Source organism: Muscardinus avellanarius (assembly GCF_963383645.1).
Source record: "Muscardinus avellanarius genome assembly, chromosome: 11".
Classification (NCBI taxonomy): domain Eukaryota; kingdom Metazoa; phylum Chordata; class Mammalia; order Rodentia; family Gliridae; genus Muscardinus; species Muscardinus avellanarius.
The window spans coordinates 112535208-112589990 of NC_137797.1; the positions used below are offsets into that span (position 1 = coordinate 112535208).

At 43.0% G+C, this 54783-nt stretch overlaps 1 protein-coding gene across 1 annotated transcript; it reads right to left on the minus strand.

The window, feature by feature from the left end:
• Positions 1 to 7416: 7416 nt before the first annotated feature.
• DNAI7 (dynein axonemal intermediate chain 7) lies at positions 7417 to 46464 on the minus strand (the record flags this gene model as incomplete). Its single annotated transcript, XM_080705047.1, has 20 exons — positions 46383 to 46464; positions 44151 to 44242; positions 41355 to 41456; positions 33258 to 33395; positions 30551 to 30697; positions 29407 to 29510; positions 27372 to 27672; positions 24324 to 24395; positions 23698 to 24020; positions 23417 to 23533; positions 22266 to 22431; positions 19700 to 19757; positions 19059 to 19144; positions 18020 to 18095; positions 16045 to 16205; positions 13914 to 14070; positions 10881 to 11095; positions 9981 to 10148; positions 8462 to 8575; positions 7417 to 7692 (listed from the first exon to the last, which is right to left on the minus strand). Exons 2-20 carry the CDS (start codon positions 44208 to 44210, stop codon positions 7417 to 7419), a joined length of 2841 nt encoding a protein of 946 aa, XP_080561173.1. The 5' UTR covers positions 44211 to 44242; positions 46383 to 46464.
• Between the last annotated feature and the right edge of the window lie 8319 nt (positions 46465 to 54783).

Consider the following 54783-nt stretch of genomic DNA (forward strand, 5'->3'; position numbering starts at 1 on the left):
CTGTGGCCTCTCTGGCTGGCGGGCCCTTCGGCCTTCCCAGCAGTGGCTCTGGGCAGGCGCTCTCCTGCCCAGATGGGGACTGTCATCACCTTTATAGGTAGTCAGCCTTTTCTTGCCTGCGCATACCCGCCTCCTACCTCCCTTCCAGAGGTGATACCAATTCTCACATCTCTGAGGTTCAACCAAGTTGCTTCCAGGATTTCCTTGCTGCTGCCAGTTCTAGGGCTCTGGATCCTAGGCCGGAGTCGTTTACCCCTAGTCCTATTACGACCCTTTCTTCACAATCTTGCTGCTATTACATCATCTTCTGTTCACCCTGTAGACTCATCTCTTTATCGACATTTTGGTTGGATTGAGGGATGGAGTGAGGGTGAATTTGTATGCTTACCATCTTTTAATTCAGTGTTGAGAATAGTGTTTCCAGTGTCAATTTGCTCTTTTCATACTAGGAAAGGCGGGTTAGCAAAGCAGTTGAAGTGATGACCCAACATGTGGAGAACTTGAAGAGAATGTACGCCAGAGAGCACGCAGAGCTGGAAGAGCTGAGGCAGGTTCTTCTGCAGAACGAACGGTCTTTCAACCCTCTTGAAGATGAAGGTAATGCGAGTGTAATGGTATGAGTGACATCTTTTAACACTCTCCTCTCATGCTCTGTGTCTTACTATATCTACAGAAGATTTCTTAGGTTAAGATTATAATAAAAAATAACTCATTCCCATTCTTTACATACCCTAAAGTTAAGGTGCCAGAAACAGATTGGAAGGCACAGAGGACTCTTTGGAAGTGACACCAAAGATTCACTAAGTCAATTTAGATTCTGAGATAGAAATACATTTCATTCAGCTCATTAAGTTTACCCTTGTGAGCTGGGCGTGGTGGCTTACGCTTGAAATCCCAGTACTTGGGAGGCTGAAACAGGAGGATTATGGTTTGCAGACCGTCTTAGCTACTTAGTGAGGCCTTTTGCAACTTAGTGAGACCTTGTTTCAAAATAAAGAATAAAAAAATAGGGCTGGGGATGCAGGGAGGTAGAATGTCCCTGGGTTCCATCCCATCCCCAGTACCACAAAAAAAGAAAAAAAAGTTCACCTTCATGTCTGCCTATTTAGGATTGGCTCTTTCTCCACACATAAAGGTTCAGTAACTTACATAAGCCACTTTGATCAGCAATGATTTTAGAACCTCAAAGAAGGGATGATACTCCACAGTAAGCTGACAGATGGTTTGGAAAATAGGCCATGAAATGTCCTAGTAGTTTTATTTTAAATAAATAGAACTTTTCTGAGCAGATTCCTATTTCTTCTTTTTTTTTTTTTGTACTGAGGATTGAACCCCAGAGCACCTTTGTGCTAGACTACTAGCACTATTTTGTTGTTTGTTTTGAAACAGGGTTGAAGTTGCTGGGGCTGGCCTTGAACCTTCTGTCTTGGCCTCCCACTTATGGGTATTATAGGCGTGTGCCACTGTGCCAGCCTATTTCTTATTTTAATGATCAGTTCCCTCATCTAGAAAGCAAGCATATCGATGCCATTCTCATCCTCCACTCAGCGCCCACTCACTGGTGGCCACATGCAGCTGACATCCAGATAAGGAAAACTCACACAGAAGATGGTAACTGTGCTGACTCGCCAAGTAAAGGGCACACAGACATCCATACTGCCCAGCAGTCTCTGGAGTCTTAATCTTTTCTGACTTTTGCTGTACTTTGTAATAAGACTATTGCTTTAACATGAACTGCATGTGATTTCTATGTGTGAATATTTTCCTTTCAGACAACTGCCAGATTAAAAAGCGTTCATCTTCGCTGAATTCCAAGGTAATCACATTTACGTGGGAAGCCACTATGAAATGCTTATAACTAAGACGGTTTTAAAATACTCTCTGAACTTATATGCCTTTAAAGCACAGAGCACTGACTTTAATTCATATGCATGTATATTTATGCATACTTATATAAAGTGTTCTTTTTTGCAGTACTAGGGATCAAACACAAGGGCATTCTACCTCTGAGCTACATCTCCAGCCCATTTTTTATTCTTTATTTTGAAGCAGGGTCTCACTAAGTTGCAGAGAGCCTCACCAAGTAGCTGAGGCTGGCTTCAAACCTGTGTGATCCTCCTGTCTCAGCCTCCCAAGCGCAGGGATTACAAGCGTGCGCCACCACGCCTGGCTGAGCAAGTGACTTTAAAATCACCCATCTGAGCTGGGCATGGCGGCATATTCCTCTAATCCCAGTTCTTGGGAGGCTAAGACAGGAGGATCACAGGTTTGAAGCCAGCCTCACAACTTAGTGAGGCTCTCAGCAACCTAGCAAGACTATGTTTGCAAATAAGAAATTAAAAATCAGGCTGGGGGTATAGCTTGGAGGTAGAATGCTCTTGGGTTCAATCCCCCCCCCACACACACACAATGATCCCCTCTAAATCTTGTCCACAGATAGGGAGAAAGACAAGCATAGAGGTGTGTGTATGCTTGGGTCATGACAGGCCACAACTAAAAACCAGGTTTCTCAAAAACTGCAATCTGATATTCTTGAGTTGCTCAACTAGCCAGAAAAATTAAGTTAGGGATGGCAGTTTAAGAATTCAAATAAAATTCTTTAGTTTGCTACATTTAAAGTATTTTTATATCCTTAAGATGTACTTACTTAAATCATATAGTATTACATAAGTTTCTTGTACGAATCTCAAGACTTATATACAAACACATCCACTCGTTAAAATATGACGACATCTCGTGTGGAAGCTAAAAAGGTTGCTTTCATGGAAGTGGGAGTGGGATGCTCACTACAGGAGGCTGGCGATGGGCGATGGGCAAGGGCGGTGGATGGGAATGAGACTCAAAGTCCTGTGTGCAGCTGCACAGTGTTGGGACTACACGTAAACATGTTTTCCCTATCAAGAGATGATATCCAAGGCAAGTATGTTCAACTAGATTTAAATAGTACACAAAGTATACATGTATCAAAATAGCATATTACCTATCAATGTATATGATTTTGTTTTTAAGTATCAGTTAAAAATAAATTTAATAAAAATAAAACATAGATTCTTAAAGGTAATTAGAAAAATGAAGGCACAAAAAAGCTATATATGTATACTGATCTTTTGAGTTGGGGAAAATATTCAGAAGCATAAAAGCAATAATAGCAAAAAAGAGGTTAATAATCTAGACTAGATTAACAATGAAAAATTTCCTTCCATAAAAATACAATATGAGCAGAGATCAAAGGCATAACAGGTGGCTCTCAGGGTATATACATGATTATCCAACATATAAAAACAACATTTGTTGACACAAACCCAGTAAATGGAAACATAAACAAGAGACTTTATATTGCTTGTTTGTTGACAATTTTTTTTGTGTGTGTGTGGTACTGGGGGTGGAACCCAGGGGCTTTTCTACCTCCGGGCTATACTCCCAGACCTATTTTATATATTTTTTGGAAACAGGGTCTCATTAAGTTGCCGAGGGCCTCACTCAGTAGCTGAGGCTGGCTTTGAACCTGTGTGATCCTCCTGTCTCAGCCTCCCAAGGGTGGGGATTACAAGTGTGCACCACCACGCCCAGTGTTGACAAAAAAAATTTAAGAATCCATGTTGGGAAAGGTGGAAAATAAGTTGGCAAAATGTTTCTGGAAGGCAGTTTGCCCAGAAGAGACCCTGTAAAATATGTAGTGTTTAACTCAGCAGTAGTCAACTGCATGGATGGGTATGCACAAGGATAATCATCAATGCTGCATATAAGGATAAAATGTTGAGAATTTTCTAACCATCTATTTTCCCCTCTTTGGGAAGCCATCTTCTCTTCGAAGAGTGACCATTGCCTCTTTACCCAGAAATATTGGAAGTGCAGGAATGGTGAGCAAATCCCCACGTTTAGTCAAAAGTAAATTCATTTTCATGTGACAAAAAAATACTTATTCACCAAATGTCCGTTTTACCGTTTCCTTAACATTTGGACTTCTGAAGGTGGCCGGTTTGGAAAACAGCGACAAATTCGGCAGGAGGGCCAGTAGTTGGTGAGCATTTCTGACTGCTTCTTGGGGACAAGTTTTATAACTGGGCTGAAGCAAGTGAGCATCCAAATAAGTGGCAGAGCAACTTTGGCTTGCTCAGAGCGTGCCTGGAAATACAAACATCGGTGTACGATCAAGTTTTTCTTAGGAAATGAGTCATGTGAATGTCGCAAAGAAAATATTAGAAAACATAATTTTCCTATTGATTTAAGCTGTAGGAAATACACGGGTAATGGCTATGGATGTTTGATCTGGCCTATGGTTCTTTCCTTAGGCGTATTCTGGGGTCAAAGCAGAGTGAACACCGCCCCTCATTACATCGATTTGTCAGCACCTACTCCTGGGCAGATGCAGAAGCTGACAAGTGCGACCCGAAGTAGGTTGAGCTTCACGCATGTGTTACCCTGTGTGAGCAGAGGCACAGGCCGTGGAGAACACTGACACCCCATGGGAATGAGGCTACTCCTTGTGGAGCATGGGTAGAAACTGAAAAGCATGCTACCAATGTTATTTGTGAAAACATTCCCTATTTAGTTCTTACAATGGCAAGGTTTGAAGTTTTAAGTTGGAAAAGTCCCTGAAATTTCCCAGATTTGCAAAGGTAACTTTTTTCCTGTCCTGGTGTCTGCCACTGGGGGAAAGATCAACAAAGAGCCACAAAAGTAAAATATTCATCTACTTAAATTAAAAAAATAAAATATATACAGAATATTATATAAAACAGGCACATTTATATAACATGTATGTACATCTATCTTCCTTTCATGTAAATAAAGAGTAAGGGCTGGGCCTGGTGGTACATGCCTGTAATCCCAGTACTTGGGAGGCTGAGAGAGGCTGGATGGAAGGTTCACAGACAGCACCGGCAACCTAGCAAGAGATAAAAGTGTAGTCACTGTGCTCAATCCCTAAGGAGTCATGGTGCCTGCTCTCAGAGTCCCTCCTTTTTCTTCCAGTAATGGGGATCAAACCCAGGGGTGCTTTACCAGCGCTTACATCTCCAGCCTGTTTATTTTGAGACAACATCTTGCTAAATTGCCCAGACTGGATTTGGGCTTATGATCCTCCTGCCTCAGCTTCCCAAGTCAACCCATTTCCCAGCCCATTGTTGCCAAGGTTACTTTAAGTAGCTTAACAATGAGAATATTTTCATAAACACCTTTAACATTAAGATTTTTTAGAGGGAAAAAAAGAAATGACACTTTTTAATTTTCTTCCAAGTTAGCATTCTATATTCTAAATTCTATAGAGAAGCAAATAAACAGCTAGTAGAAAATACTCAAAACAATGTGGTAGCATATTTAATAAGAACTATATTTAAAACCAAAAGTGAAAAGCTAGTGTGGATATATCTTTTCCCATTTATAAAGTTAAACACACACATATAAATGCAAAGAAAGGGATTACAATAATAGCATTGGTTAATCACAAGCAAAGAGGCTGACTTTCCTATGTACTTTGTAAATTTTAGCTTTTATATATGTTCGGTTACTATCTTGACCGTCTATGTAAGCATTTACTATTTTTCTATAAAGACAAAATTACTTTTTTTTTTTTTTTTTTTTGGTGGTACTGGGGTTTCTGGAAGCCCTTCTACCTCCAGGGTACACTCCCAGACCTATTTTATTTTTGGAAACAGGGTCTCTTAAGCCAGTGCGGCTGGCTTCGAACCTGCGCAATCCTCCTGTCTCCACCTCCCAAGCGCGGGGATTACAAGCATGCGCCACCACACCCGGCTGACAAAATTACTTTTAAATATATTCCTATAAATTTGATGATGTTACTTTCGGTTTACATATCAAATTTTTGTGAAACAAAACATATGTTAATGAGCCCCTTTGGTTATATAGTAAAACTGAGCTATATTTTATAAATAATTACAGCATGAGTTTCAAACATTTAAAAACAATACTTATTTATAGAAATAAAGAGGAGTCAGAACCGCCGGAAGAGGAAATGGTCGAGAGAACAAGGAAGCCAAGTCTTTCTGAAAAGAAGAAGAACCCCTCGAGGTGGGATGTCTCTTCAATGTAAGTTGTGCCTGACTGAATGGTCAACACTTGAGTAGAAAGGGTGACCCGGGCCAACAGTGCTAATGAACCACATTAGGACAAGACACGCCAGACTGCTGAATGACAGAGGAGTGCAGTTATCCCTGAACCCCTTTCACAAGAGGCAGGAAAGGCTCAGGCCAGCTGAGCAGCTCGGGGACACGGGCCAGCCCACCTGTTGTGAGCAGCGCTTCTTCTCTCAGGACACAGACACAGTAGCAGAAGCTCCGTCACTGTGTGGTTGCCATGGTCCACCCAACTAGCCCAGGGAGGTGCTAGTACAATCTAGAACAGCAGTCAATGATGCTGAAGTAAGGCGGGGAAACGAGTATTTAAAAAGAAACAGTTTAAGTTTTAGTGTAGCACAGATATAGGGTACAGTGATAAATAACATGGATGCCCACATACACATAAGCACACACACGTGTAAATATTTTGGTTCCACTGTAGGAACAGAAGTTGCTTTACCTCATCAAAAGGAGGAGGTAACTATGTCTATGTTCTTGTTAGGAGTCATGCCTAAATCACATGATTTTCAGGTTCTCAGAGCACATAATTTCTTTAACTCTAATAATGATAAGGGGCAGGCTGTGCCCCAGGCCCCGAGGAATCATGGGCAGCAGCATGTGCATCCCCTACTCGGCCAGCGCGGTGAGTAAGAGGGCACGTCTAACAACCATGCCCAAGCACGCTCGGTCCCCAGACGCTGTCTGTCTTCTTCACAGGTGTGACGTGCTAGCGCCCTGGGCAGCAGATCTCAAGGCCACGGTTGGAAGGGCTAGCAAGGCATTCTGGCTCTCCGTGGCATCTGTCCTGCTCTTTGTAGCTCTGATGAGCTTCCTCACAGGCCAGTTTTTCCAGAAGCCCGTGGACGCTGCTCCCACACAGCAAGGGGACTCGTGCACGTCTCTAGAGCACATCTTATGGCCTTTCGTCAGACTCCGACATGAAGGGCCACCACCGGTGTGACTGCGGCACATCGCGACATAAGTCTCTATCTGAACTTCACAAATTAGTAATTATTAGCTGGGAAAGAGCACAAAATCAGACCTTCTCAGAGCCACTGAGAACTATTTTACAGGCACCTCCCCAACTGAGCACTAAGTAGGAGAACCTGCCTATAATATTTTAATGAGCTTTTGGAGAAAGAAATATTCTGCTAAGAATTAGCTAAATAAAGAACCATTCAAATCTTCACAACAGTGAAAACTGAATTTTCAATAGATCAAAATACAAAGAAAAAACCTACTTTAAAATAAAATCTGAATATCAAATGCTACGAGATAATTTTAATAGCCAGTTTGGTTACACTTTGAGGAAAGAGCGCCCGCGTGCCTGCACGTGGGGTCAGGAGCAGCTGAGCACGCGGGTGGAGAGCAGCATGTGGCACACGGAGTCCACCTGCTGGCAGCTGGAGTCCCGGGCTGTCTCCATGGCTTCCGTGGAAGCGAAGTCCTTCACCATGTGATACATAGTGGAGTGGAACTCAGTCTCCTCCTTGAGCGTCTCAGAGAACGCCTCACTCTCCTCACTTATCTTAAGCCTCTGTGCTCGGTCCCCGTTGAACATCAGGAGGACCCAGCCAGGAGTCTCAGCAGAGCCTTCGGCTGGGTGTTCTCGTATCTAAAGAAAGAAAATCAACAAAATCTGTTAACGCCCAGTAACAGTTCCTTTTTTATTAAGAAATTTGGCAGTGGAATAGAATTTGGATTGCTTTTGAGCCATGAAACTGTTTCAATCTTAGTGTTTATGGGCTGTATCCACATGGATTAACTCATGAAACAAGTAAAAGTACCTACTGTGTGCCAGGAACTGTTCTAGGTGATGAGAAAATAGTAGTGAAATGGGGAAAATCCATAATATTAATAAATAACTGCAACAACAAAACCGTCCTCAAGCTTATACTGAATGAAGGGAACAAGACAGACACGCGTGGTGGCCGGCTCACTGGCTGAAGCTCCTCAGTGAGGGCAGCTCACTGCAGGGCGCTGTGTTGTTTCTCCCCAGCACTGAAAAAAATCGGTATCATCATCTTTAGAGTTTGATGATCTTCTGTCAGGCAACAGTAAATGTGCCGGTTAGAAAGTTAAGTTAAAGGCCTACTCCTCTCAGAAAAGAGTCTAAGTTGTATGCATTTTCAAGTGTTTTGACATAAAGAGAGGTGAGGGATCTGGTCTGAAGACGCAAGCCTTTGATTAAATAGAGAACAAAGGTGTAACCTTTGCATACTTTGGTCTTACATTTTCAACAAGCTAAAAGGCATTTTTGAAATTTTAAAACTACATTCTGAAGGTTTTCTTTACCTTTGTAGGAGAAGCAGGCATGGTCTACATTTGTTAGTTCTTGAGTACTTTAGCCTTTTTGAAAGATGGAGTAGTTTTGCATACTATACCTTGAGTACAACTCTTGTAGAATTACACAGTGTATTCCACTTGCTCCAGGCAAAAGCAAAAGCAGAACTCAGCAGGGCCATTTGTCGGTACGCTTTCACTTCTACCAGTGGAACCTGTGAATACGAAACCTAACAGTCAGGCTCGGAGCCTTTCCCAAAGCTTCCTATCCTGGGGCTCCTGGAGTCTTTTCCCAACACAGCAGATGCGCTTTGCAAGGGTGAGATTCCAGGAGCCTTTCTCTTCAGCTCTGAGCTGTGGCCCTCCCAAGGTAGTTACACACCCACCTGCTCGCTGGCCACATCTTTGCTTCTTCCTCCTTTGCTCTCCCAGCCCAGGCTCCTTGGGGCTTGTCTGGTCCCCGCACTGCCCACCTAGAAACGGCTTCCCCAACACTCGCCTGGCTGGATTCCTCAGGGCCCAGCTCTGCTCCAATCTAACCTTCTCCCAGCCCTACCTACCAGCCAACACCGCCCACCTCGTGGTTCCTCATCTGCCTTTTCTCTTTCCACCTTTTAAACTTGTGAGGTAATTTCATTTATTTTACTTTTATTTCCTTCCACTAGAATATATGCTACACCAGGGCAAGAGCTTTGTTTTATTTGCTGATATAACCCAATCACTCAAAACAGTGCCTAGCACATAGGTGTTAAAAATTAGCGAATAAGCTGAAAACATTATAGGACACTTCATTCCGCATCATAGTTGCTGCAGGTAATTTGAGTTATTAAAAACAAGGGGTTCCCCTATATTTGTACATACCCTTAGCTGTATGCTTGTGGCCAAATGTTAGGTGGTATCTGCCTAAACTGCTTGCTACTTTCTGGTATATTCAGAACTCTTCTGCCCACAAACATACCTTTCCCAATTTGAAGCACCTTGGGTCTTCATTCATATATTACAAATGTTTACTAAACACCTGTATTCTAGAAATATGCCAGGTGCTGGGAGACTCAAAGTTGATTAAAAACAGCTTTGGTGCTTCCAGGTTAACATGGAAGAGCCTTACTTAACTAAACCCTTGTGTGTGACATGGAGCTGCACAGACAGGGAGGCGCTGCCAAGGGCCCAGGGAAGTGGTTCCGTCCTGGCGGCTTGTGTGTATTTGATTTTGCCTGACTTACTGCATTTGGGAAAGTGAAGAGTTATTTACTCTTTTAAGAAGTCATATATATATTCAGTCATGGCAAAAAAAAAAAAAAGGAAGGAAGGAAGGAAGAAAAGAAAGAAAGAAAAAAAGAAAGACAGTCCACAAAATGAGAAGGAGCCAGACTGGCTGGGCACTGATGTGGTCTGGCTGTCAACATGAAGGTCATATTACAGGCCTAGTTCCCAAAGAAGATTATCCTGCTTGAGGGACCCGGGCTCTGGTCCTTGCACTTGTTCCTTCCTTCCTTTCTGACTCTACGCCTACATACGTGAAGGTGTAAAGTTCACGGTGCACCTTAAGACATAAGTAAAACTAAACTTGCCAACATTCTAATTATCCACCAAATTAAACTTGGAAAGCGCAAGTCTTGCCTTAGTGTTCATGATGGCATAAAAATGCGAGTGTCTGGTAGGGAAGATATTCAGTCCGGTTTCTTTCAAAGCAATAATGAAAGGAACAGGAGTCATCCATTTTCCTTCCAAAACACAGGAATGTTCCTTCCCTCTCAGCTTGACTGAAGCCAACATGCAGAGGTTTTCCTAGGTTTAAATCAGAAAAAAGCCTATGAAATAAATTATTACTTCAGTCATTCCAGGTCATCTATTAGGTTCTTTATACTATTTTTAAGGGCCTAAGTTACCACATGCTGGCCTCAAACCTGTGATCCTCCTGTCTCGACCTCCAAGGTACTGGGATTACAGGCATGTGCCACCACACCTGGCAGGCTCTGTCTTAAGAAATAACTGGAGACATGTTTTACATATCATAAAATTCACTCATTTCATATATATAATGAAATGAAATATATATATTCTAGATTCTTTATTGAATAGCATAATTTTTATCATAAATCAATTTTAGGACATTTTTATCCTCCCCAATAAATCTCACATGCCCATTGATAGCTCATCTCTATTACCACCTCAGCCCCATGCCACCTCTAAACCACCTCTGTCTTTAGAAGTTTCAAGCTGTGTAACTTCTGATAAGCAACAGAGTCTCATTCATAAAGAGACCAGATTCAAGGGATTTGAAATAGTTGGACGGTAACCATCAGGGAGCCTCGTTGGGGTGGATCAAAAATTCTTCAATTCCTATCTCAGCCAGGCCTGCTGCTCCATATTTATGTAACTCTAGTAACCTCAGGTTCAGACTTGAGCCTCCCTGCTCACCGGTCAGCGCTACATACTGGCTTAACATGGCATGCATTATGTGTAGCTCAGGGGCTCGACAAGACTCATCAGGGATCGCTCGGATGCACACTTGCTCACCTTGATCTGGATCTGGATTTCTGTAAACACCGTGGTCACAGTCAGCAGCACTCCACCCACCTCCAGGGGTCTCAGTTCCCACGACTGGTACGGCATGTTAAGGTGAGTGTCCTGAACCAAGGTGACAGGCCCGAAGGTCTCCAGGCTGAATGACAGAAGTCTCTCACCTCGTTTGTAACATACGTTGCTGATGCCGTCAGTTCTCCAACATTTACCTTTATAAGAAATGAAGAAAGGCACATGGGTTCCATTTTTCCTCGTACTAGGAAGAGAAAAACCACCTAAGTGCCACGTTCAGACGTTTATCTTCCACATCGAGGGCAGAAGCTCCACCAGGACCACCTGTGCTGGTCCCGTCCAGATGCCGCCGCCGCAGCTGCACGCTCCGCAGGCCTCGGGAGAGAAGCGGCTCCCGACCCTTGGTCCCTGCCTCGCCCGCTCCAGCCCCACGTGCACGCCTCCCGCCGCACTCCGCCTTTGCTCGAGCAGTTCTTCCTTCCTAGAATAGCCCTCCCCAACACTGCAGAGGTCTAGTCTTCATCCTAGAAGAACGTTCAGCTGTTCCGAGTACATAAATTACTTTTGGTAAATTTATCCAGCTGTTCAATCAGCACAATCCCGTCTTTACAGCTCCTTCCCTTACAGTCCATTCCCGTCCTCTGCAGACTGGCCCTTCTGGACTTTCCAAATGAATGTAGTCATACAAAAGGTGGCCTTTTGTTTCTCTCACAAATCAATAATAAAACAAATCCAATTTAAAAGTGGGGAAATGATTTGAATAAATATCTCACCAAAGAAGATAAAAGGCAGCCGGGCATGGTGGCACACACTTGTAATCCCAGGATTAAATACAAATATACTGACAAACTATTATTAATCCCCCCCTTTTTTATTATACTAACAACTATTTTAATTTGTAAAGGTAAAAATTGTTGCCTATAACTTTTCCAAATTTCTAGTATTTCCTGGTAAAATGTTTCCCCATAGTTTAAAAATTACTAGGGGTGTAAATTACTGATAACTAGTGTAGCTACATAGTCAAAATCTGCCCAAGATATATTGTTTCCCAAGGTAAATTATCTCACATGATAATTGTCAAATTTGAATTTAGTGTGAATAATATTTTTCTTTTTTTGTGTGTGGTACTGGGGATTGAACCCAGGGACATTCGATAATTGAGATACAGCCCCAGCCCTATTTTATTTTTTATTTGGAAACAAGGTCTTGCTAAGTTGTTGAGGCTAAGTTTTTGAGGATGGCCTTGAACCTGTGATCCTCCTGTTTCAGCCTCCCAACTACTGGTATTATAGGCGTGAGCCAGCACCCTGGCTGTACAGCTCTTAATGTCATAAATACTTAGGGACTTTAGTATTAAAGGAACACTGCTAGAGCAACATGAAAGAAGAAATTACACAATTGTTCATTTTGATGTATGTTTGGGTTTATTGTTAGAAATATGCTGTTTATTATAAACTATCTTTAGAATACAAATAATGTATGTGGCTCTGTCTATACAAACAAAGCTGTGGTACATTTATAATTTTTTTTTTTTTTTTTTTTTTGCGGTACTAGGGTTGTAACCCAGGGGCATTCTACCTCAAGCCAGGCCCCTAGTCCTATTTTTTATTCTTTATTTCAAAACAGGGTCTCACTAAGTTGCAGAAAGCCTCACTAAGTAGCTGAGGCTGGCTTTGAACCTGCGATCCTCCTGTCTCAGCCTCCAGAATGCTGGAATTACAAGTGTGCACCACCACACCTGGCTACATTTTAAAAAATTTTAAACTTCATGCCAGGTGTGGTGGTGCACGCTTGTAATCCCTGCGCTTGGGAGGCTGAGACAGGAGGATCACACAGGTTCGAAGCCAGCCTCAGCTGGCTTAAGAGAGAGAGAGAGAGAGAGAGAGAGAGAGAGAGAGAGAGACCCTGTTTCCAAATAAAATATAAAATAGGTCCGGGAGTATAGCCCGGAGGTAGAAGGCCCCTGGGTTCCACCTCCCCAGTAAAACACACACACACACACACACACACACACACACACACACACACACACACACAAATTTAAACTTCAAAATATTCACTCCATTTGGTAAAGGTTTTCAGATTCTCTGCCTGTAATACAACCTTGAACTTAGAACGTCATCTATGTTCTCTGGCCTTTCAAAATCCAGCCAGCCTACTATGAAGGAGGCACTTGGTAGTGAGTCTCAAATCATTAGCTTAGATTTATATTGGCGTAACTGATCTTATGATGTCTTTAATAGTCTGAAATAAGGAACAATTCCCTATGGTTCCGAAATCACAAATTATAAAATGGCAGAGTGGCTTGTTTTCCTTTCTCAGTTCTTCTGTTTGCCTGTCCCTCACTCCCAATATTTGTTTGCAATTCATACATGATAAAAATATTAATAACCCCAATCTGAGTTACCAGGTTATTTTATGAAAAGAATTTGTGTGTGTGTGTGTGTGTGTGTGTGTGTGTGTTAGTGCTGGGGATTGAACCCAGGGGCATTCTGCCTCCAAGCTACACCCCCAACCTGATTTTTTATTCTTTATTTTGAAACAGAGTCTCACTAAATTCCAGAAAGCCTCACTACGTAGCTGCGGCTGGCCTCGAACCTGGATTCTCCTGTCTCAGCCTCCCAAGTACTGGGATTACAAATGTGCGCCACCACACCTGGCTTGAGAGAAAGTTCTTTATGAATCCTTTCATGAGAGGCTTTTTACTTGTTTATTGATTTTGATTTATTAATCAATTTTCATTCATTTATTTTTAAACATAATGAATAACCATAAGATTCATAGACTATCAGAGAAATTAACACTTTAGTAACTAATAATAATAAATTCAATGAACTTTAAAATTCCAATTCTTTTTCATTTTGTTGAGAAAATAAAACAAATACCCTAGACCTGGCATAGAAATATATAAGAACAGAAACTCGGAGTATACATTTTCTGTTCAAATTGTGCATTTGTATTATTGTCCCTCTTTTTATTACATCATTGTAAAAGCTGGTTAAAGCATTGCTGTACCTTCAGCATCCCACCTCACGACCATAGGATCCTCGAAAAAGATCACATTTTCATGAACCTCCAGCGTGACTTCAATTGGTGGAAAAGCATTTTCTGTTTCAAGGTCATCTGTAATTTCTGGAGGGTATGTAAATTTCTGTAATCCTTCTTGGAGTATCTTTAAAAATGACCAAAATACCACCAAGTTAGAAGCTAACTGGTAAAAGTTAATGATGTAACTACTGCTGACTAAACTACATGGCTATTTAATGAGTACTGAGCGTGGCTTCTTATCTCTAGGTTGACTAACAAAATGCCATGCAATTGGAGGAAAATCATTGAGAAAAGTCATTTGAGCATGATTACAGAATTTCCTAGGGTCGGGTCCCATGCTAGAGCTTCTTCCTACAGCTCCTACTGCAGAGGAGAGAGCTGAGACTGACAGAAGCCAAGCCACCTGCCAAGTGACTCCATGGAGCTCCGGCTGGACCGCGGCCCTGTGGGCCGAGTCACATCCCCACAGCTCAGTAAGGCTGCAGGGAGAGAGGGCTGAGAGACGAGGGTGGGACTAAGCTAAGCAGCCAGCATCTTCCTGGGGCAAGAGAGATTAGTATATGATCTCAGTGCAGCACCAATTCACCGAGGGAATGGAGGAAGACTAAAACTGTCAGAAAACAGAGAAATATTTAAAAAGAGAAAAGCAGAGCGCAGCTCTAGAGGAGGTAGGAGAAAGCAGAGGATGCCTCTCTGTTGTAGGAGAGAAAAGCAGTATGAAGAGGAGTCTTTGGGCCCAGAGGCAGAGAGTGAAGTGGTGAGTCGGGCACCGACAAGGCCCAAGAGCAGACTCTGGTGGACCCTTGACACCCAGCCCCGGCTGGCCAGGGCCTTCCTGTGGAGAGGGCTGAAGGCTGGCTCCTTCCACACTCCTCCAGTGTGGAAGGCAGGTTCAGACACATCTCCAGTTATCTCCCCCAGGCTCACCCTAATACATACATTCCTATTTGCAAGGAGAAAGGGAAAAGAATTGCAAATGTCGAGATTAGCAGAGCAGAGTGGGTAAAAAGCCCTACTCAGACACAAAATACCATGTGTACATCCAGCACACAAGCATGCATGGTATATCTGTGGTGCTAAATTTATTGGGGGAAATTAGGAGGAAAAAAAAACTCCAAAGGCTCCAAAACAGTAAGTGGAGAATAGCTTTCTAAATACAGAAGATGGATGGGACATGTGTGAGTGTGCACACTGAGCTACGAGTGAGGAGGCTGTGCCGGCATAACTGTGTGTCTATGGCAGGGTGGCGCGGGACACAAGCCACCGTGTCCTGAGAGCAAGCCAACCCCAGTGCCAGTGTCACTCCCTGCAGTGAGAGGCTCCTGCACAGTCACCCTAACTGTGGCCTGGGCAGCAGCAGCACTGGACCGGCTTTTCTCACTTTTATGTGCCTGTTCAATCATCTGAGGACCTTGTTAGAATACAGATTCAGTAGATCCGAGCCCATGTGAAATGGTGGGTTTCCCAGACAGGGCCACGCACGATGATGCGCTGTTTCTGTGCTACGCATTTGTTTATCAAGGGTTCAGACCAGTGGTTCTCAAGTGGTAGGCTGAGCCTCGTCTTTGGACTTCTGATTCAGTAAGTCTGAGGCTCACGAATCTGCATTTCTAGCAATTCCCAGCAGACGCCAGAGGTGGCTGGTGCTTCCTTCAACTACTGGCCTTGACCAGTTTGCAGTCTGGTCCCTGGGCAGCCTTCCCCCACGCTTTTGTAAATAAAGTTGAACATGCCCATTTGTTTAAACACAGCCATTTCAGCACTGGATGGCCACAGCAGAGAAGGCACCATCTGCCTGGTCTTCATGGAGAAGCCTTCCAACCTCTGATCCACACTGTCACTGTTAAGGCCAAACCAGCACTTTCAAACATTAGGCTGGAGCCTTACAATTAACACACATGAATTCTAATTTAAAATTCATACTGTCTTAGATTCCTGTAGTATCGAACTCAAAGTTTAATGCCTATAAATTCAAGGCAGTTTAAAGCCGCCTTCCTTCCTTAATAGGATTACAGTTCCTTAGATGCGATGTCACCTGAAAGGAAGCAAAACCCAGGGCGATGGTTACTCACAAGCGCATGTCAGACAAGTTACCCACTTCCACAATTATCCAGCCCTTCACTGCTTTGCACTGTGGGGGGAGCTCCAGAGCGTCCAAGTGGTACACTCCACCCAGAGTCATGAACTGGCACAGATCCACCTCGTTCTCTCCAAAGATGTGTGGCTTCTCAGAAGTATTCTCTACCAGGAGCAACTGTGCTAAAGTTAACCAGAGTGATACAGTTTCTAAATAGATCACAACGGTTTTCTATTTTCTTAGATGGGAAAATAAAAACTTAATACGGATAAAAGACATTTTAATATAAATAGCTACTGAAATTTCAGAAAATGCTTAATTTGAAACGATTCATGAAGCCAATCCTGGAAGCTCGGGTACTTGTAAGTGGTGGGTACAGGAGAGAGCTCTGTTTGTATTTCTAGATGAACATTTCAGGAATATACATATAAAATGTGTTACCTGAAACAAAAACATATCATATGAGATGTTTTAACAAAATTTTATAATTACCAAACCAACTTATTAAAACTGAACATTATAGCACTAAAAATCCAAAAAGAAAAAAAAGTAAATGGTGAAAGGGTCAATTCTGATCCACATATAAAATTAAAGTTATTCTCTTCCTAATAAAACTGGGCTTTGCTCATAGAAAAACAGGGACAGAGGCTTGACAATAAAAAAGAATCTAGATTGATTAATCTCTGGTTTTTAGAAATCCCATGATTCCATAGTGGCACTGCCAATCAGAAGATGTACTTGAAGTCACATATCACAGGACCACTCTACCTTGCACGAAAATGCTTCTGAAAGGGAAGCTAGGTCACTAAAGATGTCACCCTTTATGAGCTACGTGGCCTTAATCAAGACACCCGAAAGCCACATCTCTAGTCAGTGTCTCCAACTCCGAAATCAGTAAAACAGGGTACCGACTAGAATCCGGACGAGGAATGCGTGGGTGCTTGAAGAGCTGGTGTAGACACACAGTGAGAATGCAGGGCCGTTAGTATCACTTATCACTACAGCCCTTCCCTTCCATGAAAGAGGACTGACGTGGGCCTACGGAGATCAGAAACTGAAGAGATAATGGAATCTGAAGACACAGAATATGAACTAGAGATGAAACTGTTAAGTGAGACAGTCACAGCAGGTCACGAAGCCAGCAGCTGCCTGGTGCACCCTCAGTACACTGCAGTCTACGGTTTTAAATGCATGTGTTTCATAATTTAGTTGCCTAAAAAAAAGGCAAGAAAGAAACTGTGTCCCCATGGAGACGGTTATGAAACACATTTGGGTCCCCATGTAGAAAAGCGTGGCACTCCTGAAGAGGCCCAACAATGAGCTGCTGTGTCATATTTCTAGCAGGAACATGACCCAGTCAGGGTCACAGAAAAACTAGAAAGACAGGCCCAGGTGACTGCTGACCCAAAGTATGTTGGAAAAGTGAAGAAGTAGGTAAGAGGCTTGCTAGGAAACGTGCTTAGAGGATATAGGAAGGAGCACAAATATGAAGTTAATGGACAGGAAGACAAATCTCACACTGAAGACAGACAGACCAGACACCACCGTCACACGCACATTTCTAAAGTGTGCCCAACTGCTATCTGCCAGGACCTGACTGAATACCAAAATCTGTAAATACTTGAAAATTATGTGTACTGGTGAAAGTTCATTCCAACACTGCATAAAAATAAAAAGTTGGAAGTAACTTTCCTACTGACAAGGATTTAAACAATGTTCCACTATTCACAGAATTGCATAGGAACAAAGAGGTGAACATGCCAGCGTTCTGACCTATCGCAATGCTGACCGTGAGTCACTTAGCAGTGTTAGAGTGTATGCATGTGAGAGGCTGCACATAAACCTACCAACACTCTGTTCTCAGAAGAGGAATTATAAAACATTTCACTTTAAATATATTTCTTCAATGTCTAAAATTTCATTTTTACAATAGTCTACAATTACTTTTGTAAGAAGAAAATCTCAACAAAATGAAATTATGAAAATGTAAAGTTACCTTCTGTAACTATTTCACTTAATAATTTCATCTCTAGTTCATATTCTGTGTCTCCAGATTCCTCACTGGCAGAAGTCTATAAAAAGCAAAAGACAAGGACAGATGAGCACGACAGTGTTTGCTCAGCCTGGGCCGTCCCCTCCCTATTCCAGGTCCCACCTCAGCAGCCTGTAACCTTAGGTCTATGGCCCAAGTGGAAACATGCTCTAGCACAAAACTGGAACAATACAAGTACTTCTTAACGCAAGTAAAAGGAGAACACGACTGAGGCTGAGACCGGAGGATCGCGGTTTGTGGACAGCCTCAGCTACTTAGTGAGGCCCTCTGCAACTCAGTGAGACCTGGTTTCAAAAAAAAAAAAAAAAAATAGGGCAGGGGGTACAGCTCAGAGGTCAAATGCCCCTGGGCTCCATCTCCAGACCCGCAAAAAAAAAGAGAACACGACTGCTGGACTTCACAAGGGCAGGACACAGTCTGCTCAGATTCTTCTCTGTGAACCCTCAGGTGTAAAATATATAAGCAGGAAGCAATGAAAGCTGTAAAATATTATTTAAGGTTTTAAGAGGTGCTAAGTACTCAGCTCCTCCACAAAGAAGAACCCAAGTAACAGGTGCACCGCTGCATTTGAAAGAGTGACTGAAAGAGAACAGTGGAAGTCAGCAGGAGAGACCGGATCTCTCCCACAGACCCGGGACACAGGTCAGAAGAGACCAAGCTCGGCCAGCATCTGCCACACTGGCTCCACAGCTGGGAGCAGGGACGCCCCTCTGCAAGGAGGTGAAGGGGACAGCCCAGCCCGCGCAGCACACGTCAGCGGGCTGCTGGTCATCCCAGAGGCTGAGAGCTTCCGAGTCTTCACAGGCATGCGGCCGCTGAGGTGAGTGGCCTGGAATCTACAGAGCAGCCTTGTTTTGCTTTGGGAAAAAATTCCACATCACCTCCCATAGAACCCCAGGCCCTGTAGTCAGGAGCCATCTTGAAGAAGAGGCTGCTGCTCTAGGGGTCAAACCCTGCGAATGCCCTCTGGGACCCTATGCACTTGCTCTGTGGGGACCTCCCTTATGAACTCAATGACCAGCAGAGTGACTGACTCAAATCCACGAGGTCCCCCGCAGTAGGCGGGTTCTGGAACAGGGAGGGAGTCAGGGTCCGGCCCTCAACACTGGAGGCAGACACCAGGGTTCCACTGCCTGCCCCCGGCCACCTGCTGCTGATGGGGAGAAAGATGCTGCATGCCCCCTGCTGTCCACCTACGGGTGTGCTATGACTCCACCACCCAGCTGGCACCTGGCCAAAGGAGGCCTGGGGAGGGTTCTGTCCAGCTGTCTCCTGGCTGGGTACTCACTGAAGGATGGGGCACGCCCACTGTTCTGCCCTGGGCATGCGCTGATTCAATTCTGGAAGACACCCCACAGTGGCAAGTGAGGAACACCACAGCTGCCTGTGCTTGCCTAACCACACACTCCTTCCAGGGTTGGGTGCGAGATCAGAGGGACAGCTGTGATCCCTGCCACAGCCTCTCCCTGAGAGGAGGAAGACAGGTAAGGCGAGTGCTTAGGACCCTTCACCCCTCTGGGCTGCCAGGACCCAAGCCTTGCTAATAGCAACTAGCATCAGCAGTGCGGAGGGAACCTCATCACCCCAGAGTGCCTTCCCCGCTCCACGGGAGCAGCTACATACCCTGCTGTCTACACCACAGCATGGCTGCATGGCCTCCAAAGAGAGCTGGTCTGTCCGACTTTCATGGGGAACACACAGTGTCCAGACTGTTTAATCACAGCCAAAGAAGCCACAGAGACAATAATAAGCAGGATCTGATCATTCACCTCCAAACACATCTGAACATCCATCTTCCCAGGATTTCTCTGCCATTTTGTCCACACCACTGTGCCCTGTCAACCAGCACTATTAAACTAGATGGCACGCTTTCTACTCTGGCTCTCTACATAGGGACAGAACCATCTTTCGCAGACACACAGGAGCTCATGCGACCTTCCTACTGACAGCCTTTTGATGGCTGCCCACGCACTTGCAGCAAGAGCCCAACTTCTCCTGGTCCTCATTTCTGCCTCACAAGCTCTGTAGCGATTGCCATTGGGTGCTAAGTAGTACCACGCCAGCCTGGCCTTCTCCAATCACTAGCCTACACTCACCACGTACATCTGTTTGTGGTAGTCACCACCTGATATACTTTTCTTGTTTATTGTTGGTTTCCCCAGATCACATGTAAATGTTGAGAGCAGGACCCTTACTGCTCTTTCAACACTGTCTCCTGAGGGCCAGACCGTGCCTTGCAGGTAGAAGTAGGCACTCAACAAATATTGTTGCGTAAAGAGAAAAGAACAAGGTCCAAGGCATGGTCGTGGAAGTTCACTGATAAAGTAAATCTGTGGAAAGTTGAAGGTTGTTGAATGTTTAGAAACTTCGATGCTAGGTTTCTTGAATTTTCTATCTTTTTAAATTTTGTATTTGTACCTTATATTCACACATCATATTGGGGTAAAAAACTTGTGTGTACATATATGTACACACCACTGATTTAGCCCTTACCCAATTCCCACCCCATTCCCTCCCCATCCCTCCTTCCCTTGCTTGGCTTACTGGTTGACTTCGATATGTTTAAGTACATTGCATGTTTTAGAGAATTTCCTTCTTCCCCCCTCCCATACCCTCATTTAGTTTGTCTTGTCTGCTCCTCTATAGGATTTCCTTTTTCATCTAGAGTTCCTCCTATGACCCATTTCTCCTTAGCTCTCACATATTAGGGAAAGCATCTTATTTCTTATTTTTTGTGACTTACTAATCTCACTTAGCATAATGTCTTCTAGTTCCATCCATTTCCCTGAAAATGATATGAGTTTTTTTTAATGGCGGAGTAAGATTCCATGGTGTACATATCCCAGTTTTGTAATCCATTCATCTTTTGATGGACATCTTGGCTGGTTCCATAGTTTGGCTATGGTGAATTGTGCAGCTATGAACATAGGTACACATGCATTAGAATTTTCTATTGTTATGAATTTTTGTCCATAAAAAAATCCAAGAAGTCCTCGAATTTCTAAGGGTATTTCATGTATCCATACCTTTCCCACTGACCAGAAAAACTCCCTTTCTTTCTTATCTCAAGTCCCTCATGATGATGTAAAGATTCAGCACAAATAATGTTACAAGAGGAAAGCTCTAATGCCCTCAACTGTTTTTATTTTGATTTATTTTATCTCTTGTTTCTCAGGTATAACGTCTCACTGTATATATCAGGGTTTATACTGTCATTGATCTCTACCAGGAAAACAAGACTATGAATTCCTTACAGAAGGCACTTAACAGATGCAATATACATGTATTTATGTTAAATCCTGTATTTGTTTACAGTATCTTAAAGGCAGGGTACTTTTTGAGTATGTGGTATAGTACTGGAGACTGAACCCAGAGGAATTATTCTACTATTGAGCTATATTCACAGCCCTTTTTACTTACAAGGTCTTGCTAAATTGCTGAGGCTGGCCTCAGAGTACTGTGTCCGCCTCCCAAATACTGGGATTATAGGTGTGTGAAATAGTGCTTGGCCAAAGTCTACTTTTAATCTGAACTTTTAAAGATCAAAGGCCTATTCTATCATGCATACCCCTTAGATCACTAAAATACTTCTAAAAAATTACCACTTTAAAATTCTCACAAATAGCTGAGCATGGTGGCGCACACTTGTAATCCCAGTACTTGGGAGACTACAACAGGAGGATCACAGGTTCGCAGCCAGCCTCAGCTACTTAGTGAGGCCCTCAGCAACTAATGAGACCCTGTTTCAAAATAAAGAATAAAAAAATCAGGCTGGGGGTGTAGCTCAGAGGTAGAATGCCCCTGGGTTCAATCCCCAGTTCCACAAAAAATTCTTACAAATATGATGTGCTTAAATTAGGCATTTCTGAATATTTGTATGATGTATTAATTTGGGAAATAATACCTACAATATTAGTACCCATTTAACGTAACTAAGGTATGGTATTAAGAGCCCTCTAGTGGACAAGTTCTTAATTGGCTCATGAAAAAGGAAAGATAATCTAGTGTAACATACAATTTTTAAATTAGCAAAGTAATAAATGTTATTTGTGATTATCTCACATATCAAACACAAGTCAGGTACTTGGGGCCATAACTTCCTGCATTATTATATCATTTGTGCCTTGCAATCGGTTTCCAAAGCCATTATCAAGACTTGATACACTGTTGGTGGGCTGTAAACAAGTACCAGCACAATGGAGCTCAGTATGGAGCCCCTCCAAAGACCAGGAGTGGAGCCACCATACACCGCTGCGCCCTCCTCGCCATGTCCAAGAGAAGGCAGTCGGAACTCTACAGTGATCCATGCATATCCACATCCATAGAGCACAAGTCGCAACAGCCAAAGTCTGGAACTAACCTACATATCCATCAACAGCCGAGTGGATACAGACAATGTGGCACAGAACAGCGCGTCAATCAGCTGTAATGCAGGACAGAATCGTGTCATGTGCAGGAAAGCAAGCGGGGCCCAGTGAGACCAGCCGGTCTGTGGAAGTCAAGGGTTCTGTGCCTCTTAGATGTGGGAGCCAGTGGAAAACTGGAAACCAAAGGGACTTTGGATAAACATGACGAAAGCAGAAGAGTGGAAGGGCCTGGGGGAGGTAGGAGGCAAGAGGAGGCTCAGTGAAGGACTCAGCTCACTGAGGGAATGTTCCTGAAGAAGGTGGCATGCCCCCTCACTAACAGGCACAGGGCTGGGGGCAGGTGGGACCTGGTGGGCAGCACACCACGTGCTGTGTGCTCTGAACCTCGCTCTGATGTGTGACTCAATGTACCAATAAAACCACAAATGTAACGTTTATTAAAGTATGTCAACCTAAAATATGAAGCTACAAAAATGTAAAAATACAAAAATTTCTTCCTCTAAAACCCAAAGATAATAAATTTCCCTACTAATCTTAAAGGTAATCCCTAATTTACACACACATATATACAAAAGTTGAATTTCATGAATATATATTATGCCAGCTTTAAAAATTCATAATACATCTTACCACACAAAAGTAGCGTTATGAATGAGATCGGGGTTGCAATTTTGGAGGCACACCAGCTCAAGCACCATAAAAGACAGCTCACCTCTGCTCGAGCTGGAGAGTCCTAGGAGGAGGGTCCCTGCAAGGAGGACCTAGGTGGTGCCTAAGGAAGGGCCATGCATACAAGAATCAGGACCTGCTTTTGACCAGGCCCCACCGGTTCACTCCCTCTCTCCTTCATCTCTTCAATATGCAGCCAGAGAGCCCTCGCCATTGAACAGGTCAAATCCTGGGTGGATTTAGTGTGTGAGAACTCTGTGCCACCAAACAGATGATGGGAGCGTGGCAGAGGGGTCTAATTTACCTGAGGAGACGCGGGCCCTCATAGAGGCAACTGAAAGACAAGCAAGCAGAAGTCAGGCCGAGCGGGTGAGACGGCGGAGGGCAGGCGCCGCTGTGCAGAGGCCGCTGGAAAAGTGCCCTGAAACCCAAACAGGATGGCCAGGGGTTCAACCCCAGAACCGCAGGGAAAAAAGAAATCCAAGCCAGCTGTTTCAAATGCCAGTTATTATATTAAACTCATCCTTTTACTCTCGACCTCTGGCACTTCATTTATGTAGATACTGTAACTCCCCATGTGCCCACCTTTTTAAATCTCTGCCCACCCCTGGAATCCCACTGAACTGTCTCTGTTGTCCTCTTTCGAGCAGCTGTGCTGATAAACCCAGTGATTTTTGTGCTGCACGACTGCTCACACCATTCAGCATGGGTGGCTGGTGCAGACCCACCTGCCCACCCTGGCCTGGCACGTGTTTGGGGCTGGGGCTGCTTACGTCCTTCCTCCTCCTGAACAGGAGCCGGCTCTCCCCTTCTGTCTTGGAGTGCTGTGCTTCATCGTTGTTGCGGGACTCTTCTGCTTCTGGGAGTGTCTGCATTCCGGCACTGCTCGTGTTGGCTCTGTCAGGCTGCTGTGGGTTTGGAGGGATGAGAACACGCATAGTTAGTCTAGGCATCCGCACACTTGCTCGTCTGCAGTACTGAGAGGATCACCCTGGAGACGGGGCTGAGTCACTGCCTCTCCTCAAGGCCACTGTGCTTAAATCCCCTAAAGCCATCCAGTTCTTCCTGAGCTTTCCCAGTTCACATGCCCCTCATAAGGTAGGAGTCTTCCTGCTGCAGCACTAGCTGCCTGCCAGGCTTCCTGGGCTCCGTTTACTGCTCTTAAGCACCTGGGATAAAGCTTCTCCTGATGCACTTTGTGGCACACTTACATTAGCATCTGCACACCGCCAGTCATCACTGTAACCTGAGATGTTCACTGTGACAGTGGACAATAATGAGAGCTGGACAAAGCACACATACTGGTAAGCATCCAAACTGAGAAAGCTTAGTTGGTACTTTAAAGCTCATCGGCCACGAGTGAATCAAATATGTCTAGATGACAGATCTTAGGAATACACATGTTCAGCATCATAGTGAATTCATATGCTTATACTTTTAATATGAAACCATTTCTAAAAGCAAAAGAATAATAAAACATGGCTGCATGAGGCCACCTTCACTGAGATGTATGTATATAAGAAATCGCTTCAGCCAAGTGTCGTGGTGCACACTTGTGCCTGAGAGGCTGAGACAGGAGAATTGCAAATTCAAGGCCAGCCCCAGCAATTTAGCAAGACTCTTGGCAACTTAACAAGACCCTATTAAAAACATATATATAAATATAAATATATATATTTATTTATATTTATATATATATGAAGGGGCTGGAGAGGTAGCTCAGAGGTAGAATACCCCTAGGTTCCTTCCCCAGGACCAAAAATAAAAAAAAGAAAAGAAAAAGAAAGAAAAAGAAATTGCTTTAGCCATGTATCTACAAAGTAATAGTTCAAATTTTATGTCTTCCAATGGCTGTTTCACAAATTTATTATTTATTTATTATTTATTTATTTATTATTTATTTGTGGTACTTAGGTTGGAACCTAGAGGCATTCTACCTCTGAGCTATACCTCCAGCCCTATTTTTTTATTCTTTATTTTGAAACAAGGTCTCACTGAGTTGCAGAGGGCCTAAGTAGCTGAGGCTGTCTGAACTCAGATCCTCCTGTCTCGGCCTCCCAAAAGCTGGGATTACAAGTCTGCGCCACCATGCCCAGCTCTGTACCACAATTTTTTAACTAATGTGATTTTATATGAAATACTGACGAATTTTCACAAAACATTATGTATGATCAAGAACTTGGTGCAGAAGGGGAGCATTATCTGGTATTTTGAAAGGTCAAGAACAAATACTTTCATACTGTTCATTCTCATATCAATTTTGACATCTTTGTATTTGTTCTTCTTTTTCATCAGTTTGAAATCATAAGTCCTGCCACGTAACCTTACATTAGTGGAGTTTCATATGCTGTTGCTGCTTTTTTTTTTTTTGGTGGTGCTGGGGATGGAACACGGGCATTCTACCTCTGAGATACGTCCCCAGCCCTATTTTATTTTGAAACAGGGCCTCACGAGGTTGATGAGAGTCTCATTACTTGCTGAGGCTGTTCTTGAACTCGTGACCCTCCTGTCAGCCTCCCAGGCACTGGGATTGTAGGCTCACACCACGACGCTGGGCTCCAGTTGTTCTTACTGCACTGAAGTGCCATCAGTTCCAGGCCTCTTCCTTCATTCCTGCAACCCCTGCACATTGACTGGGTGCAGAGCTTGTGATCGCTTCCCAGGAAAGGATGACAACTGAAAATACTGCTGCAATCTAGTAAAGCTACCATGCTGCCTCGGGTTAAAATCAAACTTCACAAAATATCTTAGGGTTCAAAGAACATCTTAGTGAACAGAACAATTTTAAAGGATAATCAATCTTTTCCAACCTCTACCCACCTCTACTACATCAGCTGTGTACAGGTTTCTGGATTCTCTTCCCCTAATGCTTTTAAAATTTTACACACTATATTTATACTCAAAAGGCTGCTTTTGCACTTAGTATTATGTCATATATATTTTCTTTCTTTTTTGGTGGTACTGGGGTTCCTGGAAACCCTTCTACCTCCGGGCTATACTCCCAGACCTATTTTATACTTTTTTTAAATTTGGAAACAGGGTCTCTTAGGTCAGCACGAATAGCTTCGAACCTGAGCGATCCTCCTGTCTCAGCCTCCCAAGCATGGGGATTACAAGCATGTGCCACCACGCCCGGCGAGTCATATCTATTTTCTATGTTGCTATAGGGTCTTTTAAATTTTTATTTTTGATAATTTTTTCTAATATTTCAAATAGAATTTTCAGTATAAGTGTTCTTAGAATATCAATAATTCATATTCTGATTTTAAACTTGTATTCAATCTAATTCTTAATTCTTTCTTGTATTTATTTATTTATTTATTTATTTATTTATTTATTTATTTATTTTTGGTGGTACTGGGGTGGAACCCAGAGGCTTTCTACCTCCAGGCTATATTCCCAGACCTATTTTATACTTTATTTAGAAACAGGGTCTCACTAAGTTGCTGAGAGCCTCACTAAGTAGCTGAGGCTGGCTTCGAACCTGTGTGATCCTCCTGTCTCAGCCTCCCAAGCACGGGGATTACAAGCATGCACCACCACGCCTGGCACTTTCTTGTGTTTAAAGAAAATAAATCAACAAAAAGTATATTTCATGTCTTAAGCACTTATAGAAAAACATCATACTTTTGGTCCGTCCTAAAATACAAATGAGCTATGCTAACCACATTAGCTGCTTAGCTGTGAGGAAGTACTGCTGACCTCTCCAGAGGAAGCTTTTCTAACATAGAAGGTGGCTTAAAGAGCAGAAACCAATTAAAGGATCACAACTATTAAATTTTTCTAATAATATATCTAAAGATGGCAAGTTTTCAGAGATGAATGTTTTATGAAAATATATGTTTATTATATAATTTTTTACAAATTATTTACTGTATAAAATTCTTTCTTCTAAGAAAGGAACAGAGTAACGTGGGGAAACCCTTCAGTTTGCGAAAGTATTTGCTGTACCTTTTTTTCAATGGAACATTCCCATGGATGAGTTTGAACTTTGTAATAAACATATCAAAATCACATGGCCTTGAAGCTTTCAAGAAGGGCACCTAGTATAAAAATGAGCAATTCCTATGTAGAACTTTATGATGTTGGAGCCTGCCTCAACTATGAATACTGACTACTAGTGGAGGGCAAGAAAAAAAGATATAAACTGGAAATGGAGGCATTGGCAAGAAAGTGGCTTTTAGATCAAACTCTGAGAATGCTTTAGGGACCCCAACAACACTTCCTGCATGAAGCACCTACATAATTTAAAGTCCCACCGTTTGTGCCTCCATGTTGCCGGGCGCCTCGGCTTCCACGCCCTCCTCATGAACCAGCTTGGACCCGACCTCCTGCAGCCCAGACTCTGCCTGGTCCTCCTGGCTGAGTGCGTCTTTCACACCCTCTCTGGCAGACTCAGAGTCCAGGACACTGCTTGTTTCTGCTTCTGTCTCCAGGGGGTGCAGCGGAGTCACGTGGTCATAACGAGTGTGCAGGAGCCGCAGGGCGATGTCACCTGCTGCCAGCACCCTTGGAATTTCAAATCCAACTTGGGTTCCAGTAAACTTGACACTTCTGTACCTGTGAATGATTCGTTTTAACAAAAAGGATAAGATCCTAGGATATTCGAGATGCATCTCAAATTGATACCTAAGCATACTTCTCTCCATTCCAATTGTGCTTCAGGGTTGGGTCCCAACAAACATGCTGCACTGTCAGCATCCTCCCACACGCTCAAGATCACAACCCCCGCCCCCCAGCAAAGTAAAACAAGCTGTGATCCCGCCCACGATTTCCTCCTGAATTCTCCTCTTAAACATGCGTAGTAAGTATGGAACAATTTGCTTTATTTTCATTTATATATAATTTCCTTCACTCTTCTAGATGTGACATATTTTACAAAAATAACAAAAAAGTTTGCATACTGTCTTTGATTAGATTTAAACCACAGCTTTTAGTAGTAAATGGAACTTGGAAAACATTTCTTTTATTCTCTCCTTCTACTCTATAGCAGAAATAAAGTTTACTTTTTCCTGTGTTGTATAATTAAATCTTTTTAGAGCTAGGACCAGAATCTAGGCCTCCTAACTCCTACTCTGATCATTGTTTCCTGAAATTCACTGTCATACTAACTCAACTAATTTAAAATGTTTAATATCAAGAACAACCAAGGGATCAAGAATTTGTGCGCACACTTGTCATCCCAGCATTTGGGAGGCCGAGACAGGAGGATTGTGGTTCAAGGACAGCCTCAGCTCCTTAGTGAGGCCCTTTGCAACTCAGTGAGACTCTGTTTCAAAACAAAGAATAAAAAATAGAACTGGGGTGTAGCTTAGAAGTAGAATGCCCCTGGGTTCCATCCTCAGTACCAAAAAAAAAAAAGAATTTTATCATTATGATTCCTCAGAAAGATGTTTCTTTGCTGAAAATGATCAGGAAAACATCACATAAATGTCTGAAAAATAACCAATATAAAAACTTATTATTAGCTAGGCATGGTGGCACACGCTTGTAATCCCAGCATTCGGGGAGCTGAGACTGGAGGATCACTGTTCACAGTTCACAGACAGCCTCAGCTACTTAGTGAGGCCCTCTGCAACTTGGTGAGACCCTGTTTCAAAATAAAGAATAAAAACTAGGGCAGAGGATGTAGCTTGGAGGTCAAATGCCTCTGGGTTCCATCCTCAGACCCGCAAACAAAAACAAAAACAAAAACAAAAAAACCTTAACAATACACAGAGATAAATATATATATATTGGTGGTACTGGGGATGGAACCCTTCTACCTCCAGGCTACACTCCAAGACCTATTTTATATTTTTATTTGGAAACAGGGTCTCTTAAGCCAGTGAGGTTGGCTTTGAACCTGCGCAATCCTCCTGTCTCTGCCTCCCAAGCATAGGGATTATAAGCGTGGACCACCACGCCCAGCATAAATATGTATTTTTAAAAGTTCCAGGGAGCCAAGTAGAAAGCACCCACCAGCTCTACTTCTTGGGGAGAAGGGCTAGTGGGTAGAGAGGCAGGGAAGACCTACCATACAACAGCGTACTTATACCACATGCCACACTGCACCATCTACATGCATCAGTGTCTAGCCCTCCACCGATTCTAGTAAGGAGCAGTTGGCATTTTACTGATGATACACAGAAGCTCAACAAGGCCAGACTCCTTGCCCAAGGTAAGGCAGTGGTGCTCCAAACCCCTGCTGGCCTAACACGGGTTCCCAAGAATGCCAGGCTGTTACTAAGCATCTGCCTGGATGATGGTGTTACTCTAGCGTCGCATCTGTAAGAACCATCACCCAGCAGGTACCTTGGGTTCTTCTTGAGGTTTGCCCACACATACAGGGTAACATTTTCATCTTGAATGATTTTTTCCATATTCCCACTGTCCAGATCCGCTAATGTACTCGCCTGCTATAAGAAAAAAGGGAAAGGATGAAAAACATTATATAAGGCCATTATATATGGGTCATGCAACTTAGGTAATTATTTCATCACTTATCTTAGATTCCCTTCAGAATAACCTCAGTAAACGTCAACAAAAATAATTGCTAAAAAAATTATCTAAATCTCGTGTTCAAATATAGTATTTTCAAGCAGGATGTGCTGGTGCGGGCCTGCCTGCAACCTTAGCATTTGGGAGGCTGAGACAAAGGACTGAAGATTCAAGGATGGCCTCAGCCATTTATCGAGACCATCAGCAACCTAGCGAGGGTTTATTTATTAAAGATAATAAAATAAAATTGGGCTGGAAGTTTGGCTCAGAGGTAGAATGCCCCTGGGGTCCATCCTCAGTAACTAACACAAACACACGAGCATGCGCGCGTGCACACACACACACACACACACACACACACACACACACACACACACACGAATAAATTTATATATGGTATTTTCAAAATAAAAAGTTGAAGAAAAAATAGAATAGCAATAGTTAAACAATTGTAATCTTCTGTCCTCTTGATTTATCTAGAATAAATATCTAGCACTATTTTGTGAAGTTATTTTCATAGTAAATTTAGTAAGTCTTGGCAAGTTTTAGAAAGACTAGACTTTTGCCAGGCGTGGTGGCGCATGCTTGTAATCCCAGTATTTGGGAGGCTGAGACAGGAGGATCACACAGGTTCAAAGTCAGCCTCAGCTATTTAGTGAGGCTCTCAGCAACTTAGTGAGACCTTTTTTCAAAATAAAATATAAAATAGGTCAGGGGCATAGCCCGGAGGTAGAGGCCCTCGGGTTCCATCCCCAGGACCACCGGGGGAAAAAAAACAAAAAATGATACTGATGTTTCATGTATTCAAAATCTTTAACAGATGTTAAATCTGGATAAATGTATGTACTTTATCTTACTGACTTTTCCATAACCTTTAAATATTTTTAAAAAGAAAAATGTAGTATAAAATGTTAATCCTTTATAAAAGTTAATAATATAAAGAAAGTATCACACATACTCTGAGAAGTATTTCCGTCGCTATATTAAATTTAAGATGAAGGAGCTCCTGCAGTTGTAGAATTGATGTTTGGTACTGGATTATACTTTTTTCTTCCAGGTCATATGGTGGTGTTTCCAGTAAAATTAATTTCAATTTCTCAATTAACTATAATGCAAAGAAATTTCATTAATCCATTAATAAAAAGTCAAAAGAAGAAAGGGGAGATGCTCTTTTTAATTGAGGAATAACTTATCCTCAGCAAGACATACAGAAAACCTTTCTGTATTTATTCAGTAATTTAAGATCATGAAGAAATAAAGTATTTCCTCCAAAACCCCTTCTATTTCACTACTACACACACTATTACACACACACACACACACACACACACACACACACACACACACACACACATTGTATTTCACTATTTGCAACAGATTTCATGAGCAAGTTGATAGGCAAAGACAAGTAGTGACTCCCCTAAGACTGGGATGATAGGAATGTTTCAGTCTGTTTTTGTGTTGTTATTGCAAACTCTCTGAGGCTGGGAACCTTATGAGGAGAAGAGGCTTCTCTGGCTGCGGAAGGTGGCACCAGCATTTGCTCAGCTTTGGGAATGGCCTCCCAATGCTGGGAGGATGCCGAGTGGGGTGCGCAGCACAGGGACGCAGAGGGATCCCAAGACTCCTTACGATAGCCCCTCCTCAAGGGCACAGTCCTGTCCTGTGGCACCAGCCCCCTCCTTGGGATGCACCGGGATGGAGCCCTGGCGACCTCAGCACCTCCCACCAGGCCCTCACCTCACACCCACGGGGGACCAGCTCCCAGCACATGGGCCTTCGTGGAGCCACACCGTACCCAAACCACAGCAAGGCATGTCACAAGCCAGGAGGAGAGCCACTCTGCCTGGACAGTCGGCACAGGTCCTAAATGCCCGGTAGGGTTAGTCCATCTTCGCCCTTATTCTACAAGGTAGATAGTGTGATTGTGGTCCATTTTATAGACAAGGACCCGGAGGCCTACAACGATCAAGGAATTAGTAAGTGGCAGAATTTAATTTTTAGCTCGGACACAGATACTCCTAGGAAACTTCCAAATTAAGAAAGGCAGCATAGTAGTATAAAGCAGAATGGACTTGGGCAAGAACGCCGGTCTCAGTGCTAGCCGCCTCTCACCAGCACGAGATCCTGGCAAGTTATGAGCATCTCTGTGCCTCAGCTTCCTCCTCTGGGAAACAGGGCAATGCACTGAGCTCTGTGTGAGAATCTGTTGGGCAAATACGGACATCCAGAAGCTGGTATTACCTAAGTCCCTCAGTCACGGCTCTTGTCGCACTGGCCTGGGCTCCCGGCTTTAGTCTCGCAGTGTGATTACTCTTCTGTTTCCTTCTCACTCACGCATGTCCATCTCCCCTGCTGTTTGTTGATTCTACCTCTGCACTCCACATGCTTCTGAGAGAAAGATGTCCCTCCACTCCTCATGATAAACCCCAATGCTCCTCCCACTGCCTCCCCATGAATTTCCAAGTGCCATATTCCTAAACTGATGTTGTGCCTGGAAGCTTCCATGACAGAGAGTAGGTACATGGCAAAAACACTGTGTGATGAATTCATCAGCATCCAAAAAGCTCAGAATATGCAGGATGTCTTCAAGGTGTTGGGGCTCAGAACACCACAGCCCAAAGTATGCCTTTTATTGGCATGCTGAGCACATCTGAGCTAAAAGGAATTGGAAGACCTTTGAAGCAGCCTCAGAGCCACGGACTGTCTCCACCCCAAGCACAGAGAGTTTTTTTTGGCTGGAATTCTCTTACCTGGTTAAGGAAGCATCTTCCAAAAGACATGGAGTTATCTTACTCCCTCCCTAGGAAGCTCACTAAATAGCCAGGAAAGATTAACCACGGAGGAGAGGAGGTCTTCACTAACTCCACCTATTTTCCTGAGGGCAGCTCCCAGTGGCTACCTGCAGGATGACCTGTGTAAGATGACCCCTTCACAGTGCTGTTCTAAAGGTGGGTTCTTGGAACCTGTCCACCACCTGTTGTCTGCCCTGGCCCTTTCATTTCCAAAGAAAATCATTTGCAAGATAAGTTCTGCCTCCTGGGTTCATTTGTCTTTCCTAAAATCACTTAGTATCCCTCTAAATTACCTATGTTGCACCCATCCCTATAAGGAGGGGCATATAAGCAGTTGAACCTCACAGGATCATGGGCAAGGGACAGGCTGTGGAATGAAGGTGCTCACTTTCTGGTGACTGGGGTCCAGTGTCCCTCAAGGGCTCGGTCCAGTGGCCTGACCTCCTTCCAGGGCGCCTCCCTCATAAAGGCTCTCTCACCCCATGCCTGGCTGGCGACCAGGCCTTGAGTGTGTGGACTTTAGGAGACATTTAAGATACAAACTGTAATAGCAATAATAGCCTGCTGAGGATAAAAATCACCTATCTACTGAAGTTATCTACATAAATGCATAAAATCTGACTTTTTGCATCCACTAGAAAAACAAATGTTTTCCATTTATGTTACGTTGGTTTTACCTAAACTGGCAAGCAACTGTAAAGAGTTATTAAAAAAAAAAGGTAAAAGATTACCAAATATTTTTCTGTAGTCCAAAGTTCAAAAGTAATAGTGTCATTAATTGGAAAATAATATACTTAACTTCGTTTTGGAAGTTAATATAAGATTCCTTGTAACATAATTTGTATTACAGGACAATACTTAAATACTTACACGAAGCACCAGTTTACTCTTCCCAACCACTTCCTCAAAAGTCTGATTTGTCTCCTCTTTCCATAAGCTGATGAAAGTATTCATTTCTTGGGAAATTGAAGGATCAGGACTCCCATCACACTGAATATAGTGTTTCCACTGCAAAAAACAAAAAGCAAATTTGAAAGTGCACACTGAAGAAAGTTCAACCAAAGAGTAAGTAACTTCTTTATGAAAGTCTGAGTTCTCAAAACCTAGTTTTCCCAATTTAGACAAAAACTTTGATGACTTTAACCAGTAACTTGTTATAAATCAATTAATAACTAAATAAACCAATTAAAATCACCATATTCCTTTTCAACCAAATAATTTCCAATCTTCCAAATTCAAATAAATAGAAGTTCTATTTACTTGATCATTTTTGTTTTTTAAACATTTGATCTGGGTACAATGGCACAGACCTATAATTTCAGCTACTCAGGAGGCTGAGGCAGACAGGTCTCAAATTCAAGGCCAACCTGTGCAACTTAGTGAGAGCCTATCTCAAAATAAAAAATAAAAAGGGTTAGGGAAGTAACTCAGTGGTAGAGCAGCCCTGGGTTCAATCCCTAGTGTTCCAAACACACACACACACACACACACACACACACACACACACACGCGCGCGCACGCATACATACATACAACATACACACATACACGCACACATATACATACACATACGCGCACATACATGCATACATGCGTACATACATACACACAACACACACACATACACACACATACACACACAACAACAACAAGGTCTGCACTGGTTTTGTCTTGCTTCACTTCTTTAAGATGGAGCTGATTTGCAAAGCCAACATTAATTTCTACCTTGCACATTATTACTAATTACTCATTGCACTGGCACTTTAGGAGTCCTCCCATTATTCTTGTATCCTATGCAAATGTGATACTTGTAATTATAATTTTTATTTAAGATTACACAATAATGTTTGGCCATATGATGAGAAGTTTTATTTAGCACTCCCTAATGCTTTTGGTCAAGCTCTCACTGAGTGAGAGTTCCCAATGCCTAGGGCATCAGTACTACTCTTAGCCATGATCATCCTGGAGCTTTAGTGCTAACATGTCGTTCACAGATTACAGTCTACTCACAATCATGCATTTCTTTATAGTCTTACCATTACAGCTAAAGAGACACATTAGCAGTCAGCAAATGACTGCACGTAGACATTCAAGACAGGAAAGCCCACCAAGTGCTGTGTGCTATATGTCCCTATCACTCTGACCACAGTATGATGTGAGACTACAATGCACTAATAAAAGTATATTTAAACATAAGGAAAAGCCGGGTGTGGTGGTGCACGACTGTAATCCTAGTACTTGGGAGGCTGAGACAGGAGGATCGCAGGTTCAAGGACAGCCTCAGCAAGTAGTGAGACTCTCATTATCCTAGTGAGACCCTGTTTCCAAAAAAAAAAAAAAAAAATCAAATCAAATCAGACTGGGGCTTTAGCTCAAAGGTTTTTAAAATGCCTCTGGGTTCAATCCCCAGTACCACAAAAACAAAATAGAGAATGGAAGAAAGAAAGAAGGGAAGAAAAAAGAAAGAAAGGAAGGAAGGAAGAAGGAAGGGAGGGAAGAAGGAGGAAGGGAGAAGGGAGGGAGGAGGGAAAGCAGCAGAGGCAGAGGTGACCCCATGACTGTCATGAGGATAAAATAACCTTGGAGCAGGCACCTCCCTCACCAGGTTCCCACAACAAATGAGGAGTCTGCGCCTTTAAACCAAATAGCCCAATTATTGAATTTCTCAGCGCATTTATCCATGTACAACAAAAGTATTACACTACAGAAACACATAATAACCTATTAAGTTAAAATAAGGAATGAGAATGAGTGCCGAGACCTCTAGTTACAACACTAAGCCACCAAAAGATGCAGAAGTCTAGGTAAGAAGAAATGCAGAGGTGCAGGAGCCCGCCCCAGTGCGCGCCCTGGTGGGCATCTTGGGAAACGCTGTCTACAGCTGAGATGCCATCTACTTCTGGGGAAGCCTCTCTCTAACAGAAGGATCGCAGGTACAAAGTTAGTGGGGGTGGCGGGGGACACTCAAGTTGTTAAGATATTCCAGGCCCAGAATTGGCAGGGTGGGTAAAAAACTTGGAAAAGTTCCTCTCAGTGAGACTCAAGAGCAGTTTTTCTCTGGATTTCATTTCCGGAAGTCCTCATCTTGAGATTTCAGATATGAAAGTTCTATTTGGCATTAGCTGATGGGTCACTAAGAGCTCCCTTTACCCAATGCAAACTGAGCCATGGGGCACTGAGCTGAAGGCCCAGAGCGCCTAGCCCTGTTAGAATATTAGAGAGTTCCGGGAAGATGGCAACCGGGAAAAGCGGGGCTTAAGAGCCCCGCTAATAACCAATCTCCATTACCACAAAATCAGCGCCTTTCATAGCCAGAAAACACCATCAGCAGAGAAACAAAAAAATCACCAGGCTCCAGAGAAAAAGCGGACTGAGAACAGAGCTCAGGGCCACAGAGGAGATACACCAGCCTCACGCCCGAGGACGCGGCAGCAGTGCCATACTGCCGGCGGCAGCGGCGAGTTCATCAGACGGCTATAGCAAGCCGAGGTGAGCCACGGCGGAACAGCCAGGCGGGATCTTTCGGCGCAGGGAACATCTAAAGCTCCCAGTGGCTGAGCTCAGCACACCCTGCAGGGACTCAGAGTGGAAATCAAAACCAGAGAAGAAAAAATACGCCAGCCTCACGGCCGAGGGCGTGGCAGCGGCGCCATATTGCCACCAGCGGCAGCAGCAGTGAATTCACCGAGTCCAGTACAGCTACATCTGCGAACTCAAGAACAGTGAGTCAAATTGTGGGCCACAGAGGAGAAATCCCAGTACTGTACTCCCTGGGACTTGACCCAGTGGGGGAGTGGCGGTGGCAGAGATATCACACCATAGGAGAACGCCCAACCTGGCACCCCCCCCCATAGTCTAAAGCAGCCTCTATCGACTCCCTGGGTCGGAGACTCTGTGATACAACCCAGTAAAGGAGTAGTGGGGTCAGAGATACTACAGACTCGAGATCCAGAGCACCTTAAGTGAAGTCATAGTGACCCAAGGGAAGAACCCAGAGAAGGCACAAACTTCCGAAATCATGGGAAAGAGGAATAATACTGGAGCAATGAATGCCCACAACCCCACAACATCAGAACCCGATAAAACAGAAAATCAGAGATTTCTAGAAGATCAAATCAGGAAAATAACTGTAGAAATAATAGAGGTGCTTCGAAAAGAATTCAGAGAGAGCCAAAAAGAGATAAAGGATGCAATTAATGAAGTAAAGGCCTCAATTCAAAGCACAAACAACCAATTAGAACACATGGAGAACAGAATCTCGCTCTTAGAAGATGATCATTCCAAAAATGAACGCATAGTTTCTAATCTAGAAAAAAATATCCGACAGCAGGAATCTGACATTGAAGAAATATGGGCCCATTTTAAGAGAGCTAACCTAAGAATAATTGGAATAGAGGAGGGAAAAGAAAGTGAAACCAAAGGGATCAACGATCTCTTCAAGGAAGTAATAGCAGAAAATTTTCCAAACATAGAGCAAGAGGTTGATACACAGGTCCAGGAAACGTATAGAACTCCCTTTAGACAGGATCGGACAAGAGGATCCCCACGCCACATAATTGTCAAAATGACCAATCTGGAAGCCAAGCAGAGAATCTTAAAGGCAACAAAAGCAAAGGGCCAAGTGACATTCAGAGGCAAACCAATTAGAATCACTCCAGACTTCCCAAACCAAGTTATGAGAGCCAGAAGGGCTTGGAGTAACATATTCCAAACTCTGAAAGCAAACAATTTCCAGCCAAAAATTTCCTACCCAGCAAAACTTTCTATCAAATTAGATGGAAAAATAAGAAGCTTCCATGACAAACAGAAACTGAAGGAATTTATGTCTTCAAAACCAGCACTAGAGAAAATATTCAAAGAGATTAACTACAAAGAAGAAATAGGTAACACACACCAGAACCAGAGAAACAAGATTTTCCATCCAACAGACAACTAAGATTGGTTATCTGTGGAGATTCATTATTTATGTTAGTCTTTTACCTATCTCTAAATTGTATTGTTTGCCTTTATTGTTGTTAATTTTTAGGATTTCTAGTTGGAACATTAATATACCTTCAGATATAGCATTTGGAAATATTTATCCAATTCTATTAGTAACTTTTAACTCTGTTTACATTGTCTTTGGATATACAATTTTTTTTATTTTTTAGGGAGTTTGTATACTCTTCTGTTTCCTGTGCCATTGAAATCATATCCAAGAAATCACTGCCAATTTCAATGTTGTGAGGTTTTATGACCCAGATTTTCTTCTAAAAGTTTATAGTCTTAAGATTTATATTTAGGTCTTTTATCTATTTTGAGTTAATACTTGTATATGGGATTAGGTAAGGGTCCAATTTTATTCTTTTTCATGTAATTATTATTTTTCAACAATATTTAGTTAAAAGATTATTATTTCCACCACCAAATGTTTGTGGAATTCTTGTCAAAAATAACTTGACAATATAGGGAAGAATTTAGCTCTAGGCTTGTATTTAACTCCAATGGTTTATATATCTGCCTTTAGAACAGTACTACACTGTTTCAATTATTGTAGCTTTATATGGTTTGAAATCAGAAAATATATGTCTTCTAGCTTTGTTCTTTTTCAAGATCGTTTTGGGTATCTAGAATCCATATGCCATATTAGGATAGATTTTTTTCTGAAAAATAAATATATAAATATATGATAGTTTCACCTAAAAAATAGAAAAAAAATATTCTCTGGTAAGAAAGAAAGCAAAAAGAAATATTGAAATGTTATCTTTAAGTCATCAAAAGCTTGGTATCAGACAAATGAAACTGTTCTGTGAGATTATCATTGTTAATTTTAGATAAATTGCTATAATACTAGATGTCAACCACTAAGCCAAGCATGGGAAGGAGGGATGGGGAGAGAATGGGGTGGGGATCGGGTGGGGGCTGACTGGGCGATGTGTGCATGTATGTCTACAAAAGTTTGTATCCCACTATGATGTATGAATACAGTGCACCAATAAAAAATAAAAAATTAAAAACAGAATATTAGAGAACAGGAGACACCTGGGACCCGTTAAGGACACGAGTTTCCTAGCAATTATCTCACCTATTAAACCCAATCATATTACCTTTGGATTTGGCAATTCACTTGACCTTGTCAATGTCTTTTTTTTTTTATACTGGGGATCAAACCCAAGGGCTTTCTACTATCAAACTACACTCCCAGTCCTATTTTATTTTTTATTTTGAATCAGGGCTCATTAAGTTGCAGAAAGCCTCACTAAGTTGCTGAAGCTGGCAGTGAACCTGCGATCCTCCTGTTTCAGCATCCCAAGTACTGGGTTTACAAGCATTTGCCACCATGCTCAGCTGTTATTTTTAATTTTTAAACAGGGTCTAGCTAAGTTGCTGAGACTGGCCTCAAATTGTGACCCCCGACTCAGTCTTCCAAGTACTGGGATTATAGGCATGCACCACCATGCCTGGCTTGACCTTGTCTATTTCAATTTCAAAATCTGTGTATCCTTCTAACCTTTCTGCAATACTAAGAACAACAGGACAAAGCCCATGCCACTGCATTTGTGACCCTGCTTAATCATTCATGAATTAGCTAGTGAAGTGGGTCCCTCCATCACTGGAAATTTCTCCAGGAATGCTCTGCAAAAAAGATACCTTTGGATAACATTTTAACTAGTCATGACAGTGGCCTTCCTGCATGCAAAACTGCTCAGTTCACCATAAACCAGTCTCAAATTCAGATTCACCATAGACCACAGCAACTTCAGAACAATCAGTGCACCAATATTCTTCCATATCTGTGTCATTTTATCTCCTCCATGCTGAGCAACAGGGTGCAGACCATCAACAACAGAAGCTTCAAAGACTCAGGAAAGACCAGGTAGCTGTTTGGCTCTGCACGACTCCACCTTCAGCACTAAACTTACATCTTTTCAAATACCAGCCTGAATGAAACCCTTAAGATTGATCTGAATCGAATCTCCTGTGTTGGCCTGTTTGATGGATGGGCCCGTACACCTGAGCTGTACATCTTGGCTAAGAGAAGGGCTACTGTCCGTGCTGGCCTGACCGACTAATGCCCTAAGTAATGGCGCATAGCTTGTGGTAACGAGACTTCAAACCTAAACACCATCATCTGCCAGAAGAGAAGCTCAGGAAGTGGCAGGCCTGGAGATGGAGCAGACGGCGCAAGGCCTGTTCACAAGTCCATGCAACTCCTTCACCTTCTCCCAGGGGACCATCCCCACACAGGGGAGATACCCCCCAAAATGAGGGCTTACTCCAAAGGCTCAGATTTCCTTTACTAAAGACAGGCCCCAAGGTAAGTAAGAACAAGCAGCTTCCCAGCACAGCCGGGGTCCTTTCAGGGTGGGCCCAGCTTCACATGCAGGTGCAGGGCAGGCAAAACATCTTCCAGCTGACTCAAAGACTGTACATTATTTTTCTGAGCTTAAGTTTTTAGTCAAGGTAGAAAAGTGGTTAAAATAAGGCACAGCCCACTGATTTCAACTTCTATAAGTGACTCTTATTTAAAATTTAGTCACTCAAAAGCCTCTGTGCACAAAGTAAAAAGAGTAGATCACTTTCTGTGGAGTTTTTGATCCTTCCTTTTGCAATTTCCCCCGCCAGCATGCAATTTTATCCAGATTAAACTTTCTCAATTTATTTCAGCCAAGGTTCGCCCATTTCTCAAAAAATAAATACAAGTTCTGCAGATTTTTATACACAAAACTGGCTGGAGTTTCAAGTCGATGAGCTCTGGATGCAGGACTTGTCTTGCTGCTTACTGGCCTAGCCAGCCAGCCAGCCACCATGAGCCCCTGAAGCTCCTATGCCCTCTGGTAGCACAGACCGACCTGGGCACCAGGATGCGTGCTTCTCACCACCAGGCGAGGGCAGTTGTTCTCACCTGACCCAGGCCAGCACTGAAGCCTCTCCTCAGGACCCCTCCTTCTCCTGCTGAGCCAGTTCAACTCCTGGCTGGACCAGAGACTCCTGCAACTTCCCTACAGGACCCAGCCCAAATCAAGGAAAGCTGCCCAAACTCGGCTACATGAACGTAGGAAGCGCCAGCCTCGACCTTCCCTTCACTGCCTCCCCACCTCTCTCAGCCTCACAGAAGTGGGGAGAGCTGGGGTCTTGTCTGGCGCAGGCTGGCTTGGCCTTCCACTAGATCTCTACAGCTTTCTCCATGTCTGTAGTATGGTAGTTCTGCTCTGTTATCTTTGTGTGTTCATTAGAAGAGCACCTTAATTTCTTCAAGAGCCTCCCCTCACATTACCAACGAGGCACAAGAGGGCTCCGGACGTGCCTCCCTCACTCAGGCTGATGGTGTCTAGCTTTTGATTCCGAGCTGTTCCTCTCACCTGAGCACTTAGAGGCCCCTGTGGGGTTTCTAATAGGCCTAACTTTGTTTCTGCTGCGCCTCGGGGAATAGGGAGGTCTGAGGAGAGGGAGAGAGACAGAGAACAGCCGGCCGGTGGGCATCAGAACACACACCTTTATCGAGTTCACCACCAACTGTGGGTGCAATCTGTGGCACCCTAATTACAACAGTAACATCACAGATCCCCAAACAGATATAATGTTAATGAAAAAATTGAAATATCAGGAAGATTACCAAAATGCGACACAGGAAAGCGTGAACGCGTGCTGTTGGAAACTTTGCGTGACACTGGGTCTCTGCAAACCTTCAATTGTAAAAAGTGCAATATCTGTGATGCACAGGATAAACTATGCCTCTGCAGACTCCCAACGACGGACTCAAAGTCAAGCGGAATAAAGAGCTCACATATGTCACTGCTGACAAAAAGCTGCACAAGTGTTGGATCCCTTTTCTTTGCATAAGCAATAAATTTGTCGGATGATTTTTTACAGATAAATTTAAAGTTCCCTGGAATCAAAATAGGTATCAAATTATAACTCTCCTGTGATCACAAAAGTATCAGCTCAAAAAATAATAAATAAATAAATAAATAAAATTAATCTTACCTGAGAAAGTGATCTGGTATCTTGCTTCAATTTCTCTGCTTCAGGAAAACAGCACTCTAGTAAGTAAAGCTCCTCAAGCTCGTCCGCTCTCCTCTCCAGGTCCTGTTACATAAGGATAGACGCATTGGTCTGCTCTTTAATTTCAGCTTGCATCTAAAACTTGTCTAAATAGATAGTTTCAAAATACTTGTGTTAATTTGAATAAAAATGATATTTACAAGGCTTTTCATCTCTACAGATTCTTGGTGGGCCCCCAAACTCCTTTGGGATCTGTGAGATCAACTCTATTTTCATAATGATACCAGGACATTTGTGTCTTTTTCACAGTATGCATTTTTCACTGATAGAAGATTTCAGGTGCCTTAACAAATCAAGGTGGTGACTCCAAATGGTAATGATTTGGAGCAGAGCAAGGAGAGAAAGCAGACACCTTCACATAGTAAAGACCTGATGATGCAGAGGCAGAAACGGTTGATTTTATGAAACTGCAAAACCAGGAGTGGTGTTACACATCTGTGATCCCACTCAGCAACTTAACAAGAACCTGTTCCAAAATAAATAATAAAGAGGGCTAGGGCTATTGTTCAGAGGTAGAATGTCCCTGAGTTCAATCTCCAGAACAACAATAAAACACCAACATAAGTCTTAATCCTAAGCACAAATCTGAATATTCTGTGATAAAGCACTTCCACTGTACACCAGAGGACAAGACTGCCTTGAGAAATAACACATGGAATTATTTGGGTATTTTGGCATACATTCTCTCAAAACTGAGTGAATTGAGCTTGTCGCTTCAAGGACACAACTCAAAATATTTGTTTGGAATGATAAAAAGCAAGCTTTCAAGCAAAAATTGAGATAAAAACTTGTACCACTGTCAGCCTGAGAGTTTGTCAATCCACAAAACTTTTTGATTTAACTAGAGATGATACTAATGTGAAATTTTATAAAGTAAATACAGTGAACAAAATTTTTCCAAGCAATCTACATGTGTTACTGTAAAATCATGCATGGAAATAAAATCTATTCAGAGTGTAAGACAGAGCAGTGTGTTACTGCAGCAGAGTGGGAACACTTCAGTGATAGTTTGATATTTCACATTAAGAAACAACATGAAGGCTGAGACAGGAGGATAGTGGTTCACAGACAGCCTCAGCTCCTGCCTAGTGAGGCCCTTTGCAACTCAGTGAGGCCCTGTTTCAAAATAAAGAATAAAATTATAGGGCTGGGGTGTCGCTCAGAGGTAGAATGCCCCTGGGATCCATTCCCAGTAGTGGAAAAAAAAAAAAAAGAAAGAAAGAACAAACTAGAAATGACACGGTGGTACATGCTTGTCATCCCGGGTGCTCAGGAGGGGGAGACAGGAGGGTTTCCTGAGCCCAGGAACTTAAGGCCAGCTTGTGCATACTGTGATATCCCATTTCAAAGAAGAAACAGAGGAAGAGGAAGAGAAGAAACCACCCTTGATGAATTTGGGTAGAATATCAAAGAATATTCTCAATTATCTGCAATGCTATTAAATGTTCTTCCTTTTTCTAACTACATAGATGTGTAGGGAAGATCTTTATATGCTTTCATCAAAGCAACAAATTAATAAATAGATGAAATACTGAGTATGACATGAGAGTTCAGTTGTCTTTGGTTAAGTCAGTTAGTAAAGAGATTTAAGAAATAAGAACAATGAGCCAGGCATGGTGATGTTTGCTTGTAATCACAGTACTCGGGGGCTGAGACAAGAAAACCTCAGCCTCAGCTACTTAGTGAGGGCCTCCATAATTTAGTGAGACCTTGTTTCAAAATTAAAATGCCCCTGGGTTCAATCTCTAGTATTGCAAAAAAAAAAAAAAAAAAAAAGAACAATGACATTCATTTCCCTAATTACAAAAATACATAGCTTTCTTTAAAAGCTGTAAACTATTTTCTATAAAATGTTAATGTGTTTACTTATGTTTATTAAAGTTTGTTTTTATTAATGTTTAATGCCTATTCATATTAGCATTTTAAAGCTTTAATTTCTAATATTATAAATATTGACAGATATAATCCACATAAATAAAAGCTCCTTAGGGGACTTTTTTTTTTTTTTGGTACTGGGAATGGAACCCAGTTGCATTCTACCTCTGAGTAACACCCCAGCCCTATTTTTTATTCTTTATTTTGAAACAGGGTCTCAATGAGTTGCAAATGGCCTAAATAGCTGAGGCTGGCCATGAATTGTGATCTTCCTGTCTCAGCCTCCCAGATGCTGGGATTACAAGCTTGTACTGCCATGCCCAGCTAATTTTTAATATTTTACTGGAGTTTTGTCTTCAGACCAAAATATTTCAAAACTACTGATCTAAAAGGTTCTGGTGAAAAAGAGACATGAAACTAAAAAAGGAGAGGTAAACTTTGAATATTTTCAGTGTTTTGGGTTCCTGCTAAATTTCCGCATGCTTGATGGTTACAGGGTGGACTGGAAGCAAGAGCGCGCAGTGCCCGGGGGGTCCTGGCCCTCCACCTCTCAGCTGCTGAGCCTCCATGTCTTTACTGTGACATGTGGATCATGGTGTGATTCACTTCACTGCAGGCTAAATGGCCTCACATGGACTGAATGGCACTAGCAGCCCAGAGAGCTTCCACAGTGGAGGGCAGCCTCCACTGTCAGAGAAATAAAATGTCTAGGGGTATAACTTGGTGGTAGAATGCCTCTGGGTTCAAACGCCAGTAACACACACACACACACACACACACACACACACACACACACACACAGAGAAGGTTGGATTAAACACTGATACAGGTGTACTGACGCACCTTTTCTTCAAGCTGATGCCACTTTTCATCTTCGATTCGCTGTAGTTCAAGCTTTTCCATCTCTTCTTTCTCATGTTTCAGGCGGGCTTCCTCTAAGGAACCAAAAAGTAAAAAAGTGGATAATCTCAGTGACTATATTACTGTTTGGGGGCCCTTAAATTAAGCAATAAAATATAACAGATCTACCATAGGTAATTAAGACGAGAGAAAGTCTTCAGAAGATGTCCATAACATCTTTCATCTACATGAGGAGCAAGTACCTCAACCTTCCTAATCTCACTATTAAAACCCTAATATGAAATACATTAAGAAGAGAGTTCAACCTAATAAACATTTCCCTAAAATAGTTCCTGATATTGTATTCTTATATTCTTATTCTAAGTTCCGTGGAACCTGAGCCTTTTACACACATGGAATCTACAGATGTTCTTAATGCTAAAAGCTATAACGACTAGGAATATTCAGAATTATAAAGTCAAACATTTTTTTGTGGTACTGAGGGTGGAACCCAGAGGCTTTTCTACCTCTGGGCTATACTCCCAGACCTATTTTATACTTTATTTGGAAACAGGGTCTCACTAATTTGCTGAGAACCTCACTATGTAGCTAAGGCTGGCTTTGAACCTGTGCGATCCTCCTGTCTCAGCCTCCTAAGCGCTGGGATTACAAGTGTGAGCCGCCATGCCCAGCTAAAGTCAAACATTTTTAATTCTGGTATTTTAATTAACCAACACTTTTATCAATGTTTAATTCAACCTTTTTTCTCTGTGTGTGTATGTGTGTTTTACTGACTTTTGAACCCAGAGGCATTCTACCACCAAGTTATACCCCTAGACTGATTTTATTTCTTATTTGGAGATAGGGTCTTGCTAAGTTGTTGAGGCTGCCTTCAAACCTGTGATCCTCTTCTTTCAGCCTCTCAAGTACTAGGATTACAAGCGTGTGCCACCATAGCCAGCTTCTAATTCAACTTCTTAATAAGTGAAACTGGCACTTTTAGTTTAGAAAATAAATATTGCTAAACCTCGAGAACTTAAGCTGTATTTCTTACTAGTGTGTATTTCCCATCTTTAACGACTCTGAGTTTCAGAATACTGACTGCACAATTAGCACCGATGCCACTAAGTGCACCAGTAAATACATCACTTTAAGACGAGGCTGCCAGAACTAGCAAATAAAAATACAGGACGATCCACTCAGCCTGATATTCAGATGGACATGGACATTTAAAAAGCTTAAGTATGTCCTAAATACTCCACAGAGTAAATCATCCCCAGTGAGCTAAGGCTTATCTGAAATTAAAGTTTAACTAGGCTCCTATATTTTATCTGGCAAGACTAATTCAAGATATACCCAAATGTAGCTGGGCATGGTGGTGCACACTTGTAAACCCAGTACTTGGGAGTTTAAGACAGGAGGATCACAGCTTCAAGGATAGCCTCAGCAACTACTGAGATGCTCAGTAATCCAGTAAGACCCTGTTTCTTTTTTCTTTTTCTTTTTTTCTTTTTATTTATTTACTTTTTTGTGGTACTGGGGGTAGAACCCAGGGGGTTTTCTACCTCTGGGCTATACTCCCAGACCTATTTTATATTTTATTTGGAAACAGGGTCTCTAGTTGCTGAGAGCCTCACTAAGTAGCTGAGGTTGGCTTCGAACCTGTGCGATCCTCCTGTCTCAGCCTCCCAAGCACGGGGGACTACAAGTGTGCACCACCATGCCCTGTTTCAAAACATAAAGTAAACCAGGCGTGGTGGTGCACACTTGTAATTCCAGTACTTGGGGGGCTGAGACAGGAGAATTGCAGGTTTGAGGACAGCCTCAGCAAGTAGTGAGACTTGCATCAACCTAGTGAGTCCCTATTTCCAAATAAAAATAAGATCAGGCTGGGGGTGTAGCTTGGAGGTAGAATGTCAATGCCCAGTGCCACAAAACATAAAGTAAAAAGGGCTGGGGGGTACAGCTTGAAGGTAGAACACTACAGGGTTCAACCCCCAGTAAAATACACACACGATATACCCAGATGTGATAGTGTGTACTAACTTCTTTTTCAGTGCTATCTATGTAGTAGGTGGCTATTATAAAAGAGATTTACATTAGGAAATGAAATAATTTTGGAAAACACTGGACCACAGAAGTGCCAACCCATGGCTAGTATTCCCTGTACATGTGCCAGCCCATGGCTAGTATTCCCTGTACACTAGGAAAACGGCAGCACTGGCCGTTCTGTACCTTCCTCTCTCAGTCGTCTCTCTTCTTCCTCTTGTAGTTGCTTCAGTCGTTCCGCTTTGGTGATTTTCTTTTTCTTACTGCCAGACTTAAACGCCATGACATAAAAAAGGTTATTGCACCCAAGTTACTAAAAACACACCTCCCTCAAGGAGTAATCGTGAAAACCATTTTTGCTTTTATGAAACCAATCTTTCATGCATTCTCTCAAGAGACAAGACTATTAATGAAAAGTTTTGACTTAGTGCATTGAAGAACCAAGTCTGGAAATAAATCAGAGAAACAAGCGTATAAATTATCTAAAACCAGAGCTGACAGTGATGAATATATGCAATTTATATAATCTCTCATTCCCAGCTTCTATATCTTTAAAATGGTACAAAAGAAAATCTCATTCCATTGTTGTAATGAATAAAGTAAAATATATGTAAAAAACAATTTGAAGTCTGGTGTAGTGACGCATGCTTGTAATCCCAATACTTGGGAGGCTGAGACAGGAGGACTGGGTTCTTGGCCAACCTCAGCTACTTAGTGAGGCCTGCTTCAACTTAGTGAGACCCTGTTTCAAAATAAAGAATAAAAATAGGGTGGGGGTGTAACTTGGAGGAAGAATGCCCCTGGGTTCAACCTCCCAGTTCTGTAAAGAAACAAACACAAAAACAGTTTGAAAACTGTGCATCTATAAATAATGACTAATAGGCACACAGTGATTTTGCAAACAGGAAGAGATGACTTTAAATATCAGGGATCAAGTGAAACGTTTATGGAGCAGTGGTATTTAAACTGGTGTCCAACCTGGTACGGTGGCCCGTGTCTGCAATCCCAGTCTTAGGAAGCTGAGACAGAAGGACTTCATTCAGGTCCTCCAGCTCCAACAACTTAGTAAGACTGTTTCAAAATAAAAAATAAAATAGGACTGGGGGTTTAGCTCAGAGATAAGAGTGGCCTGCGATCAAGCCTCGTGTCTCTGTCTCTCTGTCTCTGTCTCTGTCTGTCTCTCTCTCTCAGCTGTAACATTAGATAGATGAGGAAGAGGGAGGAGTCAATTCTAGTGCTCCACAGAGTAGTAGGTGACTATAGTTAGCAATAATTTACTGTAAATAGAATACCAACTTACTGTATGCTTAATAATAGTAACATACTATGTGTTGTATGAGTATAGAATAATTTGTTATCTATTTCAAAACACCTGTATAGGAGGTCTCTGCATGTTCTCAACACAAAGAAATGATAAATGAGGTGATACCTGCCTTAGCTATCCTGATGTTACATACCATATGCACTTATAAAACTGTCACATTGTAATTCATAAATGTTATTTATTCCTTTTGTTCATGATATGACTTATCAAAAAACTGTTTTTTTACCATTTTACCAGAGAAATAAGTTGTGGCTTGTTCATTTATTGAATTAATTTAGTAACCCTTAAGAATCTAACATGTGCTAGTTATTTCAGATACATCAATATACAAATATTCTTACATATAGGAGCCTGCACTCAAATGGGAAGAGAAAGTAAAAACAATCAACAAAACTTGAAAACAGGTAATAAGCAGTAAGAATTATAAGATGTTTAGAGGGTGGTGGGTGATGCAGAGTAAAGTCGTGGACTCCCACTGCTGAGGTGGCTGCAGAAGGGGCTGCAGGTATCAGTGGGGTGGTACGTGCGCGCGCGGGGACGTGAAGGGAAGAGGATGCTCATCCTCCCAGCTGTATGTTTCTATTGGTTTCTGTATTTGCCTGAGTTCCCTTACTCTTATTTTGGGTTTTAATCCTTTTTTTCCTCCTTTGTGGTGTTAGAAATTTGAATGCTGGGGCACTCACATCCAAGGTCCATTCCCAGCCCAATTTTGTTTTTTATAAAAAATGGTCTAAGTTGCCAAGCGCCTCATTAAATTGCCGAGGCTGGCTTCGAACCTGTGACTCTCCTCTCTCATTCTCCCAAGTTCTGGGATTATGGGTATGTGCCACTGTGCACAGCTTCTTATTTCTTGAGAGGGAGACTTAGTTCATTAATTTCAGCACTTCTCTTCTAATACAAATATGTGGGCTAAGAATTTCTATTGTTTTAGCTATGTTCTACAAATTCTGATGTTTTTTCCTTATCATTAAGCTAAAGGCATTTTCTAATTTCCACTATATTATCTCTTTTTTGTCCATATTGGGGATGGAACCCAGGGGCATTCTACCTCTGAGCTACACCCCCAGCCCCATTTTTTATCCTTTATTTTGAAACAGGGTCTCACTGAGTTACACAGGACCCCACTAAGTAGCTGAGGCTGGCCGTGAACTGAGATCTTCCTGTCTCAGCCTCCCAGATGCTGGGATTACAATGACAGCACACCCAGCTCACTGTATTACCTCTCAGCCCACCTTAGGATGTTGTAAAAGTTCCAAGCCCATTGGGTCTTTCGGCTCACATGTGATTTTTCTGCCTTTTTGGCTTAGTATCAGTGAGGTTGTAATTCATGCTCTGAATCACTTCCATTCCCTGAATTTTGAGCAGTTTTATAGCGTGGTACATTGTCAAGTGCTTAGCCCCGCTTGTAGGCACAGTGTGCTGAGAGCAGCTGAGCTGTAGATATGTCACTGGTTGCTCCTCTCCTTGCATCTTGCTGGTTTTTAATACTCGTTAAATTCTTGTTACTGATCAGTGGTTAAGATACTTCCACCTTGAAATAAGTACTATACTGCAGAATATGTAAATAGAATTGCCTCTCTCTTTCAGAGATGGGAGAACTGGTCCCTCTTGCTAGTGCTTCTAATGGGAAGCAGGCTAGGGGAAAGTACTCATCTTCACCCCTCCTGAAATCATAAGAGCCATTATGTAGTAAAGTAGTTCTCAAAGTCCAAGGGGCATAAGGACCAACTGGTGATCTGTCTTAGAAATGCGAATCTGGGCTAACAATGTACACATGCACTTCTCTTCCCACATCAGGACTCAGTAAATGTAATGGGTTGAACTGCGTTCTTTCAAAAATCTTATGCTGACGTGCTAACACCTAGTCATCTCAGAATTTGACCTGCTTGGGAATGGGGTCATTTCTGATTTAGTTTGTTAAATTAAGAAGAGATCATACTGGAATAGAGTGGGCCCCAAACCAGTGACTAGTGTCCTTGTAAAGAGAGGAAGCTTGCACATGAAGGAAGTTATGCTGCCACAAGATAGCAGAAGCTGGAAGGTTGGTCTAAATAAACTCCTTCGTGGAGTGCAAGAGGAAGCATAGCCCTGCTGACCCCTGCTCTTAGATGTCCAGTCTCCACACTGTGAGGCAATACTTTTCCACTGTTTAAGCTTGGTTTGTAGTGTTATAGTTGGCAGCTCTAGGAAATTACTACAGTAGATTTGAGATTGAGTGAAGTTCCTGGAAACTGCATTTTTTGGTACTGGGATGGAACCCAGGGGCATTCTATCTCCGAGCTACACCCCCTACCCTATTTTTTATTCTTTATTTTGAAACAGGGTCTCATTAAGTTGCAGAGAGCCTAAGTAGCTGAGGCTGGCTGTGCACTGTGATCCTCTGGTCTCTGCCTCCAGAACGCTGGGATTACAAGGGAGCTTACCACACCTGGCTGAAACTATATTTTAACAAGTTCCCCAGGTGGGTTAAAAGTCAAAGTTCCATGGACTACACTTTGAGAAACACTGCTAGAAGGAACAAGGAAAAAGAAACTCTTGGCCATTCCAAAGGAGCACGGCTGCTTATTCTCTCACTTTCCCAGCAGTTTAACTGACTTCAGGCCAGGAGTGCTCTCCATACGATTCCTTCCCATCACTTGTGGAAAATGCATCTATTTTCAAAAATTCATATATTTAAATTCTTTCCTTCCTTTGTCTCCCTCCCCTCAATTTAATACTTTCCAACATTGTGTTACCCAGTTTTAGCTATTTCAGTGGTTAAAGTTATAAAGCTGGAATGCAGCTAATTTGTTTACTCTGCCTCCAGCAACAAGGTAGTCACAATTATTTTCATATCTTTGGCTTTCAGCCCATAGCCAAACACAAAGAACACACTCCATTTCCCCCTTAACTGATGCATTAAGTAATTAAGTAATTATATTCTCTGCTTCCTGTGATTTTAATCACAGACGATCTCTTGATGGAAATCACATTTAAGAAAATGGGGAAAAGCCGGGTCGCCGACAGGCCCTTTGCAACTCAGTGAGACCTCGTTTCAAAATAAAGAAAAAAAAATAGGGCTGGGGGTGTAGCTGGGAGGTAGGATGGCCCTGGGTTCCATCCCCAGGACCGCAAAAATAAATAAATAAATAAATAAATAAATAAAAATTTAAAATTTTTTTTTAAAAAGGAGGAGACCATTTCACAGTTCTGTGTTGGTTTGTCTCCTTGGCGAAGGCATGGCAGTTAAGTGCAGAAAAACAAAATTAGAAGCTTTAACCTATTTCTTTAATGAGGGGTGAGCACATCGAATCACAAAACATATTTCTACGAAAGGCCATATAAAATAACCTTTCAGAGCAGAGTAAATTTATCGCTTTTAATTAACTAATGAGGAAAAATAAAACCTTTCCGCCGAATTGCAATCTGCGCACCTGAGCGGGCGCGGGCTCGCCTGGGAAGTTGCCAGACCCTGCGGGTGCCGACGCCCGCCCGCCGCTCAGGACCCGAGGCAGCCTGGGGAGGCCGGGCCCCAGGACGTCCTCTCCTAAACCCTCCCGCACATCTCTCGACCCCGCGAAGCGAGCGGCGCTCCGGTGTCCGCTGAGCGCTCACCATGAGGAGAGGACGCTCCGCCGCAGCCCTGGGAGCTAAAGCTCTGCTAGGGTGAAGCCGCCCCGGTCTCCAGGACGACAGGCCACGCCCACGCGCGCCAAGATGGCAGGCCACGCCCACAACGCGAAAGGACGTCAGGCCACGCCCATGTGCGCCAGGATGGCAGGTCACGCCCGCCGCGCGGAACTACTCCAGGCCACGCCCACCCGCGCACCAGGACGTCCGGCCCCGCCCACCCCGCGCCTCGCGCAGGTGCACTGGGCTTTTCCGGCCGGCGTCCGCCCAGCTCTGCAGCGACTGGGAAGTCGCGGCTCCGAGGCTCCGAGGCTACTGGGCACGGCGTGCCGGGAGGCGCGGGTGTAGCCGCGGGGCGCTGGTTGCTTTCCGGTCCTGGGGTCTGGAAGCGGTATGCTCTGGGCTGGGACTGCGGGTGTGGGAAGGGGCTCCGGTTCTCCGGGAGCTGCGGAGAAGAGCTGACCTTCGCGGGCCGGGCTTGGCCATCCGGGTCGCGGGCTCACTGGATGCTCAGCAAGGGACACACCGGCTCCGACATCGGGGTTACGTGGAGATCAGTATGTCCGGATTACCCCTTCCTGCTCCTGTTTGTCTGCTTTCTGTGCAAAATAAATGTGTGTGCCCCCTTTCCTGAGGTCAGCTCCAATAAGAGTAGGAAATGATTGGGAGCATTCCTCAGCAAAGTACTCTGCACCGATGCGGACGGCTGAGGCCCAGCAAGACTCGAGAAGTTATTTCCCAAGGTCACAGCCTCAGTGTACTAACCACTAGAACAACCTTCAGAATTTCAGTCTCCTACCCACATGACCAAACTGGCGCCTGCGACCAGTAGGAAAACTAGAAGAAACTAAGCGAAGCTGGTCTTTCCCCAAAGCCCAGGTGGATGTCTAAAACCTGTCTTGGCATAACAAGACCTGGAGTAATTTAAAACTATTGGCACTATTTCTCATTTCTGAATTCTAATCTTACAATTTTCTATCCCAGTGTAATTGACTATGTATTTCTCATAAGTAGGACTGATAGAGCTTGGCTTTGTGGGTTAAAAGTACTATTATCCCCATTTAACAGAAATCTAGGTTGTGTAGTATTTATGACCTCCCTCCAAACCCTAATAGATAAAAAAAAAATCTCTCAAATTCATATAGAATTCTAACTTATCTTACGATAGCTATTTGGTATGGAGGTAAACTTTACTTTTGAATTAAACAACCCTAATATTCCATAATACAAGACCTCAGTCAACTCAACTAGGATTGATGGGGGTAAGGAAATGTAAGTGTAATCACAACCTTAAAATGGTGGGCCTGGGGAAGGGGGAGGACTTACTTGCGCTTTCCATCAGCCTCCCTCCCAGGGAGAAACGCATAGACTTGTCAGATCCCAGGATGAACTGTGTTCTTGAGTCACTGTGCCATCAGGGTCATACCTGTGAGCTTCACTGTTTGTGTTCCATGCACAGGCATGTTCTCCTTACCTTCAGATGGAGGTAGTACCTGCCCTTTCTAAACATACACCATCTCCTTAAATCATGTGTAATCTGCCTTCTAGGCCTAGACCAAGCTGTGTGCCGGCCTTCAGGGACAGAATCTCTTGCCACCTGTTCACAGACCCTCTGATGCTGGCAAGTGTGTTCAGCTAACTTTCTGTGTGAAGCTAACTAGTTTGGGGAAATTGCTTCACCTGTCAGGTCTACTGGAACCAATGACAAATGACATCGTATTATCTTTCTTTGCCAGTTTTCCTTCAGCTTTTATTGTCATCTGAACTTAACAGGAAATAGTAACTAACAACTTTGGGTATCATAACTCCTAGTTAGATGATAATCTCTGTTAACCGGGACTGGAGCTGGTTAAGTCTTAACTTTTATCCCAGAGTAACTGGAAAAAAAAACAGTCAAGAGTTGCACCTCTTCGCCTGCCACACATGCCCAGTTCTCAGAATAATGGGAAGCTTCTCTTTACCTGTTTGCTTGGGTTCCATAACTTCCAGTACTTCATACAGGCAGGGTTAAGAAGAGCCCAGGACCCTGCTGGACTTACATTGGAAACCCAATGAGACCTCCTTCTTCAAAGAGCTAAAGTAAACCCGAATGCCTGAAGGTCAGCTGTGCAATACTAGTGAAGAAACACTGCCTTGATTCACATGAACCAACATCAAAGAACTGGACAGGTTTACCTTGTCCATACTAGCTACCATCCTGCTAGGCACATCTTTTATTTTTTGCAATTTGTAAATAAGAACAACTGAAAAGGACAACTTAAGCCAGGTTCTCAGGAAGTTTGACAAATTACAAATTATGAAATCTAACCATATTTTTTACCAGACATTCAAAAGGCTGTTATAGTAAATTAGAAAAGTGGGAGAGGTGAAGACAGCAATAAAGCTTTTGTTAAAGCTGGAGAACAAGTGAATAAATGTGATTCAGCGCACCAAAAAGCCCAGTTTACATTACGGCAATTTCAGAAGACACTGGCCTAGGGGCCCCAGGGTTGGAAGTAAACAGTGCAAATTAAAGCTCCATGGGAAGCGCCTTGCTGCCGTGGGCTGGAGGGGCCTTTCTGGATAGAACACACTGCCAGGGCACCTTGAGCACAGTCAAGTGCATGGTACCAGTCGAGCTTATGGACACACAATGCTGAAGGCAAGGGCCCTGTGCCTCTTTCACTGTTAAAGTGTGACAGGCAGCCAAGTGTGGTGGCACACACTTCTAATCCCAGCGCTTGGGAGGCTGAGACAGGATCGCATAGGTTCGAAGCCAGCCTCAGTTACTTAGTGAGGCTCTCAGCAACTTAGTGAGACCCTGTTTCCAAATAAAGTATAAAATAGGTCTGGGAGGATAGCCTGGAGGTAAAAAAGCCCCTGGGTTCCACCCCCAGTACCACCCAATAAATAAATAAATAAAAATAAAAATAAAGTGTGACAGGCAAATCTTCAGATTAGAAAAGTGACCTGGGGAAACAGACCAAGATCCTGACATTAGAAGTTCCCCATGCCGGGCAGGGTGACACACACTGTCTCAGCTTGGGAGGCTGAGACAGGAGGATCGCGGTTCGCAGACAGCCTCAGCTACTTAGTGAGGCACTCAGCAACTTAGTGAGACCCTGTTTCAAAAATAAAGAATAAAAAACAGGGCAGGGGATGTAGCTCAGAGGTGGAATACCCTTGGGTTCCATCCCCAGACCCACCAAAAAAAAAAAAAAAAAAAGTTCCCCAGAAGTGAAGCTCAAGGCAAAGTATATAAACTTCAATCATGTATGCAGATCTGAAGGGCTCTTTAATCCTTGTAAGAATGAGCAGGAAAAGGTTACCAGGTTTTAGAAGAAAGCTCAGAAGTATTAGAAAAGCCATCTGAGTGTGGTGGCACACACCTGTGACCCCAGTACTTGGTAGGCTGAGAGGATTGCAGGTTCAAGGCCAGCCTCAGCAATTTTTTTTTTTTTTTTCTGGTGGAACTGGGATTGAACCCAGGGATATTCTACCTCTGAGCTGCATCCCCAGCCCTATTATTTTTAATTCTTTATTTTGAAACAGGGTCTAAGTTGTGGAGGCCCTCACTAAGTAGCTGAGGTTGGCCACAGCTTGCAATCCTCCTGTCCCAGCCTACGTACTGGGATTACAAACATGTGCCACCACACCCGACTCAGCCTTAGCAAT